The 72,089-nt window shown below is 42.4% G+C and overlaps 1 protein-coding gene and 1 long non-coding RNA gene across 2 annotated transcripts in view; one reads left to right on the forward strand and one right to left on the reverse strand.

The window, feature by feature from the left end:
* Positions 1-1,404: 1,404 nt before the first annotated feature.
* Positions 1,405-17,845, forward strand: atp5fa1 (ATP synthase F1 subunit alpha). The gene is made up of 12 exons (XM_072256581.1): positions 1,405-1,583; positions 2,740-2,818; positions 3,514-3,683; positions 4,433-4,606; positions 5,150-5,316; positions 6,137-6,285; positions 11,880-12,031; positions 14,661-14,885; positions 15,306-15,413; positions 16,201-16,345; positions 17,199-17,349; positions 17,628-17,845. The coding sequence occupies exons 1-12, from the start codon at positions 1,524-1,526 to the stop codon at positions 17,707-17,709; spliced, it is 1,662 nt and encodes a 553-aa protein (XP_072112682.1). The 5' UTR covers positions 1,405-1,523; the 3' UTR covers positions 17,710-17,845.
* A 47,045-nt stretch (positions 17,846-64,890) lies between these two features.
* Positions 64,891-72,089, reverse strand: part of LOC140196794 (uncharacterized) — a 27,652-nt gene continuing 20,453 nt past the window's right edge. Inside the window, exon 4 of the long non-coding RNA XR_011885812.1 lies at positions 64,891-66,636. This is a non-coding gene — a long non-coding RNA (uncharacterized lncRNA). The remainder of the gene's footprint in view (positions 66,637-72,089) is intronic.

Below are 72,089 nucleotides of genomic sequence, written 5' to 3' on the forward strand. Positions count from 1 at the left end.
CCTCTTCCCCCTTCCTTCTCAGTCCTATAGAAGTGTCTCAGCCCAAAACGTTGACTCTTTATTCATTTGCATCAATTGCTCTAGCATTTTGTGTGTAATTAAGTTGCCGGAAGATTTCAAAAGTTCAAAATATATCAAAGAACACGTATGTCACCATATACTACCTTGAGATTCATTTTCTCACAGGCTTTTGTGGATGCAGTAGATTTTACGAAAGGCTGACAACCAACCAATGTGCAAGACAAACTGCAAATAAATACTGAGATCATGAGTTGTAGAGTCTTTGAAAGTGAATCTGTAGGTTGTAGAATTGGCTCAGCGTGATGGTGAGTGAAGTTATCCACACAGGTTTAGGAGTCTGGTGGTTGTCAGGTAATTACTATTCCTGAATCTGGTGAATCCTGTGAGTGTGGCGAAAGGGTGCAGAACATTGAACACGTTCTGCGCAACTGCCCACTCTCACATGATTTAGCTGACACTGACCTGCTCAACGTCAACCAAACAACACTAGAGTGGCTGGCTGTCTGGTGTGACAAGCTGTGATGATGATCAGGTGGTTGTTAGGTAATTACTGTTCTACTGTTCCTGAATCTGGTGGTTGTTAGGTAATTACTGTTCTTGAGTCTGGTGCTTGTTAGGTAATTACTGTTCCTGAATTTGGTGCTTGTTAGGTAATTACTGTTCCTGAATCTGGTGGTTGTTAGGTAATTACTGTTCTTGAGTCTGGTGGTTGTTAGGTAATTACTGTTCCTGAGTCTGGTGGTTGTTAGGTAATTACTGTTCCACTGCTCCTGAATCTGGTGGTGTGGGTCTTTCTGAATCTCCTGCCCGATTATACTAACCAGTTGAGAACCTGCGTGTTGGAGGTGTTTGGTGATGAACGTTGCTTTCTTGAGTCAGTGGGTCGAACAACATCTGTGGGAGGAAAGGAATGTCGACGTTTTAGTTCGTGGCCATGCATCACTCCCAAACATCGACAACTCTTCCACCGCAGCCCCCAGATTCTGCTCAACCCAGTGAGTTGCTCCACCGCGTTGTTCGTTATTTGGATGGACACTGAATGTAATGGCAGAGATAACAGAAATCCTTGCGGGGACCTATTATCTACCTCTGGAGAGTCACGAATGGAAACAGCTACGTCTTTAATAGACCCAGTAAGACACGCTGCAGCCCGGCGGGGTGAGCTCTCACAGTCACATGGGATGTCATAAGGAACGGAAACAACGGAACTGGAGCAAGAACATTGTGCTTTCATATCATTTTTCCCGTCACTTGCAGCATCTGCAATCTTCGCCGGGATGGCCGTTGATTCTCGGGTCCAAAGTTCATTGATCCCTCTCCACCGGAAGTCCGCAGCGAGCGCCTTCTGCTTCCGGGGCGGCAGGCGGGGCCTCGCCCTGCTCCGCTGACCTCCTCCTTCAGCAGCCGGGAGCGGTAGGGCGGCCATTTGCAGAGCCACTCGGCGGAGGAGGCACGTCCCGAGTAGTACACTGTGGCACCGCTCCGACACCCGAACCCTGATCATGTTGTCGGCCCGCTTGACAGCCGCACTTGCGCGGTCTCTCGCTAGGCAGCGATCTCAGGTAAGTGTCCCGAGTGCCGAGTCGCGGGTGCGGGGAAGGACGGGTGAAGGGAGCTGTACCGAGGCGGCCATTTTGCACAGGGCCTGTGGTGGCTTCGTGCAGACAGTGGGCTGGCGGTGGCTGTGGAGCCCATCCTCGAGTCCTCCCTTTCACTGGGTTTGCACCACTGTACGAGGATGTGGTCTTTGCAGTTGTGCCAATTAAGCGTGTTTAGATTTCTAATAGTCTGAGGGATGTTCGTAGGTCTCGCCCTGCTGAAGGTCAGGTCCTCCTTTTCTCCTTCTCGGTCAAACCTTCATTGCTTTGCAATATGAATGTTCGGTCTACATATCTTTATAGTTTGTAATCTGTTTCTTTAGGGTTCTAAAATTAATATACGCACACACCCATGAATTTTATTGCATTCACTGATTTTGTTGTGAACATTGAATTTGACCTAACTAGATAAAAATATTCCAATGATGAACTGATTTAGCAAAATGCTGTACTTCCTGCTAGTTAATATCTAACTGTACAAAACTACACTGGTTAGTCAGCTATTGTTTGCACATTCAATTGAAGAAAATGTTGTAATGGGACAACGATCTGATGTTTCATAGCTATTAACCGTATGGCAATTTCCTACAAACATCTAGTATATATTTTGAATAAAATGTGTAATTTCTCAATGATGGCTGCTTCTAAAGCTCTTGAAGGTCAGAGTAGGTTGTTATTAGCTGTCTGTCCTAATGGATCTGGAATTGGAATAATCCATTAAACTTTTGTATCTCAGTTTATAAAACAAATAACATTACTGTGTTAAGTAATATTTGTCTTGTTATTGGATGTACAAGTTGTATATCACTTCTCTTCTGCTGAAGGGTGGATACTCAACCCAGTGATGTTGTCATGAATTTTAAAATGAGTTGGTTTATTTTAAGAAGTATGGGGTGACCTTGGTGTCTTTGGTACCAACATAATCATGATTGATGCCAAAGTTCAAAGCTTAAATTTACCAACAATTATAAGTGAGGCAATTTACATTTTGAATATAAAAGCAACACATTAGAAATACTGTAGCTAATCCAGTTTGAGATTTGCTTCTGCGCTTTGCAGAATGTATCAGTCTCTAAATATTTGGGCAGAATTGATTTATTTTAAGTCTTGTTCTTTTCAGGTGGCAAGACATGTCTTTCCTGCAGGATTTGTAGCCACTAAAAATCTTCACACTTCAAGGACATGCCTTCAAAAGACTGGTCAGTCTTTGTTAAATATATTTTCAATCACATTCAGGTGTTTAGAGGTGAATATGAAAGAAGCCAGGTAGTGTCAGGAACAAGCATTTTCTTTTTTGATATTTCTAGTTGGCTTTTTGGCTATTGTTCATATATACTGGTTAACGTGATCAAATGTGAAATACATTTTTGGGTTAATGAGAATTGGCTGAGAAATTGCTTTCTGGTTTGGCTAGGCACAAACTGAATTAATTCCAGGTTTGGGCTGCACTGAGCTGTGTCCGTAGTTCATGTAATTTCTTAATGCTGTCTAATTATACTAATGTACTTTCTTAAATTATCCTTGCTTTGGTTAGATTAGAGCTTATGGTGAGGTTTGTTTGTAAATTTTTACTTGCATTGTCTAGTTTGTACACCAGACTTCTGTGTATCATGCACTAGAATGCCTAGATGGATCTGTATTTCAGAGCTCTGAGGTATCTTGCATTTAGTTAATTTGTTGTTTTTGTATGACTGAGTAACCCTGTGCATAAAAGAGCATCACCCAACCTTTCTTAGTCACTGACAATGGCTCTGGCCTGCCTCCATTAAGCAACTGGTTCACTATATCTTTCTTGCCTTAAAACTTTGACATTTTATGCAGTAGGAACTGTTTCATAGTTGCTTATTCCCATTCCTCATAATTTTGATTTTACACCCTTTTTACTTTTCGTTAGGTACCGCAGAGGTTTCTTCCATCTTGGAGGAGCGTATTCTAGGAGCTGATACCTCTGCCGACCTGGAAGAGACTGGTCGTGTGCTCTCAATTGGTGATGGCATCGCTCGTGTGTACGGTCTGCGAAATGTGCAGGCTGAAGAAATGGTGGAATTCTCCTCTGGTCTGAAGGTAACTGAATAATGAGATGGACTGGAAGAAAACCATACTTACTTGCATCCTTGAATTCAGCTTTGCATTTATTTGGGAATTTTAAATTGTTGTGAATTTTATTCCATCACGAAGAAGTGTAAGCAAAATTATCCCTCTAATCTATGAAGAAGTAGATCTCAAAATTAAACAAGTGTTTCATGTTGAATTCCTCTGGTTCACGAAAACATTAGGGGAATGGTCCCTATATTTTGTCTTCATTTAAATGACCTGATATTTTGGACGAAAATATTAATCCTTTTATGTAACTGATGTGGTCCCCTTCCATTTTGTATATCCTTATGCCAAAAGTTCCTGTTTGATTCCCTGAAGATACTGAATTAGCTGATTAAAGTCAGGATTGTGCTAGTAGCACAGTTGCTTCAGCACCTGGCCCATATAATCCAGCCAGGTTTTTGTTGCTATGACAAGCACGTGAATGGGTGTTGAACAGAGGTGAGATTTGGCTTGACTTCCGTAATCTCACTTTTGAACTGGGTTGAGAAATGGTACTTGATCTAGCGGTGCAGAAAGTACATCATCAAAAGAGGCTTTTTTGGGTGGAGAGGATTTGTGCTTATGGTTTGTGGTGTTCCTCATGCATTTTGCCTTAATCAGGTTGAGGAGTGTTTCAAACTACTTCCAGTACATTCTGTAATGGACTCCAAGCCATACAAACGAGTCAAGAGTTTGTACTGTTTTTTTTTCCTGATTTTGTATTTTCATTTTAGGGAATGTCTTTGAATTTGGAACCTGACAATGTTGGTGTTGTAGTGTTTGGCAATGACAAGCTGATTAAGGAAGGTGACATTGTAAAGAGAACTGGTGCCATTGTGGATGTTCCAGTAGGAGAGGAACTACTTGGACGTGTTGTTGATGCCCTGGGAAATGCCATTGATGGAAAGGTAAAGAGCTTTCTAAAAATACCATGATATGATATCTATTAAGCTTACTTCTAATTCCTTGAACTCATCTGTTAATAGTACTGCCTTTATTGTAATTAAAGACTACATGCTTTGTCTTCATTTTTGCTATTTAATTGTTTTTTGCTGATTTATGTTACTTCTATGAGCATAGAAACAGGATATTCAATCGTCTGGTCAGTTCTGGCATTTGTGCTATGAATGAGCTATTTGAGCTCCATTTTTCCAATGGCCTTGGAGCGGTTACTTCAATGTTAGGATACCTTTGTAAGTCTCTGACTTAGAACTTGCGCTTACAATATTTTGATTTGGTACTGTAAGCCCTTCTTGTTTGATGAACAAGCTGCCCTGTAAATGTAGCAGTTTTTTGTGCATTCCGGTATTGAAATCTGTTTACCAAAAGAATAAAAGCATCGGAGTTGGAAAAGCAGAACTTGTTGGAGTGTTCAAAACATACTCTGTTTGATTTGTTTTTGCTGTAGAAGCTTGAATGTTCAAATCTTGCTATTTGTTTTTCTGAAACAGGGTGCACTTGGAGCTAAGCAACGTAGGCGTGTGGGATTGAAAGCTCCTGGTATTATCCCCAGGATCTCTGTGCGTGAGCCCATGCAGACTGGTATTAAGGCTGTCGATAGTCTGGTGCCCATTGGCCGTGGTCAGCGTGAGCTTATCATTGGTGATAGACAGACTGGGTAAGGACCAAATATTGTATTCAAATGCAAAGATCTGCATTGATACTATCCCTATCAGCACTTCACCAAAGTACTCTGTAGTCAAAGATCATCTTGAAGTGTAGTCACTGTTGCAATATAAGAAACATGGCAGCCTGTAGGTTCTCCAAACAATAATATGATAATGACTTATTTACTCCATATTTCTAAATATATTAGTCATGTCACCAAGTTAAAATTAGTGCTATGGGATCTAGGACATCAACTTGAAATGATGGATCTGGCTGAATTGAAGACTTTTGAAAAGACAGTAGCTCCAGCTGTGTAATAGTCTTGTACTTCATTGGATTGTGAATAATCTTTGTGCGCAAGGGTCTGGACTAGGACTTGAGCTGCAGCTTTGTGATCGGTGGCTGACTACTTAATTTTAGATTTATGGTTTTATAGGTTACATCCAAAAACCATGAGAGGTGAGAGCTCTGTAGCTGTCTAGTTGTTGCTCCAGTAGAGAGTGTGCACACTTTTCTGTTTCCTGCTGTTAGTGGTTCTGATGGCACTCTGCCACCATGTGAAAAGCTGTTCTTGTGACCCTGTTTGGGCAACGCTCATTTGAACTTATCACTTGTATCAGACTGGAGAGCAACCAGCTGTTCGTGCATAGTCACCTGTCTTCTGCTTCCTCTTTTTCTTTTGTCTTTCTAGCTTGTAAATATAAAGATGGCGTGATAGTATTTCCTATTTGAGAAAGACTAACAGTGAAATAACTTCAAGTCCTTTTGCATTTTATAGCTCAGATGTTCACAATTTTGTTGTGACTAATGTATTTGATTTGCTTTTTTAGCAAAACTGGTATTGCTATTGACACCATCATCAACCAAAAGAGATTCAATGATGGCACTGATGAGAAGAAGAAACTGTACTGCATTTATGTTGCTATTGGTCAGAAGAGATCCACTGTGGCTCAGCTTGTCAAGAGATTGACTGATGCTGGTAGGTTCTTTTGCCAAAATAACTTAAAGCAATTTAGCTGTGAATTATCTCATCCAATTTCTGTATTAAAGTCTTGGAGATTATGATAATATTTCTCCTTGGAGCTGGAATTGGTGAATTAGCCCTGATATTTACAAAACCAATATTTATCAAATCAATATTTATCTGAAGTCTAAATGAGATATGTGCTCTGATCCCCACAGGTATTTCCCTAAGGTTTACCACTTTTTCTCATTATAGCTGATGCCATACAGATTTTCTTCAGTGTCTAGAGTTACACAGAACAAGCAAATTAACCTCCTGGATAGAGCCTCCACCTGCCAGATTTTTCTGAAAGCTGTAATATCAGCATTGAATTTTTAAGACTTGCAATCAATCTGAATTGTTTCTGTATCTGCTGCTGCCTGTCTAACCAGGATGCATGTTCCTGGCGTGACACGGTGGTTTGGTGGTTAGCACAACAGTGCCAACATCCCGGGTTCAATGCCCGCCGCTGCCTGTAAGGAGCTTGTACACTCTCTCCGTGACTGTGTGGATTTCCTTTGGATGCACCGGTTACCCCCCACAGTCCGAAGACGTATCATTTGGTAGGTTAATTGGTTATAGCAAATCGTTGTGTGATTAGGTTAGGGTTAAATCGGGGGGTTGCTGAGTGGCACGACTTTTAGGGCCAGAAAGGCCTACACTGTGCTGTATCTCAATAAGTAAACAAAATTCCAGCTATTAGGTAAGAAAATTCATTTATTTCTTTGATTCATGCTAAGTTTCCATCTATGCCAGGAATCCAGTGAGGTATTCAGACTAGAAAATCAGCAGTCAATTACTTAAGGGCTGCCCAGCCCAGCTTTGTGGTAGCAGTAATGCATAGTTCCCACCATTAATGAAGGTTACCTGTGGTCCCACCTCTGTCAATTTCCACTTGGCCATGCAGACCCTATGGATAGAGTACTCTGCACCTATTGTAGGTGCTGTAACTCAACAATGCTGCTTTGCCTATATATTAAATCCCTCCTTGGCTTTGCTATTTTAGCCCAAAGAATCTGTGAAAGTTAATAAGTTTGAGCTGTACAAGCTGACAGTACATGAGAGGTTATTTTCCACCTGAAGATTTGAGATTATTGCCTTAAGTCTTTCAGTGGAGTGAACAGTGTATTGTCTATCTTTAATTTTATGGGGTTGGGGACAGGATGTTGTGTAGCTTTTTTTAGCGTGTCGCACCAGACAGTCAGCCATTCTTGCCTGGCGCGTAGTGTCAGAATTGGTCTCCTTTCGGATTAACCGGGTCACGATATGAATGTTCCTGACTCGAACTTTTTTTTTCTACGAGGCTGAGTGGCTAGCTCGATGCTCAACCGGACATGGATGGAAAGCGTACTCAAGGGGTGGCCCGACTTGGATTCAAACTGGGAGTCTGGTGCTGATGCCATTGCACCACCAGCTGGTTGTGTATTGAAAGTCTGCTTCTTCCAGTCACTGGTTTGGTATTGAGCTTCGAGCACTAGAAAGTGTTGTACTTACAAATAGAGAAAGCTTGGAGAGAGTGCGAGGGAGGATAGGCAGGTGATCGAGAAGAGATGCATTTAGACCAATGGTTTGAGATGTGTCTATTTTAAAGCAAGGAGTATTATGAACAAAGTGTAAACACGAGGAATTCTGCAGATGCTGGAAATTCAAGCAACACACATCAAAGTTGCAGGTGAACGCAGCAGATGTTTTGGGCCGAGACCCTTCGTCAGGATGAAGGGTCTCGGCCCGAAACGTCAACTGTACCTCTTCCTAGAGATGCTGCCTGGCCTTAAGAACAAAGTGGATAAGCTTAGAGCGTGGATCAGTACTTGGAGCCATGATGTTGTGGCAATTACAGAGACTTGGATGGCTCAGGGGCAGGAGTGGTTATTTCGAGTGCCAGGGTTTAGATCTTTCAGAAAGGACAGGGAGGGAGGCAAAAGAGGTGGGGGCGTGGCACTGTTGATCAGAGATAGTGTCACAGCTGTAGAAAAGGAGGAAGATATGGAGGGATTGTCAACGGAGTCTCTGGGTGAAAGTTAGGAACAGGAAGGGGTCAATAACTCTACTGGGTGTTTTTTTTATGGACCACCCAATAGTAACAGGGACATCGAGAAGCAGATAAGGAGACAGATTTTGGAAAGGTGTAATAATAACAGGGTTGTCGTGGGAGATTTTAATTTCCCAAATATCGATTGGCGTGTCCCTAGAGCGAGGGGTTTAGATGGGGTAGAGTTTGTTAGGTGTGTTCAGGAATGTTTCTTGACACAATATGTAGAGAAGCCTACAAGAGGAGAGGCTGTACTTGATCTGGTATTGGGAAATGAATCTGGTCAGGTGTCAGGTCTGTCAGTAGGAGAGCATTTTAGAGATAGTGATCACAATTCTATCACCTTTACCATAGCATTGGAGAGGGATAGGACCAGACAAGTTAGGAAAGCATTCAATTGGAGTAAGGGGAAATAGGAGGCTATCAGGCAGCAACTTGGAAGCATAAATTGGAAACGGATGTTCTCAGGGAAATCTACGGAAGAAATGTGGCAAATGTTCAGGGGATATTTGTGTGGAGTTCTGCATAGGTACGTTCCAATGAGTCAGGGAAAGGATGGTAGAGCACAGGAACTGTGGTGTACAAAGGCTGTTGTAAATCTAGTCAAGAAGAAAAGAAGAGCCTACGAAAAGTTCAAAAAGTTAGGTAATGATAGAGAGCTAGAAGATTATAAGGCTGGCAGGAAGGAGCTCGAAAGAAATTAGGAGAGCCAGAAGGGGCCATGAGAAGGCCTTGGTGGGCAGAATTAAGGAAAACCCCAAGGCATTCTACAAGGATGTGAAGAGCAAGAGGATAAGACGTAAGAGAATAGGACTAAGGACTAATCAAGTGTGACAGTGGAAAAGTGTGTATGGAATTGGAGGAGTTAGCAGAGGTACTTAATGAATACTTTACTTCAGTATTCACTACAGAAAATGATATTAGCGATTGTAGGGATGACTTGCAGCGGACTGAAAAGCTTGAGCATGTAGATCTAAAGAAAGGATGTGCAGGAGCTTTTGGAGAGCATCAGGTTGGATAAGTCACCGGAACCGGATGAGATGTACCCCAGGCTACTGTGGGAGGCAGGGGAGGAGATCGCTGAGCTTCTGGAGATTATCCTTGCTTCATCGATGCAAAGAGGTTCCGGAGGATTGGAGGGTTGTGGATGTTGTTCCATTACTCAAGAAAGGGAGTAGAGATAACCCAGGACATTATAGACCAGTGAGTCTTACTTGAGGGGTTGGTAAGTTGGGGAAGATCCTGGGAGGCAGGACTTATGAACATTTGGAGAGGCATAATATAATTAGGAATAGTCAGCATGGCTTTGTAACAGGCAGGTCATGCCTTACGAACCTGATTGAATTTTTTGAGAATGACTAAACACATTGATGGTAGAGCAGTAGATGTATGTGGATTTCAGCAAGGCATTTGACAAGGTACCGCATGCAAGGCTTATTGAGAAAGTAAGGAGGTATGGCATCCAAAGGGAAATTGCTTTGTGGATTCAGAACTGGCTTGCCCACAGAAGGCAAAGAATGGTTGTAGACAGGTCATATTCTGCATGGAGGTTGGTCACCAGTGGTGGGCCTCGGGGATCTGTTCAGGGACCCCTACTGTTCGTGATTTTTATAAATGACCTGGATGAAGAAGTGGAGAGATGGGTTAGTAAATTTGTTGATTTAGATTGGAGGTGTTGTGGATAGTGTGGAGGGCTGTCAGAGGTTACAGCAGGACATCGATAGGATGCAAAACTGGGCTAAGAAGTGGCAGACGGAGTTCAACCCAGATAAGAGTAAGATGGTTCATTTTGGTAGGTTAAATTTGATGACAGAAGATAGCATTAATGGTAATACTCTGGCAGTATGGAGGATCAGAGGGATCTTGGGGCCTGAGTCCATAGGACACTCAAGGCTGCTGCGCAGGTTGACTCTGTGGTTAAGAAAGCATACGGTGCATTGGCTTTCATCAATTGTGGGATTGAGTTTAGGAGCCAAGAGGTGATGTTGCAGCTATATAGGACCCTGGTCAGACCCTACTTGGAGTACTGTGCTCAGTTCTGCTCAATTCACTTCAGGAAAGATGTGGAAACCATAGAAAGGGTGCAGAGGAGATTTATAAGGATGTTGCCTGGATTGGGAAGCATGCCTTATGAGAATAGGTTGAGTGAACTTGGCCTTTTCTCCTTGGAGCGACAGAGGATGAGACATGACCCGATAGAGGTGTGTAAGATGATGAGAGGCATTGATCGTATGGATAACCAGAGGCTTTTTCCCAGGGCTGAAATGTCTAGCATGAGGGCACAGTTTTAAGGTGCTTGGAAGTAGGTACAGAGGAGATATCAGGGGTGAGTTTTTTTTAATGCAGAGAGTGGTGAGTGTGTGGAATGGGCTGCCAGTGACGATGGTGGAGGCATATATGATAGGGTCTTTTAAGAGACTCCTGGACAGGTATATGGAGCTCAGAAAAATAGAGGGCTGTGGGTAACCTGAGGTAATTTCTCAGGTAAGGACATGTTCGGCACAGTTTTGTGTGCCAAAAGGCCTGTATTGTGCTGTAGGTTTTCTATGTTTCTTCTACTTTTCCAGCATAGTTAGTTGACCTTAATTGCAGGGTAAGTAGGGATGTTCTACTTTTCAGGGTGCTGACAAGACCATACTTTAAATAACCTTTAAGGGGGAGGGGATGCTATAGTGACTTTAGAAGCAATTCAGTTTTGCAAGCATAAATCCTACAATGAAAAGTGTTTTTTAACAAGGAAAGATTAAAAAGGTCAGGCATGTGCCCTTTGACATTCAAGAGAATGAAGGGTGATCTTAATCAAATGTATAAGACTCCAAGGGAATGTGATGTGGTGAGCATAAAATGAGGGTGCCATGGTAGCATAGTGGTTAGTACAATGCTATTACAGCTCAGTGCGTTGGAGTTCAGTTCTGACGCCATCTGTAAGGAGTTTGTACGTTCTCTCTGTGATTCCTTAGATATTCTCCAGATGTTTTGATTTCCTCCCACAGTTCAAAGACTCGCTGACTGCTAGGTTAAGGTGGTCATTGGAAATTGTCCTGTGATTAGGCTGGTGTTAAATGAGTGGAAGACTGGATGGCATGCCTCATTAGCAGGAAGGGCCTGTTCTGCTCTGTATCTCCAAATAAATAAATAAATATAATGTTTTTCCTCATGGGGAAATTTAGAGCTAAGTGTAAAGTTCAAAATACGGGTGACTGGTTTGGATGGAATATGAAGGAATATCTTCTGGGAGAGTTCTGTACCCCATAGAGCCGCTGGGGCTAAGTTATTGATGTGTTGGAAGATGGCAGGTGGGTAATGGTGAACCTGACAGTAAAGCGAAGTTGAGGCCAAGCTTAAATAGGGCATGAATATGAGTGGCAGAGCATTCTCAAAAGTGGTTTGACTCAATTTTAATTGGATAGTTGTCACTAGGTATTCTCAAAATCCAGTGGAAAGTGGTAGTAAGTGATCAAGCAGGGAAACAACATAACATCTTTTATCACTGTAGTTGAAGTTGCTGTGTATTCTACTTGTTTGACTTGTTTTCCAGATGCAATGAAGTATACGATCGTGGTGTCTGCCACAGCCTCTGATGCTGCTCCACTTCAGTATCTGGCTCCATATTCTGGCTGCTCAATGGGAGAGTACTTCAGAGACAACGGCAAGCATGCCCTGATCATTTATGATGACTTGTCTAAACAGGTCAGTTTTTTTTCTAGCAGATGTGCTCCAGCCATTAGTTTAGATTCCTGGTCTTAGGCCAACAGCTGTTAGTTTCTATGGGTGTTACCATTTGTAACTATTGTAGTACCCTGGGAGAGGATGAAGTAACTTGGGCAGAATTTTTCCTAAGACTCCTCACTCCCAAGGTTGAGAGAACAGGCTGAGGTATTTTATTGCTACACCAGCTGGATGTACCTTTTGCTTTGCTTGGCTTCTAAATATTGATACCTGGAACCATTTTCTTGGGAGTTCTAATTTCAAAGTACATTTTATTATCAAAGCGTGTATACGGTATACAACCTTAAGATTCGTCTTCTTGAAGGCAACAACAAAAGAAAGAAACAACCCACACAACAAAACCATCAAATGCCCAGTGTGTAAAAGGGAAGTAAACAAATAACGTTCGCCACAGAAAGTGAGTCCGCAGCCACTGAGCTGTTAAGGCGAGTAAAGCTGGTCCAGGAGCCTGAGGGTCGCAGGCCACAGCTGCAGAGTCAGTTCACTGCTGAAGCACCCTGATCAAATTGTGCAGAAGTGTAAACAAAAACACAAGGCAAATGAACTGCAGTCACCAAAAGTGAATCCACAGCTGTGGAGCACATTCAGTGCTGAGACAAGTGAAGCCTGTCCAGTAATCTAATGGCTGCAGGGCAGCAGCTGCTTCTGGACCTGGCTGCATGGGACCCAGGACTGCTGGATTGTCCACATTCCAGCAGCAGCACGAAGGGACTGGCTAAACATAGGCAAACAACACATCTAGTATCGGTCGACAGTTTAATCCAAGCAAAGTCATGGAGCTGATGACAGGTGCTTGTTCCGCCATTAAGAATTGATGCAGCTATGCCGTAGCTCAGGGGTCCCCAACCTTTTTTGAACCGCGGACCGGTTTAATATTGACAATATTCTTGCGGACTGGCCGACCGGCTGGTGGTGGGTTGTTCAAGTAAGGTTAAACTCACCTCAACATGTCTTTACAGTTAGGGTTGCCAACTTTCTCACACCCAAATAAGGGACAAAAGTAGCAGTCAAATCCCGGGACACTTTACCCCAGGAAAGACTACCGTGACCATGAAGCCTTGCACGGGCACCTGTGTGCGCATGCACGTACTTGCTGATTTCCCCCCTACATACATATAGGCTGTGTATTTATTATATCATTCCTGCTTTTACTATATGTTAGTGTTATTTATTTTCAGTTTTATGTGTTATTTGGTGTGATTTGTTAGGTTATTTTTTGGGTCTGGGAACGCTCAAAAATTTTTCCCATATAAATTAACGGTAATTGCTTCTTCGCTTCATGCCATTTCGGCACGAAAGGTTTCATAGGAACGCTCTACCTTAGCGGGGGAAATGCGGGACAAACCAATTTAGCCCAGTATACGGGATGTCCTGGCAAATACGGGACATTTGGCAACCCTGTGTTAAAGTTCAACAGTGCGTGACGACAGGGAATGAGGAAAGGTGCAGCTGACTCGTATCGTTTCCTTGCGGCCCGGTAGTTCATGCTTTGCGGCCCAGTGGTTGGGGACTGCTGCCATAGCTGCACTCCACTCTCATCCACACCAAGTTCCCCAGGAGATTGCAGAAATGCCAGGTCATTTAGTTGGCTCATAAGAGGAATTTACAGGCTGCAACTAATGGTAGATCAGAAGAAGTGTTTTTAGAAGAAGCAGCGTATCAAGTATAGTAGTTTTATGAGCCGTCTGCAGGATGTCGCCATTGGTCCGTGCTGCCATCTTGCCAATTGGAGTTTTATAGGCTGAAGTGCTCTGATTTTCAAGATTTTTGTTGGATCTTCAAACCAGAGAAAATATAGTTTGCCCAAAGTCACTGAAGCAATGTGCAGTATTCTTTTAGCACTGAACAGGAGAAAACTTGATTACATACCTATTTCTTGAGATTTGGTTTTTATGATCTTTTTGAAATGGAATGTCTTGAAAGTGAAGACAGAATAGCTATTTTGTTGTGGAATGTATACTAAAAATGAGCAAATTCAGTTTTGTTTATATCATATGTATGTTGAAACATATAGTGAAATGAGTCATTTGTGTTAACTGAGCATGTACTGTGGGCAAGCTGCATGCCTACAATCCAGCATTAATATAGCATGCCCATGATGATTAGCAGTAACTTGGTTCTAAGCACGATAGTCTATGCGTAAGGGTAGTTCATATGTTCAATAGGTACATTTAATGTCAGAGAAATGTATACAATATACATCCTGAAAATCTTTTTCTTCACAAACATTCACGAAAACAGAGGAGTGCCCCAAAGAATGAATAACAATTAGATGTTAGAACCTCTGAAGCCCCCCCAACTTCCCTCTCTCATGCATAAGCAGCAGCAAAGCAACATTCCCCCCCCCCCCCCGCCATCAGCAAAAAAGCATCGGCCTTGGATCTACCCGCCTCCAGAGCCATGCCTTCAGAGGAAGTTACTAAAGTTGATTGTAACTTGACTCCTTTCCTCCTGCAATAGTCGGTGCTATTTGTGAATAATATTTAATTAAGTATTTAAAATGAAAGGATCCATGGAATTTATTGCACACCATAAACAACTGAAACTTGTAACAACCATTGTCAGTATCTCACTTTCAACCTTTTTGCAGGCTGTTGCCTACCGCCAGATGTCCTTGCTTCTGCGTCGTCCCCCAGGGCGGGAGGCCTATCCTGGTGATGTATTCTATCTGCACTCCCGTCTGCTGGAGAGAGCAGCCAAGATGAACGATAACTTTGGTGGTGGCTCCCTTACAGCTCTTCCAGTAATTGAGACTCAGGCTGGTGATGTGTCTGCTTACATTCCAACCAATGTCATCTCCATTACGGATGGTCAGGTGGGTTGTAGAAGTGAAAATTGTCCTGTATTTGTTTTGAAAATCAAATTGAAAAGTGAATTTTTGAAGTACTAATGTTTGCAGGGAAGGGAAATGAATGGTAAATGTATTTATGGCAATACCTGATTTTAACCACCCCCCCCCCCACCATTTCAGGAATGAGGGCTCTCATGGAGATAATCATTTATGGTCAATTGGTTATAAGATAAGCCCTCTGAATACACTTTCTTAAAGACTAATGACTAGTATTGATCGATGGTCATTTTCATTGAATAATTAAGTGATGTATTCAATGGTTTTGCATTGGATTTGTAAACAATATCATTGCAACACTAGATTTCATGTACAGCCTTATTTCTATGACTGGAATCACGCTCATGTAGTATTAGATCTTGATCTATGTACTTGCATACTTTGTAGATCTTCTTGGAAACTGAACTGTTCTACAAGGGCATCCGCCCAGCCATTAATGTGGGTCTGTCTGTATCCCGTGTAGGATCTGCTGCCCAGACCAAAGCCATGAAACAGGTATTCATTGGGTTGTTCTTATCTGCATCCTTTTGATTACTGCTTGGTAATTAACTAAAAGAATTGACATTGCTGCTGGGAATTTGATCTTTTATCACTTCAATTCAATACATTTTATTTTAATAGATATTTAGACTGAATTTATTGGACACTTTTGCTATATGGGAGGATTGGGTCTTTTAAACTTTGAAACTAAATAAGAACATCAAAGTAATGAGGCAGAACATTAATTCCAACAGAAAGTTTTTATATTTTCATCTTATGGGTCTAAGCAGTCCCTATCAAAAGCGTTCAGGTCAGACATTTGACAGACTTTATAAGTGGGCTACTAGATTTGGCAGGGCAACTCATCTACTTTGATAGGGGAAGAAGGACAATTAAATCTCACCGTCCGGTCCCTACCAGGAGTTTACATATCATTCAGTATGATTTAGATCCATCTGGGTGAACTTTTTTTTCCCCAGTAGGCCAATCTGATGCCTAAAACACATTTTTAGAGGAACTCGGTTAGGCAGCAATGCCTTGCTTATTCCTCTTGCAGTTTGTGTTTTGCTTCAGATTTGAGCATCTGTAGTCTCGCATCTCCACCCTGCTGTTGTGATGGGTAGTGTTCCAAACAGAGCAGGATGTTGTGGAGCCACTGTCAACATTAATCATTGTGACGCCTAGTCAGAGTTACCTCTTGTTCCAGCTGCTGCTTAGCTCCTGATCTACCTTCACTTTCAAATATCCCGAATATTGAGGGAGTGTGCATTACCTTCTAACTCTTGATCTTCACTGATTACAGGTGGCTGGTACCATGAAGCTGGAGTTGGCCCAATTCCGTGAAGTGGCAGCTTTTGCCCAGTTTGGTTCTGATTTAGACGCTGCTACTCAACAGCTGCTGAACCGCGGTGTTCGTTTGACAGAGCTGCTCAAACAAGGGCAGTACGGTGAGTGAGTCTTATCCCTGGGTTGTGATTCAGAGAAGCCTGAAATTGCCTTCTGGTCACTTTTTTTTCCACCATACTGCTGAGTCGTTTTGCCATTTATATTGATACAAGGTGCACTGACACAAGGTATACCTTGCCCCTCTCCAACTTCTGCCAACTCTGCACTTAGATGTAAAGCAGGGTCTCGACCTGAAAAATCAACCATTAGTTTCCCTCTACAGATACTGCCATCAATGAAAACTCAAGGACCAATACTGTTTGTAATAACAATGATTGTAATGATTCCAGGAGTGAAAGGGTTACTGTATGAGGGACGTCTGTCAGCTCTTGGGCTGTATTCCCTGGAGTTCTGGAGAATGAGGGGGGATCTTATAGAAACATTCTGAATGTTAAAAGGCCTGAGCAGATTAGATATGGCAAAGTTATTTCCCATGGTAGGAGATCCTAGGACAAGAGGGCACAACTTCAGGATCGAAGGATGTCCATTTAGAACTAAGATGCGGAGAAATTACTTTAGTCAAAGGGTGAAAATCTGTGGAATTTGTTGCCACGAGTGGCTGTGGAGACCAAGTTGTCGGGTGTATTTAAGGCAGAAATAGAGAAATTCTTGATTAGCCTGGGCATCAAAGGGTATCGGGAGAAGGCAGGGGAGTGGGGATGACTGGAAGAATTGGATCAGCCCATGATTGAATGGCGGAGCAGACTCAATGGGCTGAATGGCCTACTTCTGTCCTATATCTTGTGGTCTTAACAGTGCAGTCCTACTGCAGTTCATAAATGTTATGGAGATGTTGGGGGTTCAATTGGAGCATGTGTGCCAGATTATGCAGTAATTTTTGTGTTTTCCATCCAGTTCCCATGGCTATCGAGGAACAGGTTGCAGTTATTTATGCTGGAGTCAGGGGTCACCTGGATAAAGTGGAACCCAGCAAGATCACAAAGTTTGAACCAGCTTTCTTAGCCCATGTGAGAAGTCAGCACCAAGATGTCTTGGCAACAATCAGGTGAGTGTATCACTGCAACAGATTTCTCAACAACCCTCTCCCCTTACAGAAAAAACTTAATCTTTTTTCATGTACTGGACTTAAATTTACAAATCTGTACTGCTTTTTATGTATGAAATTTGCCTATTAGGACAGTGTTTTATGAGTTGACTTTTAACACACTCCTTGATTACAAATGGTGCTGATTTTTAATTGTGCTTTGTTGGTTCAATTATTTTTGGACTACTTTGCAGTTCTTTGAGAATAGTTTCTGAAGTACTTTTTTTTTATTATTAAAGGGCTGAAGGGCACATCAGTAACGAAATAGAAGGCAAGCTGAAGAAAATAGTAGTAGATTTCTTGTCCACCTTTGAGGTATAAACGTTGTCTCCATCTGCTGACTTGTTCATGTTTTGCTGACTGCTCTGATGACTCCACGAACTAAAGGAAAGCGGTTCATGCTCTTGTGTAATATGTACAGGTGGTTTTCTGTTCAGAGAATAAAATATTCCATTAACATCTTTGTTTAATCTTTTTATTTGCACATGCATACAAGTTGAAGAAAGTTGATGTGCATAAGAACAATTTGGTCATGAATAATAGCTCTTAACAGTAAATTTTAAATGGGGAAATATTGATTCTGACTGGTTGGATCTATTGCATTTCACAGTTTGCAGAGTTCATTTGTGAATATAAAATAAAATTCTGAGACAGCTACAGTTTTCAGTGCATAATTTATTATCTTGTTTCTTTAAAAGCAGTATTTAATCCCACAAAATAAAGGGCCCAAAGAAACCACTAAAGTATTATCTCAACAATGAATATTGTGGATGATTTGTAATTCACCAGACAATAACATTGGCTGTAGGTTGGGGATTGTGATGAACAAAGAGACCTGAGTATCCTGAAAGCAAATAGTTAAAGGTTCAAGAATGAAACGATTGTTACTGTAGATCCATGCAACATTAAAAATAGGCAACAAGCATAAAAAAAATCTAAAAAGCATAATAAATATAAAAGTAATCCTATAAAATATACAAGCAATTGAATGTGATTGTTATATGCATAAGGTTACCTTGTAAAGATAGAATGATTGTACAGTACTAAAGTGATGCTCGGTGCAGGAGTATCTACATAAGGTGACTGATAGGCAATGATGACAAAATGACTTGTCAAGAAAAACTCAGTGGCAGCAGAGTATATGAAAGCACTGTAGGAGAGTGACTGTCAGTGTAGATGTGAAGTGTGGCATGTAAGTATGAAGTTGCAGTGCACAGAAAGATGAAGGATGCTGTGCAGAGGTGTGGTGTGCTGACAACACGGGGAAGTAACTAGATTTGAGTCTAGTGGTCCTGGTGTAGATGCTGCCTAGCTTTTTCCCTGATGGAAGTGGGAAAAACAAGGACTTCTGGGTCACCAAGAGAATGGCAGCATAGGAAAAGGTCTCTCGACAAAAAAGAACGTAAACTGCCCTAAAGTGGAAATTAGACAAATATTTAGTATTGTGTAACTATATCAATAAAAGGGGCAAGGATGGATCCTAAGTACAAGAATAAAAAGTCTGCTCAGAAGGCTGATAAATATAAAAAGACACAGAAAGACGAGGGGCCTAGCTCCCCCACGGCCAGCCAGGACGGAGATAATGTGGAAGGATGGGTGAACCTGACTTTGAATCTTAGAGAGATACGTGATTTCCGACAAGATAACAACAAACAGCTGGAAGATATTAAAGGAGAAACAGGAAAAACTAATCTGAGGTTAGATGAAGCCGAAGCGAGGATTGTAGGGACTGAGGGGAGGCTGCAAAATGCAGAGGAAGTGATGGGAGAAATGCTGAAGCTACAAGAGCAGCTCCAGTGGAAGCGAATAGACCAAGAAGGGAAAAAGTGAGGATTCATGGAGTTCCCGAAGGAGCTTATGGTAAACTTGGATTGGTGATTCCCTTCGTGGAGAAGCTGCTTAGAGAGAACCTTAAAAGACCAGATGCAAAAGACCTACTGATAGAAAGGGCCTACCACGCGTTGGCACCACAATCCCTGGCAGATGCCCAGCTCAGATCAATTCTAGTCAGATTTCTCAGTTACAGAATGAAGGAAGAAGTGCTTAAACTGGCATAGCAAAAGAAAGGCTTTATGTGGAACAACTGTAAAATCAGTTTAGACCACGATTACACACCAGGGATCCTTGCCAGACGGAAGGAATACGCGGAAACATGGAAGGTCCTGAAGGAAAACAACATCAGATTTCAGACCCTGTATCCAGCTCGGCTAAGAGTCTTTTACGATGAAGGGACAAAAACCTACGCTACAGTGGAAGAGGCAACGTTGGATCTGGTGGTTCGGGGATTACCCAGAAAGGATATCACCCAACCGGAGTCGCTACTGGAGAAGATTCGGCGGTGGACGTGGCAGCCAGTGCGGCGAGGACACTCCACTCGAACCAGAGTGTCAAGCTACAAGGAAAAGCTGCAAGTACTCAGACACGAATGTACAGAGAGTGTAGAATAATTGAGAAGTGTCTGAAAAGAGTGAATGGTACTTAAAGGTAAAATGAAAGCTGATAATTGAAAATAATCTAGACGGAATAACTTGAGTGATAGCAATACGGTGGAGACATAAAAAGGAGAGAGTTCTCTATGGCTGTTCACACTGTGGAGGGCCCTCAAACACAGACTGGAGATGGGGGTTATCCCTCTGAACTGAAGCTCAGGCCTCACTGTTGGAAGTTGGGAAAAATTTTCAAATGTCCAACATTCAGAAATGCCTAGGGTTTGGTTTTATGTTCTGGTTTACTGTTGAGAAGGGATTGCTTACTGTTGGTTTAGAAAAGGACAGTGTTTTTTTCTCTATGAGAGAAAAATGCAAATTGAACTGGTAAAAATAATTTCCTATAATGTAAATGGGGTTTTGAATCCAATTAAGGGAAATAAGATTGTCTAAATTGAAAAAAGAGAGGGCATAAATAGCTTTCCTTCAGGAAATGCACATGAGCCAATCCAAACATGCAAAATTAAAAAGAATGAGCTTTAAGCATGAATTTTATTTATCATATAAATTGGGCCATAAAAGAGTAGCTACTTTAATATCCATAAGACCAGAAGACAAAGGAGCAGAGGTCGGCCATTCGGCCCATTGAGTCTGCTCGGCCATTTTAACATGAGCTGATCCATTCTCCCATTTAGTCCCACTCCCCTACCTTCTCACGATAAACTTTGATACTCTGGCTACTCAGATACCTATCAATCTCTGCCTTAAATACACCCAATGACTTGGCCTCCACTGCTGCCCGTGGCAACAAATTCCATAGATTCACTGCCCTCTGACTAAAAAAGTTGCTTCGCATTTCTGTTCTGAATGGGCGCCCTTCAATCCTTAAGTCATGCCCTCTTGTACTAGACTCCCCCATCATGGGAAACAACTTTGCCACATCCACTCTGTCCATGCCTTTCAACATTCGAAATATTTCTATGAGGTCTCCCCTCATTCTTCTAAACTCCAAGGAATACAGTCCAAGAGCGGACAAACGTTCCTCGTGTTAACCCTCTCATTCCCAGAATCATTCTAATGAATCTCTGTACCCTCTCCAACATCAGCACATCCTTTCGTAAATAAGGAGACCAAAACTGCCCACAGTACTCCAAGTGGGGTCACACCAGCGCCTTATAGAGCCTCAACATCACATCCCTGCTCCTATACTCTATTCCTCTAGAAATGAATACCAACATTGCATTCACCTTCTTCACCACCGACTCAAACTGGAGGTTAACCTTAAGGGTATCCTGTACAAGGACACCCAAGTCCCGTTGCATCTCAGAACTTTGAATTCTTTCCCCATTTAAATAATAGTCTGCCCGTTTATTTCTTCTGCCAAAGTGCATAACCATACACTTTCCAACATTGTATTTCATTTGCCACTTCTTTGCCCATTCTTCCAATCTATCCAAGTCTCTCCGCAGACGCTCTGTTTCCTCAGCACTACCGGCCCCTCCACCTATCTTCGTATCGCCAGCAAACTTAGCCACAAAGCCATCTATTCCATAATCCAAATCGTTGATATACAATGTAAAAAGAAGCGGCCCCAACACTGATCCCTGTGGAACACCACTGGTAACCGGCAGCCGACCAGAATAGGATCCCTTTATTCCCACTCTCTGTTTCCTGCCAATCAGCCAATGCTCTATCCACGTATGTAACTTTCCCGTAATTCCATGGACTCTTATCTTGTTAAGTAGCCTCATGTGTGGCACCTTGTCAAAGGACTTCTGAAAATCCAAATATACAACATCCACTGCATCTCCCTTGTCTAGCCTACTTGTAATTTCCTCAAAAAATTGTAATAGGTTTGTCAGGCAGGATTTTCCTTTAAGGAATCCATGCTGAGTTCTGCCTATCTTGTCATATGCCTCCAGGTACTCTGTAACCTCATCCCTGACAATCGACTCCAACTTCCCAACCACCGATGTCAAGCTAACAGGTCTATAATTTCCTTTTTGCTTCCTTGCCCCCTTCTTAAATAGCAGAATGACATTTGCAATCTTCCAGTCCTCCGGAACCATGCCAGAATCTATCGACTTTTGAAAGATCATCGCTAATGCCTCCGCAATCTCCACAGCTACTTCCTTCAGAACACGAGGGTGCATTCCATCTGGTCCGGGAGATTTATCTACCTTTAGCCTATTCAGCTTCCGGAGTATTTTCTCTGTCATAATTGTGACTGCACACACTTCTCTTCCCTGCCACCCTTGAGTGTCCGGTATACTGCTGATGTCTTCCTCAGTGAAGACTGATGCAAAATACTCATGCAGTTCCTCCGCCATCTCCTTATCTCCCATTACAATTTCTCCAGCATCATTTTCTATCGGTCCTATATCTACTCTCACCTGTCTTTTACTCTTTATATACTTGAAAAAGCTTTTAGTATCCTCTTTGATATTATTTGCTAGCTTCCTTTCATAGGCAATCTTTTCCCTCTTAATGACCTGCTTAATTTCCTTTTGTAAGGTTTTAAAAACTTCCCAATCCTCTGTCTTCCCACTAATTTTTGCTTCCTTGTATGCCCTCTCCTTCGCTTTAACTTTGGCTTTGACTTGTCAACCTCGGTTGCATCCTTTTTCCATTTGAAAATTTCTTCTTTTTTGGAATATACCTGTCTTGCACCTTCCTCACTTCTCGCATAAACTCCAGCCACTGCTGCTCTGCCGTCTTTCCCGCCAGTGTCCCTTTCCAGTCAACTTTGGCCAGTTCCTCTCTCATGTCACTGTAATTTCCTTTACTCCACTGAAATACCGACACATCAGATTTCGGCTTCTCTTTTTCAAATTTCACAGTGAACTCAATCACGTTATGATCACTGCTTCCTAAGGGTTCCTTCACCTCAATCTCTCTAATCACCTCTGGTTCATTACACAATACCCAAGTATTGTGTAATCAAGTGCTCTTAATCATGAACGTATTTCAGAGTCTAAAGACAAGGATGGACCATTTGTAAAAATTACAGGAAGAACAGAAGGTACTGAAATAACATTGTTGAATGTTTATGCTCCACCAGGCTGTGAATGGTCATTCTTTAGACACATTTTTGACCAAATGGTCAGCTCTCAAGGGGTAGTATTCTGCAGAGGGGATTTTAATATTAGGTTAAACTCTGCATTAGATTCTTTAAGAACAGTTACTCAGAATAAACCTCTGACTAGGAAAGTGAATTCATTGATGGAAGAGCTGGGAATTCTAGATGTGTAGAGGGAATTACACCCCAGCACCAAAGACTATACACATTATTCTTTCCCTCATTCAGCTTATTCAACGACAGACTTTTTTTTTATATTTAACATAGATAGATTCAGGATAAAAGAGTGAAATATTGCAACAATTGATCTGTTGGACCATAGCCCAGTCTCTATGTCTCTAATTCTGGAAAGGAAAATGAGGAAAACACTATGGAGGTTAAATTCACATATACTCAATAACCCGAAAGTAATGGAGAAATTAAGGGGAGAAATCAAAGAATACTTAGACCATAATGACATGGGAGAAACATCACCAGTGATCTTATGGGATACATTGAAAGCTGTACTGAGAGGGAAAATTATTTCCATTACTACTCACATGAAAAAATTCAATGCACAAAAATTAGCAGACTGTCAAGGAAAATTAAAACAACTTCAAGTTGTCGATAGCAACAAAATTAGTTCTAATTTAGAACAGGAAATTAAGAAAGTGCAAAGTGAAATTGATGATATGTACACACTGGAAACTCAAAAGAAATTTTCTTTACCGAGACAAAAGGATTATAGTTATAAAATTAATGTAAAGAAAATGCAGGTTTTGTCCTTCAATTATACAGCATCCAAAAAACTGCAGGATACATATGATCTTAAGTGGGAAGCTGAATCATTAAAATATTTAGGAATAACCCTGCCAAAAGATCTTTCAACATTCTCGCAGGTAAATTATGGGCCATTAATTTCAGAGATAAAAGTGGATATACATAGGTGGAATCTTATCCCCTTTTTATTCAAGGAAAAATACCATAAAAATGAATATTCTCCCTCGGTTCCTTTACCTTTTCCGGACTTTACCTCTGGAGGTAGAAGATAATCAATTCAGGGAATGGGACACATGGATTTCCCGTTTTATCTGGCAAGGAAAGAAACCTAGAATCTGATTTAACACCTTACAGTTAGGAAAGGAAGGAGAAGGTATGGCACTTCCTTGCTTGAGAAACTATTTTTATGCTTCACAGATAACCCCTCTGTTATATTGGTGCAATAGGAAATCTAAGGCTAGATGGAAGGAAATAGAATTTGGATTGATTGACAGTTTTCTTCTACAGGCCTCAATTGTGGACAAAGGATTGATGGCCCAATAGGAAAAGATTAAAAACAGCTGGATAAATCTCACATTAAAAGTATGGCAGAAAGTGGCTAATTCATGTGGGATCAATAACATGTTAAAACTTTTCAGGTGGTTTGCTTATGATACCGAATTTCTTCCCAGCAGAGGAGATAAAAGATTTGAACTGTGGATAAAGAAAAGTCTTACAACCTACCTCTCATTCACACACACATAAAAGTGTAATACAAAGTTTTCAATCCCTGCGGGACAAACATGGCCTAGAACACAATGACTTTTTAAAGTACGACATCATGTAGATATACAAACTAATTAACAGAATTAGAATTTTTCAAGATTCTGAATTCGGCTTACAGTTCAATACCACGTAAATCAATTTCTCGATTATATAATGCCCTCCCTCATGCTAAAAATGTAAACATATTGTATATTAAAGAGAAGTGGGAGAAAGAAGCGGGGTTGGTACTTTCAGAGGAGGCTTGGGGGAAAATATGCAGCTTCCAGTGGTCTTCGACTAACTCTTTGATTTGGAGAGAACATTGTTGGAAAAATATTATAAGATACTTCAAGATCCCATACCAGGAAAAATATAAAGACACAAACGCGGCGTGTTGGAGAAGGCAAATCATTTCCATATTTTTTGGGATTGCCCTAAGTTAAGTTTATATTGGGAAGGTATTCACAGAACATTAGTTAAGGTATTTAAGACTCAGATACCTCTGAACTTTGAGACTCTCTACTTGGGGCATGTATTGTTTTTGGAACAGAAGAAAGATATAAAGCTGCTGCAGGCCCTTTAGCGGCAAGTAAGAAATCAATCTCCAGAAAGTGGTTAAATCCAACATCACCTACATTAGAGGATTGGCATGAAATCAGTTTGGAAATATTTAAAATGGAAAAGATGACTTATTCTCTGAGAATTCAAAAATAAAAATTTTATCAAATTTAGAATAAATGGATGGAATTTATAAACCCAGTGTGAGCAGGCTTTACATGACTCTCCTAAAGGTTCATACTGCTTGTCTCACCAACATAGTAATATTGTTAACGTAAGCACCCTTGGCTTGGATATTTACTGCTCTTTTTTTGGAAAATGTGGAATTAACACAAGTAAAGAAATGATCTGGGGAAATTTTGGACCGGAAGAGATACATGGAAATTAGTATTCAACCAACCATTATTATTAATACTTTTAATAACAACTATTATCATTATTTAGTTTAATAGAATGGAATTACAATTGCATATTAACATCTATTTGAGTACCTAATTATTTTCTAAATTATCTCAATATGCACTTGTGAATGTACAAATTAATATAGATTTACTCACATTAAAAAAATGGAAAAGGTTATACATGTTAAAAAAAAGTTTGTGTATTACTTGTGAATACCTTATCCAAATAAAAATAAAATTTAAAAAAAAGGAAGTGGGAAAAACAGTCCATGAGCAAGGTGGGTGGGATCCTTCACAATACTGCTGGTCTTTTTGTATATTTGTCCTTGATGGTGAGTAGGGTGATGACTGATGTTTGTCAGTTGTAACTACCACAAATGGTCTGTCTGTGTCTTGTTTTACGGCGGTTGGCACCTAGCTTAATGGTGCATTACCGCCACCTTCTGCTCCGGAGCGTGCCATAGACGTACAGTCTAAATCCCTTCACCCAATCACACACACACCCACCACACACACACCCTAACCTATACTTTATCCTCCCATCTTTGGCCATCCTAGTACCCTACTTCTGTTTATCCGTCACATCCTATAAAAAACCCCTGTACCCCTTAAGAAAGCTAAAAATACCCTAACCTACGCTCTCTCACCCATGCCCAGCAACCCTTTTAATGTGAATTCCTGCACCCCCAATTCCCTTAGTTTAATTCTCATCATTTCTCTCTGTATTCCAGACTTCCTACAACTCAGAACTACATGTTCTACTGACTCCTCTTCCTGACATTCCTCACACAATCCTGTCTGGTGTTTCCCTATCATTTTCAATGTTTTGTTTAATGCACAATGCCCCAGCCTTAATCTAGTCCACACAGTTTCCTCTCTTCTGTTTCTACCACAAATGGTCCTTGTGGCAAGATGTTTTGAGTACAAGAGGAATTATTTCTCGTTACAATTATACAGGATCTTGATGAGGCCACTGGTGCAGTGTTGTTATCTTAACCTAAAAAGCAACCTACATGAGTGCAGCAAAAGCTTCATCAATCTGATTTCAGTGATGGCAACACTCATGAGGATAAATTGGGTTGACTGGAGTCTATTAACTCAAGTCCAGAAAAATCAGTGGAAGATTTTATTAAAGTGTCCCAAGAACAAAATGTAAAGCCTAGCTGGATGCACGGAATTATTTTCTGCATCAGGGATGCCTTGAACAAAAGTCATGATCTGGGGACACGGTAAGACTGAGCACTGACATGACACCTTCCTTCGCTCTAAAGACGGTGAACCTCTGAAATTACCTCCCTCCTAAAAGTGCTGAATCAGGTTTATTATTAACAAATGGAGTGAAACTTGTTCTTTAGCAGTGGTACTGTGTAAAAGCATAAATCTGTAGTACACGTCGACCTTCACTAATCCGGCACCATCGGGACCTGAGGAGTGCCGGATTAGTAAAAATGCCGAATTACAGAAGGATCACATTAAGCATAATCAGTGCTGGATTATTGAAGGAACCGGATTACAGGTAGTCAGATTAGTGAAGGGCGACCTGTATTACGAAAATAGTGCAAAATAAAAGGAATAATGAGGAAGTGTTAGTGGACTGTTTGTAAATTTGATGGTGAAATGGAAGAAACTGTTCCTATATAATTGTGTGGGTCTCCAGGCTCCTGTACTCCCTAATGGTAATAAATAAGGGTATGTCCCGGATGGTGAGGGTCCTTAATGATGGATGCCACCCTGAGGCATCATCTCTTGAAGCTGCCCTCTGGTAGGAAGGATCGTGTCTGTGTTCAACTGGCTGACCATAACCTAGAGCTTTGTGTGATTGTGTGTATGGAGGCTTCATATCAGGCTGTGACGGAAGCAGTCAGAATGCTCTCCACAGTACGTCTATGGAAACTGGTGATTTTACAAAATCTGCTCCAACTCCTAATGAAGTAGAGCTGCTGGTGTGTCTTCTTTGTGACTACATCAATATGTTGGGCCCAGAATATATCCTCTTAGATATTGATGCTCAGGAACGTTCTTTCCATTGCTGAGGACTGGTGTGTATTCTCCCAACTCCCCCTTCCTGAAGTCCGCAGTAACTTCCTTGATCTTGCTGATGCCAAGAGCGAAGTTGTTGTTATGACACCACTCAACGAGCCAATCTGCTGCACTGCTATTAGCCTCCACACTTCCATCTGAGCTATCAACAATAGTGGTGTCATTGGCAAACTTATAGCTGGTGTCTGAGTTATACTTAGCCACGTAGTCGTGAATGTTGAGGGAATAGAGCACTGAGCCGAGGGCTATCCTTGAGGTCCACTGTGCTGGAGGCAAAGATTAGATGTTATTACTGATCTGCGCTGACTATATAGCCTTCCAATAAGGAAGTAGAGGATTCATTTGCAGCGGAGGTACAAAGGAGTCCTGGGGATTGAAGCTTCGTCAAAAATACTGAGGAACTGATAAAACAACATCTTGCAATAGGTGGTGGAAACCAGTCAGACTGCATTGCAATAGACCTGTTGTAGCTGAAGGACACATTGTTGAATATATTTAAGGAAGTGGTAGACTTCTTGACATAGATACCACCAAAATACATACATAGGGAGAGAGCATTTACACGGTACTGAAGTACAGATCGGCTACAATGGTGTTGAATGATGGCACTAGTGCAAAAGGCTGAATGACCTACTGTTTGTTTCATAGAATAACGGCTGCTCTAGCTATGGTAAGAAGCATTGCGGATTACAATATCAACTTCATGACAAAAGATGATTAACTTAGGTCTTGAGGAAAGGCAGGTGTTTTACAGTAGTTTGCTAAGCAGGGCATGTTTACAGCACCAGCGATCACTGATTGAGGTTTGATCTCCGCTGCTGTTTGTAAGGAGTTTGTACACTCTCCCTGTGACTGTGTGGGTTTTTTTCTGGGTGTTCCAGTTTCCTCCCATATTCCAAAGATGCACGGAGAGGGTTAAAGAGTTGTGGGAACGCTACGTTGGCACTGGAAGCGTGATGGCACTTGCGGGCTGCCCCTGCACAATCCTCAGACTGCATTGGTCATTCACACAAACAATGCATTTCACTGTGTGCTTCGATGTTGACGTGACATCTCTCCTGGATGGGTGGTGTGGAAGATCTGGCTGCTGGAAATTCCTATGGATGAGGCACGTACTGATTCTAGTTGGATGAAGGCTGATAAGTCCCCGGGACCTGATGGTCTGCATCCCAGGGTACTTAAGGAAGTGGCTTTAGAAATCGTGGACACATTGGTAATCATTTTCCAATGTTCTATAGATTCAGGATCAGTTCCTGTGGATTGGAGGGTGGCTAATGTTGTCCCTCTCTTCAAGAAGGGAGGAAGAGAGAAAACGGAATTATAGACCGGTTAGCCTGACGTCGGGAAAGATGCTGGAGTCAATTATAAAAGATGAAATTACGACACATCTGAATAGCAGTAACAGGATCGGTCCAAGTCAGCATGGATTTACGAAGGGGAAATCGTGCTTGACTAATCTTCTGGAATTTTTTGAGGATGTAACTATGAGAATGGACAAGGGAGAGCCAGTGGATGTAGTGTACCTGGACTTTCAGAAAGCCTTTGATAAAGTCCCACATAAGAGATTAGTGGGCAAAATTAGGGCACATGGTATTGGGGGCAGAGTACTGACATGGACTGAAAATTGCCTGGCTGACAGAAAACAAAGAGTAGCGACTAATGGGTCCCTTTCGGAATGGCAGGCAGTGACCAATGGGGTACCACAGGGTTCAGTGCTGGGACCGTAGCTGTTTACAATATATATTAATGATTTAGATGAGGGAATTAAAAGTAACATTAGCAAATTTGCCGATGACACAAAGCTGGGTGGCAGTGTGAAATGTGAGGAGGATGTTATGAGAATGCAGGGTAACTTGGACAGGCTGGGTGAGTGGGCAGATGCATGGCAGATGCAGTTTAATGTGGATAAATGTGAGGTTATCCACTTTAGTGGTAAGAACAGGAAGGCAGATTATTATCTAAATGGAGTCAAGTTAGGAAAAGGGGAAACACAACGTGATCTAGGTGTTCTTGTACATCAGTCACTGAAAGCAAGCATGCAAGTACAGCAGGCAGTGAAGAAAGCTAATGTCATGCTGGCCTTCATAACAAGGGAAATTGAATATAAGAGCAAAGAGGTCCTTCTGCAGTTGTACAGGGCCCTGGTGAGACCACACCTGGAGTACTGTGTGCAGTTTTGGTCTCCAAATTTGAGGAAGGACTTTCTTGCTATTGAGGGAATACAGCGTAGGTTCACAAGGTTAATTCCCGGGATGGCGGGACTGTCATATGTCGAAAGATTGGAGCGACTGGGCTTGTATACTCTGGAATTTAGAAAGCTGAGAGGGGATCTTATTGAAACATATAAGATTATTAAGGGATTGGACACGCTGGAGGCAGGAAGCATGTTCCCGCTGATGGGTGAGTCCAGAATCAGAGGCCACAGTTTAAGAATAAGGGGTAGGCCATTTAAAACAGAGTTGAGGAAAAACTTTTTCACCCAGAGAGTGGTGGATATATGGAATGCTCTGCCCCAGAAGGCTGTGGAGGCCAAGTCTCTGGATGCTTTCAAGAAAGAGATGGATAGAGCTCTTAAAGATAGCGGAATCAAAGGTTATGGGGATAAGGCAGGAACTGGATACTGATTGTGGATGATCTGCCATGATCACAGTGAATGGTGGTGCTGGCTCAAAGGGCCAAATGGCCTACTCCTGCACCTATTGTTTATTGTCTATTGTCTATTGAAAATATTAAAACAACATTTTAAAGTAGAGCTTGTTAAATAGGGACTCTAGCAGAAATTAGGTTTCAGAATCGGGGCACTGAGTATACCAAACCAAGGGTTGGTCTTCCAGTTTGATGCTGCATGGTTAAAATGGTATTGGATGGAGCGTTACAGTGACAGAAGTAGCTTGCTTTATTTGAACATCCTTTAGTTATGTATTTATACAGCAAAAGTTTTACTTATTTGGGGAAGTTAACTCAAGAAACATTTCCCTGTCATGTGAAAGCATACTTGGCTCTATAGTACTGTGGACTTGATGCATAAAATTCCTCTTTGCTCTACAATCAGATAGTGCAATGTTCTGTATATTTGAAACAATCGACCCCATGCTCACAAACAAAGTGACAAGATGAAATATCTTGCTGAATATTTTTTTTTCAGCTGAATGTCAGTTACTGATTTCTTTATTTTTTTTCTTACCTCAAACAATATAAAATAGTGCCTTTATTTAGGAGCATGGGCACCCTCTGCTTTCACCTGCAATATCAGGTATGAAGTCAGAAGAAGTGGTGTTGCTTATTGGAGTATTTATCCTTCCTATAACCCTTCCATGAACGAGTGAATTTGTAGCAGTGAGGAAAAGTAAGGCGAGGCTTGAGCTGTTTGCTCATTCACTGTACTGAGTGTTGATAATTGTCTATTGAGCAAGATTTGAGGGTAAAGTAGCTGAAAATAATATCATTGTATTCTACTGTAGGCAAATGACTACCTTCTATGTATGCTGGGCATATCAAGATAGGATTTCCTATACTGTAATAAAAGCAAAATGCTGGAACTACTTAGCATGCTGGGAAAGAGATAATTAAAATTTCAGCTCAGTATCCTCGGAAGAGAGGAAGAGTGGTACAGCAGGTGCAGCCCCCCTGGCCACCCTCAGGGTCGCTCGGCTCGCTGTCGTCTAGGGAAACAGCCTCGGCCCCGCCAAACTGGGTAATAGTTTGTTTGGATGCTGTGTGAGGTACCCCACCCCGCCCAAATAACAGACAATACACCAGATATGATTAAATGATTTACAGTTTATAGATATTACTGGAACTATATAATTAAAAGAGAATAAAATATAAAAGGAAAATAAAAGGCGCCACACTTATCAAAGTTCAATCTCTTCGTGCACAAAACCATTGGAGCTCAAGGACCTTCTTCTTCACCCTGTGACCCCTCGGACCACCTCGACCGGCCGCCTGGGACCAACAACGGTGGTCGACCAGACGCCCCACACGAGTCCGTCTCCGTCTCCGTCTCCTCGCCGAACGTCCCGCTCGGGGTCCGACCCCGTTAGCGGACTCACAGCACCTGGTCCATCCTCTGTCTCGCTCTCCCACCTTCTGCCCCAAAACCCCGCGCATACAGTATCTTCAAATACACCAAAACCATAACAACTATCCCAATTGGTTAATAGCACCCTCTTATCACCCTCTAAACCACAATAAGCGGCTAGTGCAAACTTTCTCAGCGTTAAAGCACAACAAAGCCGCATTCCACAGATTAACATAACAAAAACACCATTTTAAATGTAACAAAAGAAAGACCCCGTACACAGGTATTACTGTTGTGGGAATCTACATAGATGCAAGATTCATGAAAGAGGCACAAAATGGAGCACCTTAAGAGGCAAACAAAGACTTCCAACTGAATTTGTTGCCTCCTGTAAAATACCAAAGAGAATAATTAATTAGAACAATGAGCAGTATGGTGCAGGAGCAGAACCTTCAGCCCATGGTAGGTTGCGGAACAGACTCGATGGGCCGAATGGCCTACTTCTGCTCCTATATCTTATGGTATCTCTGACTCCGATACTAATCTGAATTAATTGTAGTTACTATAGTAGCTGATAAGAAGCCTGCTGTTTGCAAACTGCTCCTGTTCACAGATTTTATTAATTATTTTATTTAAAGATATAGCATGGAACAGGCCCCTCCAGCCCAATGAGCCACAATGCCCAGCTACCCACTCATTTAAACTTAACCCAATCACAGAACAATTTACGATGACTAATTATCCCAGTAAGCAGTGCATCCTTGGAATGTGGGAGGAAACCATAGCACCCGGAGGAAATCCACGTATTCACAGGGAGGATGCAAACTCCTTACAGCTTCTCTGACAAACCAATTGCTGCCTCTGGCAATTCCCTTGGATTTGTTATACTCGTACAGCAACACCCCCCCCATCACTCCAATAATGTTCAAAAAGTCAAAGAACTGTATTCAATCCTTTAATATCAACTTGCAAACATACAGCCTTGAAGCTATGAAACTTAAAGCGTAAATTAACCTGTAACGAAGCAGTCAACAAAAGGTATGATATGTCCCCAGCCCCAAACTGTCCAGAACAAAGCACGAATACAAGACTTATTCCCTTTGCTTTTACCATGACCCTGCTCATGGGACTAAACGTAATGAACGCGCAACCCGTGGAGTACAGTGCAGATAGAGAGCAGATGCATGGCTCCTGCTGACGGAGTTGGAACTGAACTCCAAACTGCGCCCTCTCGAGCTGTAATAACATCATGCTGACTGCTGTATTGTCACGGCACCTCTCAGATTTGACATCAGGAAAACGCTGAAGAATACTTAACAACTTTTCCACAGTTCCAAAGGAAATTATGTTCCAACGACAATTGCAGACCAAATGAGAGACCAGATCCGTATTAAGCCTTTATGAGAAAGTGATTCACTGATTTTGCCATTGTCTTAAGTGGATACTTCAGAGGTATCATATACAGTTTATAAAGAATTTAATAGACAAGAGGTGTGAGTGAATCTGTAATGTATTAAATGTAAAAACGTCTATGAACTGAGTGTATCATATGGCATGTTTTGATACTTTTTTTAATATCAGATGCTACAGTCAGTTGAGGGTTCTTTGCCTTCAATAAAAGATCCATTGATAACTCCGTCTCTGATAATTTGCCTAGATAAGCAGTAGCAATATAGATGGTGTGAAATACTGTACAGGTCAGAGGCATTACTACAATACTATTGACTCTGGTACGTTGCCTTGAAAAAGTGGCAATCGTTTGGATTATTGATTTCATGTAACAATAATTTGCAGGGTCATTTCAGAAGCAAAGAAGATAGAGCCGGCAGATAAGGAAGCATTTGTGTTTTAATGACAATCTGACAAGTTCCTTTCACTGGTGATTGGATTATCAGTTCAGCAGTATAACTAAGACAAGTACAAACACATGCATGCCCTAACACTTATTCCATAACAGAGCAGTGAGTTATTGTCAGAATTTAACTTGTTGACCAGCAGAGGGAGATGTTGTATTAACTTTCATTTTCCCAACGCCCCACTCTATCAACCTGACATGAATTCAAAATATTTAGGGCAGAGGGGAAGGGGAACAATATATTCAGTTTAATAGGGAGTGAAGCACAAATTATTTATTTACCTGTAGTTATCAGCGATTATTGAGAAGGTTAAGATTAGATGAAATTTATAGCTCCTCTTTCCCTGATTCCCAGAGCTACATTGGAAATTAATCTATATATTATCAGAGTTAAAGGAAGTTGAATGGAAAATATTATTGATGGTGTGCAAGAGGGTTATAATTAGCCTGGACTGCTTTGTTCCAATTACCTTTAAAACACAGATTAGTTTTGTCTCACAATTGAAATCAATACAAAATGTTCCCATGTTTACTCAAATCTTGACGATTGCTAAAATCCTGAAGTATACACTCAGTGGCTACTTTATTAGGTAGGCCCTGTACCTTAATAAAGTGGCCGGTGAGTGTAGGCTCATGCTCGTCCATTGCTGTAGCCCAACCACTTCAAGATTTGACATGTTGTACGTTCAGAGGTGCTCTTCTGCACCCCATGGTTATTGGGGTTAGTGTCACCTTCCTGTAGGCTTGAACCAGTCTGACCATTCTCTTCTGAGCTCTGTCATTAAAAAGGTATATTCACCTACAGAACAGTCACTCAGTGGATGTTTCATTGTTGTGCGTGAAATCTCAGAAGATCAGGAGTACGGTTCCAGTCACCTCACTACAGGAGGGATGTGGAAACTATGGAAAGGGTGCAGAGGAGATTTACAAGGATGTTGCCTGGATTGGGGAGCATGCCTTATGAGAATAGGTTGAGTGAACTTGGCCTTTTCTGCTTCGAGCGACGGAGGATGAGAGGTGACCTGATAGAAGTGTATAAGATGATGAGAGGCATTGATCACGTGGATGGTCAGAGGCTTTTTCCCAGGGCTGAAATGGCTAACATGAGAAGGCATAGTTTTAAAGTGCTTGGAAATTGGTACAGAGGAGATGCCAGGATACTCAAACCACTCCACCTGGCGCAAAACAATCATTCCACAGTCAAAATCAATTAGATCACATTTATTCTCCATTCTGATGTTTAGTCTGAACAACAACTGAACCTTTTGACCATGTCTGTATGTTTTTATGCATTGAGTTGCTGCAACATGATTGGCCGATTATATATTTGCACTAACAAGTAGGTGTACAGGTGTACCTAATAAAATGGCCATGAGTGTAATTTCTGAACCCTCTACTATTTTCTGTCAAATTCAGGATGCTAGCATTTCTCTCATCAAAGTTTTAAGCATATTCTTCGCGGGGATCAGAGAGATCTTGGGGTCCAAGTCCACAGGACACTCAAAGCTGTTACACAGGTTGACTCTGTGGTTAAGAAGGCATACGGTGCATTGGCCTTCATCAATCGTGGGATTGAGTTTAGGAGCTGAGAGGTAATGTTGCAGCTGTATAGGACCCTGGTCAGACCCTACTTGGAGTACTGTGCTCAGTTCTGGTTGCCTCACTGCAGGAAGGATGTGGAAACCATAGAAAGGGTGCAGAGAAGATTTACAAGCATGTTGCCTGGATTGGGGAGCATGCCTCATGAGAATAGGTTGAGTGAACTTTATCTTTTGCTCTAATTGTGTTCTTTCTCATTTGGTTTTGCATAATTTATGTTTAATTTATGATTTTCTTGTGAATGTTGTGTGTCTGACACTATGTACTTGTGACACTGCTGTAAGTTTTCCATTGCACTCTGCACACGTACTTGTACATAGGGCAGTAAACTTGACTTTGACATCAACACTTCCTTCTCAGGTTCTGACAGTATTAGATGGCCCAAAATGAGAATACTTCATGCCTGTTTGGATTGAATTCCACCTACCGCTGTTCCACCAACTTTTCAACTGATATCAGAATCAGATTCAGGTTTATTATCATCGGTATGTGACATGAAATCTGTTAACTTAGCAGCAGCAGTTCAATGCAATACATAACCTAGAAGAAGAAGAAAAAAATAATAAAATAAGTAAATCAATTACAGTATACTTATATTGAATAGATTAAAAATAGTGCAAAAAAACAGAAATAATATAGATTAAAAAAGTGAGGTAGTGTTCACAGGTTCAATGTCCATTTAGGAATCGGATGGCAGAGGGGAAGAAGCTGTTCCTGAATCGCTGAGTGTGTACCTTCGGGTCTCTGTACCTCCTACCTGATGGTAACAGTGAGAAAAGGCATGCCCTGGGTGCTGGAGGTCCTTAATAATGGACACCACCCCTTGAAGTTGTCCTGGAGACTTTGTAGGCTATTACCCACAATGGAGCCAACTAAATTCACAACCCTCTGCAGCTTCTTTTGGTCCTGTGCAGTAGCCCCTCCATACCAGACAGTGATGCAGCCTGTCAGAATGCTCTCCATGGTACATCTATAGAAGATTTTGAGTGTATTGATTGACATGCCAAATCTCCTCAAACTCCTAATGAAGTATAGCCACTGTCTTGTCTTTTTTATAACTACGTCGACATGTTGGGACCAGGTTAGATGCTCAGAGATCTTGACACCCAGGAACTTGAAGCTGCTCACTCTCTCCATTTCTGATCCCTCTATGAGGATTGGAATGTGTTCCTTCATCTTACCCTTCCTGAAGTCCACAATCAGCTCTTTCGTCTTACTGACGTTGAGTGCCAGGTTGTTGCTGCAACACCACTCCACTAGTTGGCATATCTCACTCCTGTATGCCCTCTCGTCACCACCTGAGATTCTACTAACGATGGTTTTATCATCAGCAAATTTATAGACGGTATTTCAGCTATGCCTAGCCACTTTATATTTTCAGGTAATTATCTTTGCTATCTATAACTCAACTAATCTTCCTGTCATCAGTAAATTTATCAGACCACAGATGTTCTCATCCAAGTCACAGCAAAAGTCCCAACACCAGCCCGCGCAGTACACCACACGTTATGGATTCCAGTCAGAAAGATAACTCCCCACCTCTACTCTCTGCCTCTTATCACCATGCTTATTATTGAATAAGGTGCTTGATGCCCTAACATTCTGTCCTGGCTTACCATGTTAAAAAAAACAGCTAAATTCCACGGGACTACATTTTCTGCCTTTTCCTCGTCAGTTTCCTCCTCAAAAAACTCAATCAGAATTGTGTGACAAGATTCCCCATCCACAAAACTATGCTGACTCCCATAAATTAGTTCTTGCCTTTCCAGGTGACCATAAATCCAATCCCTAACGATTTTTCCCAAGAGTTTCCATAGACCTAAGACTCATTGCCCTTCCTGAATATGGGAAGAACATTAGTGGACTTCCAGTCTTCTTTAACTCATGTGTAGCTAAAAGTTATGCAAATGCCTGTTTCAAAGTCTCAGCAATCTCCTCCCTTGTTATCCATAACACCCTTCAATTTACTATTACAGCTCAGGATGTCAGAGTTCAGAGTTCAATTCTAGCGACATCTGTAAGGAGTCCTTCCTGCTGTGGGAAGTGTGAGTTTTCCCCAGGTGCAACAGTTTCCTCCCACATACTGGTTAGTAGGTTAATTGGTCATGGTCAGTTGTTCTGTGATTAGGCTGCGGTTAAATCGGGGATTACTAGGCACTGTGGTTCAAAGGCCAGAAGGGCCTCTTCCCTGCTGTCTGTAAATAAATAAATCACTTTCATCAGACTCTGGGGATTTGTCCTCCTTAAGGTTCGTCAACATCTTTAACACTTCTTTCCTGATATACACATGTCCCAAACAATGTGAGTGTCACCTCTCCTAATCCTCTACCCTCACCATCTTCTCCCTAGTGAATACGACCTGATGTTTTCATTCGGGACGCCATACATGTGGGCTGGATCCCCACAGGTGGCCCTTTTGGTCCCAGGAGGCACCTATTCCTTCCTCTCACATCCAATGTATCTGAAAAAAGCTTTGGAATCTGCTTTACTTGCGTAGGTCAGGGCCATTTCTAGTTCTCTCTTTGCCCTCCTGACTGCTTTCCATTATACACCTTAAAGGGCTCAACTGACAGCAATTTCCCGTAACTAAATTACACTTCCTTCTTTTTCCTTATCAGGCTCTCAATTTCTTTTATTAACCAAGGTTCCCTAATTTTGCCGTCTTTGCCTCTTACCCTTACAGGAACATGATCACTCTGAATTCTTACTGTTCTGTTTTTTTAAAGGTTCTCATGATCAAATGTTGTTTTTCCCTGAAGTAGCATCTCCACATTACATTTGGCCAGGTCCATACTATTGAAGACCATAATTCTAGGTCCATCTTTATCTTTGTCCGTGACTACCTTTGAGAATGCAAATCTCTGTTTGCAAAGGGTTCCTTCACAAACACCTCCACCATTTGCTTAAGTTCATTTCCTTAAAAAGAGGTCAATACATCTCCCTCCCTAATAGGACTCTCTATGTCAGGGGTTTCCAACCTGGGGTTTACGGACCTCTTGCTTAATGGTATTGGTCCAAGGCATAAAAAAGGTTGAGAACTCCTGCTCGACATTCCACATTAAAATCCCTCCTGAATGCATTCAGAGTAAAAACAACAAAATACAGACCTTTCAGCCCAATGAGTCCTTGCCAGCCACAGTGACCACCAAGCGAGTTCCAATTTCCTGCATTCGGACTACATCACTTGAAGCTCCACAGGTCCACGTGACTCTACTATATCTGCCTCAACCACTTCCAGATGGAGCTCATTCCAGTTTCTCACATACTTCTAGGTGGAAAAAGTTTCCCCACAGGTCCCTTTGAGATCGTTCCCATCTCACCTTAAATCTATGCTCCCTAGTTTTGATCTCCCCTACCCTGGGGAAAAGACTGTTTTGGCCCTCCTTACCTATGCCTCTCATAATTTCAAACATTTCTATAAGTAGTAGACAGCCGTCAATTCCAGGGGATCATGGGTTTGTGCCTCTGGTGGACTGTGTCCTCTCCAGGGCACAAGCCTGGGCAGGAAGATTTGAAGAACCGGCTGCTGTCCATGCAATGGGTTCCCCCTCTCCACGTCACTGATGCAGTCCAAGGAAAGGGCAAGCGCCAATACAGCTTGGCACCAGTGTTGTCGCAGAGGTTACCAGAGTGAAGTTGTAAGCAACATCAAACTGCCTTAGGGACCCCGGCTCCAGACTTCTTCCTCGGGGTTTACTCCTGAAGCCTTTCCCATGGGTGGGTATGGCCACAAGGCAGCGGAGGTTTAAGATCAGAGTTTTCCTTCTCCTGGGCGGGCTGCCGTCCAAGGCTGACGAGCCCAACCTGCCCGAAGCAACTGGTTTTGAAGCACCAATGGTCCACCTTTGCCCCTTCTCTCGTCAGTAGAAACAGTTCCGCTGGGCCTAGCGGCTAAGTCACACATGTGAAGGCCAAGAGTTGGACTTGGTTGTCAGAGGCTATTAGAGACGCACGCCATTTGGAGAACTTTATAGGTTGTGGGAGCTTATCCCCACTACCACCCCCAGCTATGACAACCTTAGGAACTATTTCTATAAGGATGAGCCTCATTTTCCCACATTCCAAAGGATAAAAACCTAAACTGGCCAACCTCTCCCCATAACTCAGGCCCTCTAGTACTAACAACATCCTCATCAATCTTTTCTGCACACTTTCCAGTTTAAGTATACGTTTCCTATGACAGGCTGAACAAAATTGTACACAGTGCTCCAAGCGATGCCTCACTGATGACATGCAACTGCCACAGAATGTCCCAACTCCTGTGCTCAGTGCTCTAAATGAAGGCCAGTGTGCTGATTGTCTTTATCACCACCCTTTCTACCTGTCACAATGCTTTAAAGGAACTATGCACTTGTATTTCTAAGTCCTTCTGTTCCATGAGACTCCCCAGTGCTCTGCTGATCATTGTATAATCGGCTTGATATTCCAAAATGCATCATTTCCTACTTAACCATCAGCCCACTTCCCTCACTGTAATTTACAACCTGCTTCACAATCAACAACGCCTCCTAGTTACTGATGAGAGCCCTAATAGTGATGTATCTGTTGCAAGGTTATAGACCACAGATAATGAAATACAAATGCAAACTGCTGGAAATATTCAGCAGGACAGGTAGTATCACTGAAGAGAGAAACAGAATTAATAGAACTTCACAGGAACTGCTCCTTGAGCATTTTCCATTTTTAAATACTGCGTCTGCAGTATTATGACATTGCATAAGTTTCAACTTAAGTTCGAAGTTCGTAATTTAAACCTATTTTGAAGACCACAAGATTGCTTGACTCTGCAATGTCACTTCTTTGGAGAATAATATCAAAGAAGTTACCTAAAGTTTTTTCAGATTTATAAAGAAAGGCGAGAGTGGATATTCGCTGGAAAATGACACTGGAGAGGTAGTAATGGGGGATAAAGAAATGGCAGAGGAGCTTAACAAGTATTTTGCATCAGCCTTCACTGTGGGAGGCGCCAGCAGTATGCCAGAAATTAGAGTGTCAGGGGGCACAAGTGAATGTAGTTGTTATTACTAAGGAAAAGGTGCTTGGGAAGCTTAAAGATCTGAAGGTAGGTAAGTCAGCTGGACCAGATGGAAATCACACCAGGGTTCTGAAAGAGGTGTCTGAAGAAATTGTGCAGGCATTAGTGACGATCTTTCAAGAAGCACTAGGTTCTAGAATGGTTCTGGAGGACTGGAAAATTGCAAATGTTACTCCACTGTTTAAGAAGGGAGGGAGGCAAAAGAGTTATAGGTCAGTTAGCCTGACTTCAGAGATTGGGAAGATGTTGGAATCCATTATTAAGGATGGGATTTCAAGGTACTTGAAGGCATATGATAAAATAGACCAAAGTCCTCAAGGTTTCCTTAAAGAGCGATCTTGCCTGACAAACCTGTGGAATTCCTTGAGGAAATATCAGGCAGGATAGACAAAGGAGAGTCAGTGGATTTTAAAAAAACATTTGACAAGGTGCTGCACATGAGGCTGCTAAACAAGATAAGACCCCATGGTATTCCAGGAAAGACACCTGTATGGATAGAACATTATCTGACTAGCAGGAGGCAAAGAATGGGAATAAAGTGGGATTTCTCTGGTTGGCTGCCAATGACTAGTGGCATTCTGCAGGGTTCGGTGTTAGGATCACTTCTTTCCATGTTGTATTTCAATGATTTGGATGTTGGAATTGATGGCTTTATGGCCAAGTTTGTGGACAATACAAAGATAGGTGGACAGGTAGGTAGTTTTGAGTTTTTTAGGTGAATGGGCAAAGATTTGGCAGGTGGAATATAGTTGGGAAGTGAATGATCATGCACTTTCGTAGAAGGAATAAAGGCATGGACTATTTTCTAAATGGGGAGAAAATTCAGACATCAGAGGTGCAAAGGGACTTGGAAGTCTTTATGTAGGATTCCCTAAAGGTTGATTTGCAGGTTGAGTCAGTGAAAGGAAAACAAATGCAATGTTTGCGTACATTTCAGAAGAGCTGGAATATACAAGCGAGGATGTAATGCTGAGGCTTTATAAGGCATTGGTCAGACCACACAAAGTATTGTGAGCAATTTTGGATCCTTTATCAAAGAAAAGTTGTGCTGGCATTGGAGAGGTTCCAGAGGAGATTCATAAGAATGATTCTAGGAATGAAAGTGTTAATGTATGAAGAATGTTTGATGGCTCTGGGCCTGTACTCACTGAAGTTTTGAAGAATGAGCAGGAGACCTTATTGAAGCTTATCAAATATTGAAAGACTTAGGTAGAATGGATGTGGAGAGGATGTTTCCTATAGCAGGGGAGTCCAGGACCAGAGGACACAAACTCAGAATAGACAGACGTCCCTGCAGAACAGAGATGAGGAAGAATTTCTTCAGCCAGAGAGTGGTGTATCAGTAGAATTCATTGCCACAGATTGCTGTGGAGATCAAGTCATTGGGTATGTTTCAGAATCAGGTTTAATATCACTGGCATATGTTATGAAATTTGTTAACTTAGTGGCAATAGTACAATGCAGTACATGAAAATATAGAAAAATATCAATTACATAAGTATATATGTGTATATTAAATAGTTAAATTAAAAATAGTGCAAAAACAGAAATAAAAAAGGTGAGGTAGTGTTCATAGGTTCAACGTCCACTTAGGTATCAGATGGCAGAGGGGAAGAAGCTGAATCACTGAGTGTATGCCTTCAGGCTTCTGTACCTCCTTCCTGATGGTAACAGTGTGAAGAAGACATGTCCTGGGTGATGGTGGCTCTTAATGATTGACAACGTCTTTCTGAGGTACCGCTCCTTGAAGATGTCTTGGATACTACGGAGTACCCAAAATTTTACAACTTTCTGCAGCTTCTTTTGATCCTGTGCAGTAACTACCCCCCACCATACCAGTCAGTGATGCAAACTGTCAGAAAGCTGTGCATGCTACATCTGCGGAAGTTTTCGAGTGTTTTAGTTGACAAACCAAATCTCCTCAAGCTCCTAATGAAATATAGTCGCTGTCTTGCTTTCTTTATAGCTACATCGAAATGTTGGGATCAGGTTAGATCTTCAAAGATCTTGACACCCAGGAAATTGAAACTGCTCACTCTCTCCACTTCTGATTCCTCTATGAGGATTGGTATGTGTTCCCTCATCTTGCCCTTCCTGAAGTCCACAATCAGCTCTTTGGTCTTACTGACATTGAGTGCCAGGTTGTCACAGCCACACCACTCTACTAGTTGGTATATCTCGCTCCTGTACGCCCTCTCATTTCCATCTGAAATTGTATCAATAATGGTTGTATCATCAGCAAATTTATGAGGAGATATTATCACTAATCCATGCAGATAGTGGTCTTCCGGTTAGGAAGCAGAGGATCCAATTGCAGAATGAGGAACAGAGGCCCAGGTTCCTTTGCTTATTGATCAGGATTGTGGGAATGATAGTGTAAAACACTGAGCTATAGTCAACAAACAGCATACTGATGTAGGTGTTAATATTGTCCCGTTAATCTGAGGACTTGTGAAAAGCCGTTGAGTTTGCGTCTGCTGTAGACCTATTGCGGCGATAGGCAAATTGGGTCCAGATCTTTGCTGAGGCAGGAGTTGATTCTAGCCATGACCAACTTCTCAAAGCTTAAAGTGGAGGCTGATATGTTCTTGATTAGTTAGGGCATCAAAGTTTATGGGGTGAAAATAAAGCCCGATTGGCTTTCTAAAGTTGCTTGCTGGATCTGCACATTTGTGTTCCGTGTTTCACTAAATCACACACCAAGATCACCTGTACACAATATTTAACCGTTTTTAGCGTGCTGCTTCACAAGCGAGAGAACACCTCGTGCTCCACTTAACTGCCACTTTGCCACCGTTCATGGGCCACTGCACTGCATGTCTTGGAACTGCCAGAAACTTTCAGAATGTGACAAGTTGATGTTTTAGGAAATAAATCTCAATATTTACTAAAAAAAAGGTTATGGGGTGAAGGCAGGAGAATGGGGTTGATAGGGATAATAAATAAGCCATGATGGAATAGTGGAGCAGACTTGATGGACCAAAAGGCCTGATACTGTCCTATATCTGATGGTCTTATAAGAGATGTAGGAGTACACTTAAGGGGGAAATTTGGAAGGCATAAAAGGGACATGAGGTATCTTTGTCAAATACCCGATGACCCTTTTAGGGACTCCGATTCAGAATCAGGATTATTATCAGCAAGAGAAAATCTGCAAATGCTGGAAATCCAGTCAACACACACAAAACCCAAGAGTTCCTCCAGTATTTTGTGTGTGTTGCCAGGATTATTATGATGAGAAATTTGTTGCTTTGCAGCAGCAGTACAGTGAAAAGGCATAAAATAACTAAAAATTGCAAAAATAAGTAATTAGTGCAAAGAGAGGGAATAACAAGGTAGTGAACATAGGTTAATTGTCCGTTCAGAAATCTGATAGTGGAGGAGAAGAAGCTGTTTCTAAATTACTGAGTGTGGGTCTTTGTGTTTCTGTACCTCCTCCCTGATGGCAAAACTGAGATGAGGGCAGGCCCCAGACAGCAAGGGCCCTTCGTGAGGGATGCCACCTTTCTGAGGCACTGCCTCTTGAATATGTCCCTGATGATGGGGAGGGTTGTGCTAGTGTCGGAGCTGGTTGAGTCTACAACCCACTGCACCTTATCACGATCCTGTGCATTGGTATCCCAATAGGGAGTATTGATGCAACGAGTCAGAATACTCTCCAGGGTACATCTATAGAAATTTATAAGAATCTTTGATGACATACTGAATCTCCTCAACATCTTAATGAAATAATTTACACAAAATATAAGAGCAAAAGGGTAACCCAGGAGAGGAAAGGCCTTCTTAAGAATTAGTGTCGTTGCAGATGTGTGGAACAGAGGGAGATATAGAAACATAGAAAGATAGAAAACCTACAGCACAATACAGGCTCTTCGGCCCACAGAGTTGTGCCGAACATGTCCCTACTTTAGAAATTACTAGGCTTACCTATAGACCTCTAATCACTAAGCTCCATGTACCTATCTAAAAGTCTCCTAAAAGACCCTATCGTATCTGCCTCCACCACCGTTCAAATAGCAGAGTGAAATCAGCCGTTCACTTGCAGCCTTCTTGCTCCAAATCAAGGTTTTAATTATTTGTCAGTTATACTTAGTGTGGAGAAGGCCATGAAAGCTGGAGAATACAGGGAAAAGAACAGTGTTTGAAACCAATCAATATTTTGAATGAGAAGGTATTGGTGGTCTTGAAGCACAAAAAAGTTGATAAATCCTTGGGGTCTGACCAAGTGTATCCAAGGGTATTGTGGAAAACAATAAATTATAATGCTGTAGCCCTGGCAGAAATTTTGTGTTTTTCTTACTGAAAAGCATTGAATCAAGTCACAGAGTCAAGAGCAATACTGCATGGTCGTAGCATAGAGTTCATGGTGATGACGATGGCCAGTCAGCTAGTCAGAATTTCCTGATATTGGTCCGTATCCCTCCGTTCTGCTCCTCTATATACCTATCCAAGTTCTTCTTAAATGACCTGCCTCAAACTCTTCCTCTGGCAGCTCATTCCATATTGTCATTGCCCCTGCATGAAAAATTTGCCCCTCAGGTCACTTCTAGGTCTTTCCCCTCTTGTTCTAAATCTATCCCCCCTAATCCATCTTATCTATGCCCTTCATGATTTTAAACATTTCTGTAAGGTGGACCTTCATTCTCCTACATTCCCCAAACAGTCCTTCCAGGTGAGGCCACACTTCACCTGTGAGTCTGTTGGGGTCAGATACTGTGTCCGGTGCTCCCAGTGTGACCTCCTGTATATCGCTGAGACCTGATGTAGATTGGGAGACCGCTTTGCCGAGCACCTATGCTCCATCCGCCAGAAGAAGCGGGATTAAACAGTAGCCACTTATTTTTATCCTATTTCCCAATCCCATATGTCAATTCATGGCCTCTTCTACTGTCGCAATGAGGCCACACTCAGGTTGGAGGAACAGACCCTTATATTGCGTCTGGGTAGCCTCCAACCTGAAGGCATGAACATCGTTTTCTCAAGCTTCCAGTAATGCCCCTGCTTCACCATTCCCCATCCCCTTTTCTCTCTCTCACCTTACCTCCTTGCCTGCTTAGCACCTCCTTCTGGTGCTCCTCCCCTCTTTTCCTTCTTCCATGGCCTTTTGTCCTCTCCTATTAGATTTCCCCTTCTCCAGCCCTGTATCTCATTCACCAATCAACTTCCCAGCTCTTTACTTCACCACTCCTCCCCATTTCACCTATCACCTTGTGTTCCTCCCTCCCCTCCCACCACCTTTTAAATCTATTCCTCATCTTTTTTGTCCAGTCCTGCTGAAGGGTTTTGGCCCAAAACATCAGCTGTACTCTTTTCCATCATTACTGCCTGGCTTGGATTTTGTGTGGGTTGCTTGGATTTCCAGCATCTGCAGATTTTCTGTTGTTTGTCCAAGGAATAGAGACCCAGTGTGGCCAAACCCTGCCTATAACTCAGGCCCTCTAGTGGGGGCAACATTCTCGTGGATCTTTTCTGCACTCTTTCCAGCTTAACCATGTGTTTGCTATAACAGGGTGACCAAATCTGAACTCAGTAGTCCAGTTGCAGCCTCATCAAATGACTTAGACAAATGCAACATAACGTCCCAACTATAAGACTCAAAGTCCTGACTGAGGAAGGGCAGTATGCTAAATGCCTTTCTCACCACCACCCTGTCAATCTCTGATGTCACTTCCAACAATCCATGCTTTTGTATTTCTACGTCCCTTTGTTCTATTACACTTTCCATTGCCCCACCATCCATAGTACAATCCTTGTTTGACTTTCCAAAGTGCATTGCCTCACATTTAGCTGTATTGAAATCCATCTGCCACTTCCCTAAATCAGTAACGTTTCACCAGGACCTCCTTCACTATCAACAGCACCTCCTAACTTTATGTTATCCACAAACTCACTGATGAGAGATTGTAGACCTAGAGGTTTAGGATATTTCCACCACTGAGGAAATGAAAACACAAAATGCTGGAAATATTCAACAGGTCAGGAAGTAGCAGTGAACAGAGAAACAGAATTAATATTTGAGTTTGATAACCTCCATCATAAATTCACAGAATCTGCCTAGCCTGTTGAACTTTCATCTTTGGATTCAAATACTGCAAATGCTGAAAAATGGTTTTACGTCAATTATTTTAGTTGCTAATGTTCAATGTTCATAATATAAACCTTGTTGTTTGAAGACAGCATTATTGCTTTCACTACTCACTCTACAATGTCATTCTTCAGGACAATTTTTTCTAGCAAATTATCTTGGGGTTATGATAACTTTTGCGCTCAACATATCCAAGCACCACAGAGTTGCAATTAAAACCAAAGAAACACGGGAGAAAATAGATGAAACAGTTGAACAGATCTAAAGAAGCTGTGTCCAAACTATGGTCTTCAAGGAAGTATCTAAAAGTGTTAATCTGACACATTATAGGTCACACTTTATCCAGGTGCCAAAAACAAGTGACTGTGTAGAACAAGTTTACAATCATTCTGCCATCTAACAGACTACAGGAAGTAAAAGAAGCCCCAGGGAAGGCTGCCACACTTTATTGCGCAACGCAATATAAAACAATGAGCTTCTGAATTACAGAAACTGTCTTTAGTTCCTTTACTCTACATAGTTCCATTTGTTTTACTTCCAACTGCATGTTTCTCTGCTTTGTAATTATAATTTGCAATTTCAGATTCCAACAGTTAACATTCCTATTAAGTGTTTACAACAGCTCAGATGGTTACAGATTTCAGATCAGAAAAGAAGTGTTTATACCGTGAACATTTCTTGCTTCTGTTACTTCTTTCTCATTGTTCAAGTAAAGTAAGTTCTCTACAACATTTGCAAGCAAAAGAAAATCTGCAGATGCTGAAAATCTGAGCCACGCACACAAACTGCTGGACGAACTCAGCAGGCCAGGCAGCATCTATTGAAGACAGTACAGTCGATTTATCCTGTTGGTGGGTTGTTCTCTTTTCCATTGATGCTGCCTGAACTGCTGAGTCTCCCCAGCACTTTGTGTGTCTCCACAGCATTCGCTGGTGACACTTTATAAAATACAACTAGGACAAATTCTCGTCATATTTCACAAAGAAAACCTCACATACCATCACAATTAAGCAGTATGAGAGATCAGTTGATCCATCAAACAAAACAAAAAAGTAATGAAAGGTAATGAAAAAAATTGCCAAGTTGTAGAGTTTACAGAACGCCAACAGGCTCTTTGGGCTGCTGGCCCATACCAACCACAGCATTCTTCCTCTTCATCTCAGTTACTCATCTTTGGCTCGTAACCTTCTAACCCTCTCCAGCTGTCAGTAACAAATTGTGAAATACAAAGAGAAACAAGGAATGCTCAATATTGTCAAAAGCCTATGACACCATGCAAGGATGGGCAGCTCAGGTGAATCCCGTGTTTCCAGAGTTCTCAGTGAGATGTGACCAACTGTCTGTATGTCAAAAAACCCTGATGTGTGGATCTCGTGTTGTGGTTCCCTCCAAACTGCAACCAGAGTTTTACAGAATCTGCATGAAGGAGACCTGGGTACAGGCAAGATGAAGAGTCTCACCTGGAGTTATGTGTGGTGGCCGGGCCAGGAATAGATATACAGATTGAAGACTTGACCAAAAGCTGTTTGGGGTACCGCAAAGTTCAAAGTGCACCACCACAGGTGCTTAACACCTGTGGGTGTGGCCGTCTTCACCATGGCAAAGGGTGCATATTGACTTTGCTGGGCCATTCATGGACTCTATATCTCTGATTATTGTGGATGCTCATTTGAAGTGGCCAGAGGTCATACCAATGAAGTTAGCCACCTCAGAAAAGACTCTGAGGAATATCTTCTCCAGAAACAGCTTACCTGAACAAATTGTGAGTGACGATGGACCACAGCACATGTCAGAAGAGTTCATCTATTCATGAAGAAAAATGATAACTTACCCATGTGCATTGATTTGTTGCTCTCTCTGCAAAGTGAACATACGTTAACTTCCCCTCCGAGAGTGTGCCTTGATTTATTTGATATGTAGTTGTACAGACACAACCATCATTGAGAGATTCATTCATTCCTGACCCCCTAAACCCAAAGTAAGCTTCTGTCTTTTTCATTAATAGAACATCAATATCTCTCATCAGCCAAGGTTCCATAAACTTGCCAGTCTTTCCCCTAATAAAAACATACTGCTCCTGGACACCTGCTATCACACTCTTAAAAGCCTCCCACTCATTTCTTTCATTGCCTTCCTTTCCCTTCAAGCCATTCATTGCTTTCCCTTTAACCAGACTCACCCAATCAACCTCTCTTAGATCCTGTCTGGTTAGAACTTAGAACATAGAAATCTACAACACATTACAGGCCCTTCAGCCCACAATGTTGTGCTGACCATGTAACCTATTCTAGAAACTGCCTAGAATTTGCCTAGCACATAAAGCTCAATTTTTCTAAGCCCCATGTACCCATCTAAGGGTTCTTAAAAGACCCTATTGTATCCACTTCCACCACCGCTGCCGGCAGTGCATTCCACACACCCACCACCCCCTGTGTGGAAAACTTACCCCTGACATCCCTTCGGTAAAGTATCTATTTCCAAGCACCTCGAAACTACGTCCCCTTGCGTTAGCCATTTCAGGCCTGGGAAAAACCCTCCGGCTATCCACACAATTAATGCCCCTCAGCATCTTATACACCTCTATCAGGTCACCTCTCATCTTCCGTTGCTCCAAGGAGAAAAGGCCAAATACACTCAACCTAGTCTCATAAGGTACGCCCTCCAATCCAGGCAACATCCTTGTAAATCTGCTCTGCACTCTCTCTATAGTATCCACATCCTTCCTGTAGTGAGGTGACCAGAACTGAGCACAGTACTCCATGTGGGGTCTGACCAAGGTTTTATATACTTGTTGGCTCTTGAACTGAATCCCACGGTTGATGAATGTCAACACATCAAACGCCTTCTTAACAACACTGTCAACCTACGCAGCAGCTTTGAGTGTCCAATGGACATGGACCCCAAGATCTCTCAGATCCTCCACACTGCCAAGAGTCTTACCATTAATACCTCTGACAACCCTCCAGACTATCCACAACACCCCAACCTTTGTGTCATCAGCAAACTTACTAACCCAACCTTCTACTTCTTCATCCAGGTCACTTATAAAAATCACAAAGAGGAGGGGTCCCAGAACTGATCCCTGCGGAACACCACTGGTCACCGACCTCCATGCAGAATGCGAAACATCTGATGTTTTACTATGATTTCTATCAGCTGAATCTGAAATAAAAATGCCTTAAAATATCGAGAGAGGGAGGAACCTGCCTCGGCACAAATCACAGCAGAGACAAAGGAGTTACTGAGGTTCAAAGGAACTGTGGTCATCGAAAAAGGGGAGGTTAGAAATCATCTGGTGGATTAAGTAACCAGAACAAGGGGTGGGAAGGCCAGGCTGTCATTTGTGGGGACCAGGCTGATTTCATGGGGGGAGCAGTAAGTGAAGGAATATTAATCTCACAATCCATGTGCTCACCTCATTATGGCCTGCACCTCATTGTCTGTAACTGTAACACTTTATTCTGAATTCCATTATTATTTCCCTTTACACTGTTGTAATGAATTGATCTGTTTGCAAAACAAGCTTTTCACCGTATCTCAGCACACACGACAATAATAATGAACCAACTTATCACCGTATCTCAGCACACATGACAATAACAATGAACCAACCCATCTACAGCGACTCTCGCAACACTGAGATTGGTGAGTTTGTGGAACAAGGCAGGTACAATTGCAATATTTAATGGACATTTAGACAGTTATGCGGATAGGAAAGATTTTGAAGGATTTGATCAGGTCGGCGACTTGGTCGGCATTAATTGGGCTGAAGGGCTTGTTTCTGTACTGTATACCTCTGTCATTCTGTAACTCCCTCTCTTACCCCACAAGTCATATCAACCTCTTAAAATACTGAGACACAATATTTCAATGGTTCAATTTAAAATCAGAGAATGTATACAGCCTCGAGCCTGATTTCAACTTATAGTTGGTGCTCATGTTCCAGACACTTTTACAATCGAGTAACCCATCTGAACACCCATCAGTGTGATCCTCACTCTCGTTCCACTCTGATCTCTCTGCCTTTCATCCCCCACACTGTCCCAACAAAGTACAAATTCCAAAGTAAATTTATTATCAAAGTATAGCTATGTCACCATACACAGCCCTGAGATTCATTTTCTTGCAGGCATTCACTGCAAGTACAGAGGATCACAACAGCATCAATGAAAGATCGCACCCAACAAGACGGACAAACGCTGATGTGCAAAAAGACAACAAGACGTGCAAATACAAAAAGAAAATAATAATAATAATTAAAAAGCAATAAATTTTGAGAACATGAGATGGAGAGTCCTTGAAAGTGAGTCTACGGTTGCAGAAGCAGTTTAGTGATTGGTTGAGTGAGGTTTGTTTGCTTGCTTGTTTATTTATTGAGATACAGTCTGAAATACACCCTTCTGGCTCTTCGAGCCACGCCAGCTAGCAATCCCCCTATTTAATTCTAGTCTAATCACAGGATAATTTACAATGACAAATTAACCTACCAACCGGTACGCCTTTGGACTGTGGGAGGAAACCGGAGCACCCGGAGGAAACCCACGCACTCACAGAGAGAATGTACAAACTCCAGACAAGCAGCAGCAAGTGATTCCCTCTGGTTCAAGAGTCTGATGGTTGAGGGTTCCTGGACCTGGCAGTGTGGGTGTTAAGGCTCCTGTGCCTCATTCCTGATGGCAGTAGCAAGAATGATGGCCTGCAAAATGGATCTTATAGCCATTAGAGTAAGAAACGCAATCATCCGACAAGCTGAAGAGGTTAAGTGATTTGATTCTATCATTGGTAACCCAAAAATATCAGTAATGGGGTGAGGTTGTAAGTCTATATTCAAAACCGTTGAAATAATATCAAAAATATCTTTCCAATTTTTTTTCAACAAAGGACATGACCAAAACATGTGAGTTAAAGAAGCTATCTCGGAGTGACACCTATCACATATAGGATTTATATAAGAGTAATAATGAGATAATTTATCTTTGGACATATGAGCCCTGTGCACTACTTTAAACTGTATCAACGCATGTTTAGCACATATAGACCATAAGACCATAAGACAAAGGAGCAGAAGTCGGTCATTCGGCCCATCGAGTCTGCTCCACCATGTTATCATGAACTGATCCATTCTCCCATTTAGTCCCACTCCCCCGTCTTCTCACCATAACCTTTGATGCCCTGGCTACTCAGATACCTATCAATCTCTGCCTTAAATACACCCAATGACTTGGCCTCCACTGCTGCCCGTGGCAACAAATTCCATAGATTCACCACCCTCTGACTAAAAAAATTGCTTCGCATTTCTGTTCTGAATGGACGCCCTTCAATCCTTAAGTCATGCCCTCTCGTACTAGACTCCCCCATCATGGGAAACAACTTTGCCACATCCACTCTGTTCATGCCTTTCAACATTCGAAATGATTCTATGAGGTCTCCCCTCATTCTTCTAAACTCCAAGGAATACAGTCCAAGAGCGGACAAACGTTCCTCATATGTTAATCCTCTCATTCCCGGAATCATTCTAGTGAATCTTCTCTGTACCCTCTCCAACATCAGCACATCCTTTCTTAAATAAGGAGACCAAAACTGCCCACAGTACTCCAAGTGAGGTTTCACCAGTGCCTTATAGAGCTTCAACATCACATCCCTGCTCCTATACTCTATTCCTCTAGAAATGAATGCCAACATTGCATTCACCTTCTTCACCACCGACTCAACCTGGAGGTTAACCTTAAGGGTATCCTGTTCGAGGACTCCCAAGTCCCGTTGCATCTCAGAACTTTGAATTCTTTTATTATTTAAATAATAGTCTCCCCGTTTATTTTTTCTGCCAGAGTGCATAACCATACACAACCATATAGAGGATGAGTTAATTAATAGAAGAATTTTTTCCCATTTTTCAATCAGCACAGTAATCTTAAGTTCTCTTTCCCGATCAGTTTTAATTTTATTAGATACATCAGGACATAAATTCATAATTATATTATAAATAATTGCTACAACACCTTTCTGAAAAAGATTTAAATCTAAAATTTTTCCAAAATATCCATTGGATATAAATGTGGAAAATTAGGAGAAACAGTAATTAAAAAGTTTCTAACCTGTAGATATCTAAAAAAGTGAGATCTAGGTAAATTATATTATTCAGATAGTTGTTCAAAGGACGTAAAACAATTATCCAAAAATAAATCACGAAATCGTACTATACCTTTGATTTTCCAATATAAATAAGCTTGATCCATAGTGGAAGGTTGAAAAAAGAAATTAGATATAATAGGACTTGCTAAAATAAATTGGTTCAACCCAAAACATTTTCAAAATTGAAACCATATACGTAAAGTATGCTTAACTATTGGATTATTCATTTGTTTATACAATTTAGAAAGAAAGAAAGGAAGCAAAGTCCCTAAAACAGAACCCAGTGAAAACCCTTGTAATGAATTACATCCAAGTCCCATAACCAAAATTTTCAGTATCGAATATTAATTGCCCAATAGTAAAATCTAAGATTCGGGAGCGCTAACCCCCTGCCCCCACCCCGCTCTTTTTCAGATTTCTGTAAATGCCTTTTACCTAGCCTAGGGTTTTTGTTCTGCCATATATATGAAGAAATTTTTGTATCAACATTATCAAAAATAGACTGGAATAAAAATTGGTACCGATTGAAATACATATAAAAATTTAGGTAAAGTAATCATCTTGATAGCATTGATCCGACCGATCAGAGATCCATTTTGCTGGATTGGAAAGAGCTTAATCCTCCTACCACACTTCATTGGTTTTCTCAAACTATGTTGTGTTTAAATTTGGAAAAAAATTAGAAGTGTTGTTTATGACCCCTCTATTAAATTCGAAAAGACTTAGAGGCCACTTATTCAGCATTTTCATATGATGTAACTTGACCATTTCCAAACCTATTTTACCTCTCTGTAATGTTGGTTGAGAGGAACAGAGTCATCGACACTACGGTTTTCTTTTCTCCCATTTTTTTACGATGTTAAAACAGCCCAGGTCTCTTTTTTTTCTAGTTTAGTTGATTAATTCTATTTAGATTAGTTTTTTTTTGGGGGGAGGTTATTTTTTTTTCCTTTTCATGATTTTTTTTAGATATTTTTCTTTGTTTTATATTATTCATTTGCATCCTATATGATTGGGAGTTTTATCATTTAAGTGTTATCTGGCTTTATAATCACTCATGTTAATTATAACAATGTATTCCCAATAACTTTGTACTACTACCATGTTATGTTTATTTTTATGAAACTAACAAAAAGATTGAAAAAGAGTGGTGGCCTGCATGGTGGGACGTCCCTGATGATGGATGCTGCTTTCCTGCAACAGGTCCCCGTGCAGATGTGTGCAGTGGTGGGAAGTGCTTTTCCCTTCATGGACTGGGTTGTGCCTACAACTTTTGCAGACTTTTCTATTCAAGGGCAGTGTTTCCATACCGGGCCATGGAGCAACCGGTCAGTACACTCTCCGTGGTGCATTTGTAGAAGTTCATCAAAGTTTTAGACAGTATGCTGAATCTTTGCAAACTTCTGAGAAAGTAGAGATGCTGCTTTGGTTTTTTTGTAATGATGGTTACGTGTGGGACCCAGGACAGATCCGCTGAAACAATAACAATGAAGAATTTCAAGTTTCAGATCCTCTTTGCCTCCGATTCAGTGATGAGAACTGGCTCTTGGACCTCCAGTTTCCTCCTCCTGTAGTCAATAATCAGCTCCTTGGTCTTGCTGACATTGGGTGAGCGGGTGTTGCTGTGGGACCACTCAGTCAGGTTTTCAATCTCCCTCTTGTATGCTGAATTGTCACCACCCTTGATTTGGCCAACAACAGTGCTGCCACCAGCAAACTTAAGTATGGCGTTGGAGCAGTGCTTAGCCTCACAGTCATAAATATAAAGCGGGTAGAGCAGGGGGCTAAGCACACAGCCTTGTGGTGCACCTGTGCTGATGGAGATTGTGGAGGAGGTGTTGTTGCCAATCTGAACTGACTGGGTCTGCAAGTGAGGAAATCAAGAATCCAATTACACTGGGAGGTATTGAGGACAAGGTCTTGAAGCTTTTTATTTAGTTTTGAGGGGCTGATAGTGTTGAATGCTGAGCTGTAGTCAATGAAGAGCATCCAGATGTGTGCATCTTCACTGTCCAGATGTTCCAGGGTTGAGTGAGGAACCAATGAAATGGCATCTGCTGTGGACCTGCTGTGACGGTAGGCAAATTGGAGCAGATCTAAGTTGTTTCTTATTGTTGATATGTTTCATTGCCAACCTCTCAAAACACTTCATCACAATGGATGCAAGTGCTACTGAATGACAGCCATTAAGGTAAGTCACCAACTTCTTCAAAGGCACCTGTGTAATTGAAGCCTGTTTGCAGCAGGTGCCCATGCAAGAGGTCACAGATCTGAGTGAACACTCCAGACCGTTCACCCGCACGGGTCTTCAGTGCTCAGGCAGATACCCCATCTGGGCCGGATGCTTTCCATGGGTTCACTCTTCTAAAGGGTGCTCTCACTTCAGGCTCAGAGACTGAAATCACAAGGTTATTGGGAGCTGTGTGACTTTGTGAAGGTGCCTCCATGTTTTGATGGTCAAAGTGAGTATAGAAGGCATTGAGCTCATCTGGGAGCGAAGCCTTATAGTCACCTGTGTCACTTGGTTTCACTTTGCAGGAGGTGATAGCATTCAAGCCCTGACCCAGCTGTTCAGCATGCTTCAATGATTCAATTTTGGTCCAGAATTGTCACTTTGCGCGTGAGATGATTTTATGGAGATTGTATCAGCACCTTTTGCAGATCTCATGGTTCATCCAGGGCTTCTGGTTGGAGAAGACTCCGAATTATTTTGTGGGTGCACACTCATCTACGACTGTTTTAATAAAGTCAGGGACAACCGTGACCTAGTCGGTGTCAGCCCAACTTAAACTCAAAGAACAAACATCTTCTGTTTCAACTTGACAGGATGCATCCTTAGAGACAAAACACTTCATTTCACCATTCCAGATAACCAGCCTTTCCAGTTCGTATCAAATCTGATGAAAACCTTCAAACTCAAACATTAACTATGTTTTTCTCACCACAGGTGCTGAGTATTTCTGGTATTCTTGGAATTTATTTCAGATTTCTCACACCCATAGCATTTTACTTACCCAGTGTGTAATAGACATATAATGTAGGAACGCCGAGCACAATATGGGGCCATTTGGCCACAGTGTCATGCTAACCTATATAAATCTACTCCATGATCAATCCTATTACACAGTCCATAATTCTTCAATTTTCATACATCTATGTGCCGCCCTGGGAAAGAGTTTCTGACTGTCCACTCTATCTATGCCTCCCACGCCTCTGTCAAGTCACCTCTCATCCTCTATCGCTCCAAAGAGAAAAGTCTTAGCTCGCTCAGTCTTTCCTCATAAGTCACATTCTCTGCTCCAGACAGCATCCTTTTAAGGTAATTGGAAAGTGTAGGGGGGATGTCAGAGGAAGTTTTTTTTCACTGAGAGGAGTCAAGTGCAGGGAATGAACTGCCAGGGGTGATGGTAGAGTGATAGTAGAGGCGGATACGATAGGGACATTTAAGTGACCCCTCTCTATATCCCAGTGTAACCTACAGCAATGTTCTACAGTGACCACAACACCACTAATCTTCATGCCCTCTGCAAACTTACTAATACATGCTTCCACTTTCTTATCAAAATATTGATAAAAATATAGGGGTGCCAGAGCAGATCCTTGTGAAACACCAGTCGTTACCATCTACTAGCACCCTCTGCCTCCCGTGGGCAAGCCAATTCTGAATCCCCCCAGCCAGGTTTTCCTGGATCCCATCCCTCGTGCAGTCAGCATTGTTCTTTACTTCTCGTTTTCCTTTATTCCTCTTTTTTTTGTTTCATCTTGTACAAGCCTTCCGCACTCTCTCTCAGCCAGCACAACCACCCCATGTCCCCATGTCATTTAACCGTCCCTGTCCTATCACAGACATTCCCTTAGTTCTGTCCACCCACCTCTTCCTCATTTCTAAATTTTGTTGATTTTGATTTAAGGTTATCAGTCATTTGAATATAGAACTAAGAGAGAAGAGAAAGTGCAGCAGAGGATATTCCTGGGGGAATGGCCTGTGAGGATATAGAGACAGGAATACTGAATAACATGAAGGGGCAGATCATTTTGACAAGATTGAACTACCTCCAATAATCAGTGGGAAGAGCAATTACTGTATATAGGGAGATCACAGATAGCCGAAGGATTAAGAGCATTGCAGTAGTAGATGATTTTAAATTCCTTAATATTGACTGAGGCTGCCACTTCTAAGGTATCAAATCTGCAGATATGCAGGGGCATATGGGGTCTCTGAAAGTGGTTGCATAAGTCAATAGGGTGGTATAGAATTTATATGGTATGCTAACCTTTATCAGTCAAGTTGTTGAGTTCAAAAGTCAGGGTTTAGTTGTAGCTTTACAAAATTCTGGTTAGGCCCATCTATAGTATTGTATTCAGTTCTGGTCACCCCATTACAGGAAGTTATGCAGAACGTATGGAGGCTATGCAGAAGGTGTGAAAGAGGTTTACCAGGAACCTGACTGGATTAGGATGTATGTGCAATAATAGCAGATGAGACAAACTAAGGTTGTTTTTTTTCGGAGTGGGTGGGGCTGAGGGGAGACCGGATAGAAACTTATAAATTTATGAGAGGCATTAGAGAGTCAGTCTTCTTCCCAGGGTCGAAATGGCTACTACTAGAAGGCATTCATTTAAGGTAAGGGGGTTGGAGAATGTTAAGAGGAGAAGGGTGGGGCAGTTCTTTTTTCAGAGAACGTGGTGGGTGCCAATTTATAGATTTAATTGGATTTACTCATTTGAGTTGTGATTACTTGAACAGTCCAGCAAAGTTATATGAGGTAAGGTAACTTCTGATAAGATGCTTATGGATGTGCAGAGTTGTGGAGCCATCAAAGTCCAGGCTAGAAACTTCAGGTGGCCAACTGCAGCCAGAACACACGGTGAAGAGCAGAGCAACACGAATAAACAGCAGGTACTGTAAAAGTCACAGGCAGCAAGCTGATCAGCTGGGAAAGGAAACGATCCATGTGTGGACAAAAGTTTCTGTGAAGTGAGTTGAAATATCATTTCTACAGAGCAGGGTGAAGATGACATTAGAAGGTCAAGGTGTGAATGAACTAGGCTGTATAGTGACAGAGATGGAGTCCATCGACTTGTTAGCCCATAACTCCAATTTCAATTACTTATTTCATACTTCTGGACTCCTCCAAGAGTCTCCTCTTAACTTTCTCTGATTCAATCTGAATCACCCGCTTTCCCCAGTCTCCCCAAGATAGGTTCTATCTGCTCTGTGTCCTCCAGTAGGATTTAGTGCCCTTCCTAAAAACACGGTGGCCTGAACTGGATCCAGCTAGCCTTTTCTAGGTGTAGAGCATAACTTGCTTGTTCTTATAAAACAAAGCAATTAAGTTATGCACTACATATGGAAAAGATTGACTAGGTCCATTTCTACCTCTTCTTATAAAGAAATGATCCCATATCCCATGGAGTCACAGAAACAGGCCCATTCACCCATCTAGAAAATATTGTTTACATAGACTGAGTTTTCTACATTTGCACCCTTTAAACATTATACACTTTAAATGCTCCTGGTTAACAGGGCTTGACTTCTGGACTTTCAAATCGATCCTCAGGCCTCAGTCCCTGGCTTTGACCACAAGACCCTCCAATCACTGAACATCAGGTCTCAAACTCCATTCTGACCGATTTGTGAACCCTGGGGCTTTTGGACTTTGTTCCGATTGCCTGCACAGAATTCTGACTCTGGAACCTGCTCCAGCTCGCTGACCCTGGGGAAGCCATTAGCCTTCAACCACACTGCTCTGCCAGACTGGCATCTGGCCAGCCCGGCCCACAGATGTCCCAGGTTTGCGTCGTTGTCCTTCGAATGTGGAGCAGAGACTTAAAGGCTCTGGCCTGTACCCCAACTCCATTAATTCCACCACATCCCTAACCCCCCTCCTGCCCCAAAACCCACCCTACAAACCCAGAAAACAACTAAAACTGAGCCACAACCTCAACAGAGGTTATGGCTTGGCACCATCTTGAAAGCCAAGATTCATAAACCTGGTGGCAGAGGAGAGGGAATGACCTGGATGGTGATGGTCCTTAATGATGGATGTTTCCATCTACAGGCACCACCTCTTGAAGATCACTTCAATGATGTGAAGAGACGTGCCTGTGATGCAGCTGGCTCTGAAGGCCTCTGCAGCCTCTTTCAATCCCCCGCATCAGAATCTCCATGCCAGGTGGAGATGCAACCCGTCAGAATGCTCTCCACCGTACATCTTTGGAAATTTGCTCGAATCGCTAGTGACGTACCAAATCTTCTCAAACTCCGAATGAAGTATAACCACTGGAGAGCCTTCTCTGTGACTGCATTGGATCGCTGCTCTGAGACGTTGATGCCCAGGATCTTGAAGCTGCTCACCCTTTCCACCACTGACACCTCGATGAGGACGGATGTGTGTTCTCTCGATTTCCTCTTCCACATCAATTCCTTGGACTTCCTGACAATGAGTGCAAGGTTGATGTTGTGATACCACTCAACCAGCTGATTTACCTCTGTAAAGATGAAGCCACACTCAGGTTGGAGGAACAACACCTTATATTCCGTCTGGGTAGCCTCCAACCTGATGGCATGAACATCGACTTCTCTAACTTCCACTAGGCCCCACCTCCCCCTCGTACCCCATCCGTTACTTATTTTTATGCACACATTCTTTCTCTCACTCTCCTTTTTCTCCCTCTGTCCCTCTGAATATACCTCTTGCCCATCCTCTGGGTCCCCCCCCCCGTCTTTCTTCCCGGACCTCCTGTCCCATGATCCTCTCGTATCCCCTTTTGCCAATCACCTGTCCAGCTCTTGGCTCTATCCCTCCCCCTCCTGTCTTCTCCTATCATTTTGGATCTCCCCCTCCCCGTCCAACTTTCAAATCCCTTACTCACTCTTCCTTCAGTTAGTCCTGACGAAGGGTCTCGGCCTGAAACGTCGACTGCACCTCTTCCTAGAGATGCTGCCTGGCCTGCTGTGTTCACCAGCAACTTTGATGTGTGTTGCTCGAATTTCCAGCATCTACAGAATTCCTGTTGATTTACCTGTCTCCTGTTTTCCCCCTTTGCCGTCATCTGAGATTCTGCCAACAACAGTGGTGTCACTGGCAAATTTGAACTGTGCCCAGCTACACAGTCATGAGTGTAGCCAGTAGAGCAGTGGGCTAAGCATGCATCCTGGAGGTTCTCCTCTGCTGGTACTGCGCAAGGAAGAATCACAATTACTGATCTGCACTGACTATGGTCTCCCGATGAGGACGTCAAAGGTCCATTTGTAGAGGGTGTAAAGAGGCTTAGGTTTTGAAGCTTTTTGATTAGTAGTGAGGGGATGATAGAGTCGAACATCAAGTTGTAACTGATAAACAGCAGCCTGTTACCCAGCTGGCCCAAGGCCAAGCGGAGAGACAACGAGATTGCATCTGTCGCTGAAGGAGCAGAATCTCCTTAAAAAGGGAGTCTCTTTATTAAAATCCAGAAGAGAATAAATCTTTTTGTGTTTGCTTGCACAGGCCTTGTCAGTAGGGTCCAAGCCTGGCAAACTACCTGTAAGCAAGCCCGCAGGACCTGAGGTCGAGGAAAGCAGCGTCACGTGATAAGACAGCTCCGTGATCTGCGGATGATAAACACAAACGGTTCTGCAGATGCTGGAAATCCAGAGCAACACACACAAAACCTGAAGGGGAATAATGGTCTCGCCCTGAATGTCGACTGTTTATTCCCCTCCATAGATGCTGGTGGCCTGTTGAACTCCTGCTGCATTTCGCGTGCGCTGCTCGATAATGAGGACCCATCTGAATCATATAGAAACTGGCAACGTGAGAGGAACAGTGAACTGCAAGAATGAGAGAATAAGCATCCTTTCACTGTCACACTCAACACCCAGTGAAGTTTTTCACGGTTACTGTAAGGTGGAAACTTGCTGATGTGTTTTCTGCAAGCTGCTATAGACATAAACATGAAAACAGTGAGACAGAATGTAGTTTAGATGTCGGGAGGAGCACTAACTGCCTGGAACACAAGGGTAACTTATTTAAAATATCATCGGACGGAAACTCAGTTTGAAAGCACCTGCATCAGAGCCGTGGGTCCGACACTCCCATGCATGGTCAAGTTGTACGAAAATCGTATAAAGCTGGAAATCTGAATTAAGAATTGTTCTGATGATGGGCTTTTGTGCTGACACTGCCACAGTACAAAGGGATTACATTGGGAAGAATATTTTAAGTGTATCCCAAAAGGGTTTTCATGAGGAAAATGGAGATAACACAACTAGAGAGGGGTAATACTTTGCATCCTGTTGGAAAACGAGTATGTGATTGCAGTGACACTTTGAGCCCGGAGATCATAACTCTATTGGTTTTAAAATAGTCACACAAACAGTTTAAGACTGGTCCACAAATAAAGTCCTAAATTGGGGCAAGCTAATTTTGATGGCATCAGACATAAACTTATAAAGGTTGATTTGCATGCCTGTTAGCAGGGAAAGGAACACTTGGCCAATGAGAGGTTTTAAAAATTGAGATGGAGAGCACACAAGGCCAGAAGATTCCCTAGTAGAGTGAGGGGCAAGGCTCACAGGATCCAGGAACACTGATGGATGAACTATAACTGAGGCTATGGTCAGGATAATATAGGAGGCAAATGTTAGGTGTAGGCTGGTGGGAACAAGCAAATCTTTTGAGAAGTACAGTATACATGGTGTAACAGGGAAGATTCTAGCACGGATAAAGCAGTAGCTGATTGACTGGACGCAAAGTGGGAATAAAGGGATCCTTTTCTGGTTGGCTGCCAGTGACCAGTGGTGTTCCACAGGGATCTGTGTTGGGACTATTTCTTTTACGTTATATGTCAATGATTTGGATGATGGAATTGATGGTTCTGTTGCAAAGTTTGCAGATGATATGAAGTTAGGTGGAGGTAGAGAGGCTAGAGAAGGATGTAGACAGATTAGGAGAATGAGCACAGAAGTGGCAGATGGAATACAGTGTCAGGAGTGAATGGTCATGTAGAAGAAATGAAAGGATTGCTATTTCCTAACTAGCGAGAAAATACGAAAGAACTGAAGTGCACAGAACTTTGGAATCTTCATGCAGGATTTTCTAAAGGTTCATTGCAGGTTGAATCAGTGGTGAGGAAGGCAAATGCAATGTTAGCATTCATTTCAAGAGGACTAGAATATAAGAGCAGGGATGTAATGCTGAGGCTTTATAAGACACTGGTGAGGCCTCACCTTGAGTATTGTGAACAGTTTTGAGTTCCTCATCTTAAGAAAAGATGTGCTGAAACTGGAGAGAGTTAAATGGATTCCAGGATTGAATGGCTTGTCATATGAAGAACGTTTGATGGCTCTGGGCCTGTATTCACTAGCATTCAGAAGAATGAGGGGTGACCTCATTGAAACCTATCGAACGGTGAATGTCCTTGATAGAGTGGATGTGGAAAGGATGTTTCCTGTGGTGGGAGTGTCTACTTCCGGACGACACAGCCTCAGAATAGAGAGACATCCTTTTAGAACAGAGATGAGGAGGAATTTCTTTAGCCAGAAAATGGTGAATTGAGTGGAATTCTTTGCCAGAGGCAGCTGTGGAGGCCAAATCTTTATGTATATTTCAGGCAGAGATTGATAGATTCTTGACTGGTCAGGGCATGAAGGGATATGAGGAGACAGCAGGAGTTTGGGGCTGAGAGGAAAATTGGATAGGCCATGATGAAATGGTGGAACAGACTGAATGGCTTAATTCTGCTCCTATATCTGATGGCCTTATAAGATACCTGATGACCCTTTTAGGGACTCCGATTCAGGATCAGGATTAGAACCATAGAAAAACCTACAGCACAATACAGACCCTTCAGCCCACAAAGCTGTGCCAAACATGTCCTTACCTGAGAAATTACCTAGGGTTATCCATAGCCCTCTATTTTTCTGAGCTCCATATACCTGTCCAGGAGTCTCTTAAAAGACCCATTTTATGCACCTCCATTATTATCAGCAAGTGAAAATCTGCAGATACTGGAAATCCAGACAACACACACAAAACCTGAGAGTTCCTCCAGCATTTTGTGTGTGTTGCCAGGATTATTATGGTGAGAAATTTGTTGCTTTGCAGCAGCAGTACAGTGGAAAGACTTAAAATTACCAAAAATTGCAAAAATAAATAGTTAGTGCAAAGAGAGGGAATAACAAGGTAGTGAACATAGGTTAATGGACCATTCAGAAATCTGATAGTGGAGGAGAAGAAGCTGTTTCTAAATTGTCGAGTGTGAGTCTTTGCGTTTCTGTACCTCCTCCCTGATGGCAAAACTGAGATGAGGGCAGGCCCCAGACAGCAAGGGCCCTTCGTGAGGGATGCCACCTTTCTGAGGCACTGCCTCTTGAATATGTCCCTGATGATGGGGAGGGTTGTGCTAGTGTCGGAGCTGGTTGAGTCTACAACCCACTGCACCTTGTCGCGATCCTGTGCATTGGTATCCCAATAGGGGGTATTGATGCAACGAGTCAGAATACTCTCCAGGGTACATCTATAGAAATTTATAAGAGTCTTTGATGACATATTGAATCTCCTCAATCTCTTAATGAAATAATTTACACAAAGTATAAGAGCAAAAGGGTAACCCAGAGGAGGAAAGGCCTTCTTAAGAATTAGTGTAGTTGCAGATGTGCGGAACGGAGGGAGATGTGCAAGGTTTTAATTATTTGTCAGTTATATTTAGTGTGGAGAAGGCCATGAAAGCTGAAGAATACAGGGAAAAGAACAGTGGTTGAAACCAAACAATATTTTGAAAGAGAAAGTATTTGTGGTCTTGAAGTACAAAATAATTGATAAATCCTTGGGGTCTGACCAAGTTTATCCAAGGGTATTGTGGAAAGCAATAACGTTTTTTGCTGTAACCCTGGCAGAAATTTTGTATCTTTCTTACAGGTGAAGGACCTGAAGACTGGAAGGTGGTAAGCATTGGGTCTTTATTTCAGAAGGGTGATGCCGACGAGCCTGACATCAGGGCTGGGAAAATTACTGGAGATGATTCTGAAAGAGAGGGCGTATCTACATTCATAAATGCAAGGACTGGTTAGGGATAGCCGGCAAGGCTCTGTGCATTGGAAATCATGTCTCATGAATTTGAAGAGGTGGCCAATAGGATAGTTGAGGGTAGGCGGGTGGATGTTGTCTTTGTGGATTTTATTAAGGCTTTTGGCAAGCTCCTGGTCTGGAAGGTAATCACATGGGCTCTAGCGTGAGCTAACTAACTGGGTACAAAATTGTTTTGGCGAGAGGAGTCAGAGGATGGTAGTGGAGGTGCTCTGTTGTTTGTCCTGTAAATTAACAACTGGATTGCCAAATCAGGAGGCATGTTCAGAAACTTTAAGGACGGTCATTGGTATCCAGCGAGGAAAGTTATACAAGGTTACTAAAGGATCGAGATCTATTGGGAAAGCAGACAAAGCAATGGTGGATTGAATTTAACTTACATAAATACGAAGTGATGAATTTTGTGAAGTTAACCAGGGCAAGGACATGCACAGTAAATGGCAGGATGCTGGAAATTGTTATAGAACAAAGAGATCTAGGGGTGTAAGTACATATGTATATATTTTTTAGAGATACAGCATGGCAATAGTACCTATCGGCCCAACAAACCAGCACCACACAATTACACCCATGTGACCAATTAATCTACTAACCCACACACCTTTGGAATGTGGGAAGAAACTGGATCACCCAGAGGAAATCCACACAGTCACAAGTAGAACCTACAAACTCCTCACTGCGGTTGTACAAGATGTTGACGAGATCACAGCTGGGAAATTGTCTGCGGTTCTGGTCACTATCCGATAGTAAGGATGTGAATAAGATATAAACAGTGGAGAACACATTCACAATGATGTTTTTTGGACTGGATGGCTTAAGTTATAAGGAGAGGCAGGGTAGGCTGAGGCTGATTTCCCTGGAGGGGTGACCTTATAGAAGTTTATAAAATCATGAGGGGTAAACGGAAGGTGGATGTTGAACTTCCTCGTAGGGGACTCTTAAAACTGAACGACATAGACTTAAGAGAGAATGAAAAGATTTAAAATGGACGTGAAGGGTAAGAGAAGTGGGTACATGGAATTTGATGTCAGAGTAAGTGATCAAGGCAGGTGCAATTGCAACATATTGATTTTGTTAAGTATATGGATAGGAAAAGTTCAGAGGGCTATGGGCCAGACATGCGCATATGGGTCTAGTTCAGTGAGGCACCTAGTCCAGAATGGATGAGTTGAGATGGGGATGAAGGGCCTGTTTTCATAGTATATAAATCTATGAGATGAAATACAACTGTTTTTCTTTCCACACAGATGCAGCCTGATTTATTGAATGTTTCCGAGATTTCCTGCTTGTATTTTGAACTGTATGCACACCTCTGGGGTGGGAATCAGCAGAGCTCGGAAGCTGCTTGGGCAGAGGCAGAATGCTGTATCACACTGTGGCCTGAGGGTACAGTGTCGAGCAGAGAAGTGGTTGTAGTTTGGGGGGGCTATGGTATGTCACTAAAGTGAATGTGAAATATTGTTTTAATCCCTTCTGTTTCATAGCAATTTTTAAGACAGCCTTCCACAAAGTAACTTGTTCAAAGTTTATAGGTCATGGAACCTGTTTAGTGTTGAGGTCAGTGAAGTCATCCACACTGGTTCGGCAGCCTGCTCTTACCATTCTCGTAAGAGTCCCCTACGAGAATATATCAAGAGGAGTGTCCTCTTTTGTAATTAAACAAATTCAAAGGGGACAAGAGAGTCAGCAGTTAAGTCATGTACTTTGTTTTTACTTTAAGCGAGATGACACACACCACGTGGTGGTGTCATAACATATGCAACTCATGTATTTTACATATAAACATAATGGATTGTACGAACAGCCAAGAATGTTTAATCATATTTACAAGATTACTCAAATATTACTGAAGTTTCTCCTCCCTGCTTAGCTATAAACTCCAACTCAGTTGAGAATGCATACGCTGTATCCTACATAATACAACTACTATACACAGTATTGTAAATTTTTAAATTGCCACATTCAGGCCAAAAGATTTAATAACTGTGGAAGCTTTCTTACTCTTGTGGGATAATGTCTTTCCTGACAAGGGGGTCCCTCAGTATGGCCAGCGAGACTTGCGAAACAAACTCATGCCCTGGGCCTCCTCTGAGGTGGTTGTAGCCGTTGACTCTGGGACTGCAGGAAGTGGTTCTGACAGCTCTGGACAGATGTCATCTCTAACAATTGACTCTGCTCTCCTTGGCTGATCAATGTGTCACTTCCAGACGATATCAGGCACAACCTCCACTCTGCAGGAGAGTGGTCCAGTTCTGTCATGAATCTTTCCAAGTATCTACTTTTGATCCCCAGCAGAACTGCTTGTCCAGGAGTGAAACATCAAAACGCCTTTTGTCTCAGCTGTTTGTCTTCCATACTTCTTCTGAGATTGGAATTGAGGATATTCAAGCGTGAACACAAGGGATAACCCAGGAACAGCAAAGCTAATGGGTTGATGGTTGTGGAGTGTGCTGCATTACGATATACAAGGAGGAATTTGGCGAGCTTCTGGTTCAGTGTCAGTGTGGTGTGTACTGCTGACATTGCTCACAGTGCTTCCTTTAGACTCTGGAGAAACATTTCACCAGACCATTCATTGCTGGATGGTAGGGTGCAGATGTAATATGTCTTATTCCATTCATTTTCAGCAATAACTGAAATTGTTCTGCAACAAACTGTGGTCCATTGTCACTAAGTGTTCTGGACCACCGGTTCATGAGAAGAAATGTCAATGGTGTGCCAGTCTGTAGTGGAAGCTATTGGGAACACTTCTGGCCACTTTGTAGCTGCATCTCTACTGGCAAGAAATTTGTGCCCATGAATGGTCTGGCAAAATCCACAGGAATCCTTTGCCAGGACCATGCAAGCCATTCCCATGGATGGGGATGCACAGCTCTTGGCATCTTCTGGATGCGTTGGCATCCCACACAGTGCATGGCAAGCTGCTTGAGCATTGATCTAAACCAGGCCACCAGACAAAGCTTTGAGCCAATACCTTCATCTTGACCATGCCTGGTCAATCTTGACTAGTGTGTACTGGTGCTCCTCCAGCACTTTAGCTCTCTGCTTGGATGGTACAACAACTCTCAATCCCTGCACAGGGCAATCTCCATCAAGGGCAAGTTCATCTCAACATGGGTAAAAATGGGGGAACTGGAATTTCTGCTGCACGTTCTAGCCATATTGGGGTGCTGTGTAGACCTGAGACAGAGTGGGGTCTTCTCTGGTTTCCCTGTGATGATCTCTGCTGTAACGGGGAGACTTTTGATTTGCATTAGGGAGAATATATCAAGAGGAGTGTCCTCTTTTGTAAATGTTCCATGTATTTCCTTTTCCAATGGTAAACTGAACAATCCATCAGCATTTCCATGATTAGTTGTCCTCTCGAATTCGACCTTGCAATTGTGTCCTCTAAGAAACAGAGCCCATCTCCGCATTCGCACTGTTGCAGTCAGTGGAACGACTTCTGTAGATTGAAAATGACACTGGTGACTGATGATCAGTAATGAGGGTAAACCCTCTACCACGAAAGTACTAGTTAAAATGCTTTACATCCCAAACCAGACTCAATGCCTCTCTGTCAATCTATGTGTAATTTTTGTCTGCAGTGGTAATGACACACGATGCAAAGGTTGTGGGGCATTCACTTCCATCACTCACAACATGTGACATGACTGCACCTGTACCATAAGGCAAAGTGTCACTGAATCTGAATCAGAATCAGGCTTAGTAACACCAGCACATGTCATGAAATTTATAACATTAGTGGCAGCAGTACAATGCAATACATAATAATATAGAATAAATCAACCAATCAATTACATTGGTGGGTGGGTGGGTGGGTGTGTGTGTGTGTGTGTGTGTGTGTAATAGCTAAATTTTTTAAAAAGTGCAGAAACAGAAATAATGTGAAAAAGTGAGGCTGTGTTCATGGGTTCAATGTCCATTTAGGAATCAGATGGCAGAGGGGAAGAAGCTGTTCCTGAATCGCTGAGTGTGTGTCTTCAGGCTTCTGTATCTCCTACCTGATGGTAACAGTGAGAAGAGGGCATGACCTGGGTGATGAGGATCCCTAATAATGGGCGCTGCCTTTCTGAGACACCGCTCTTTGAAGATGTCTAAGATACTATGAGGCTAGTACCCAAGATGGAGCTGACTAATTTTACGACTTTCTGTAATTTCTTTTGATCCTGTGTGGTAACCACCACCCACCACCCCCCCCATACCAGTCACTGATGCAACCAGTCAGAATGCTCTCCACGGTACATCTGTAGAAGTTTTTGAGTGTTTTAGGTGACAAACCAAACCTCCTCATACTCCTAATGAAATATAGCTGCTGTCTTATTGTCTATATAACTGTATCAATATGTTGGGACCAGGTTAGATCCTCAGAGATCTTGACACCTAGGAACCTAAAGCTGCTCACTCTCTCTACGTCTGATCCCTCTATGAGGATTGGTATGTGTTCCTTCATCTTACCCTTCCTGAAGTCCACAATCAGCTCTTTGGTCTTACTAATGCTGAGTGCCAGGTTGTCACTGTGACACCACTCCACTAGCTGGTATATCTTGCTTCTGTACATCCTCTCATCTTCATCTGAGATTATACCAATAATGGTTGTATCATCAGCAAATTTATAGATGGTATTTGAGCTATACCTAGCCACACAGTTGTGGATATAGAGAGAGTAAAGCAGCGGGCTAAGCACGCACTCCTGAGGTGCACCAGTGTTGATCATCAGCGAGGTCGCCAATCACCGTTATCACCAATCCACACAGATTGTGGCCTTCTTGTTAGGAAGCAGAGGATCCAATTTCAGAGGGAGGTACAGAGGCTCAGGTTCTGTAGCTTATCGATCAGGACTATGGTATTAAATGCTGAGCAATAGTCAACGAACATCATGCTTACATAGGTGTTTGTCTTGTCCGAGTGACCTAAGGCCATGTGAGGAGCCATTGAGATTGCACCTGCCATAGAACTATTGTGGTGATAGGCAAATTGCAATGGGTCCAGGTCCTTGCTGAGGTAGGAATTGATTCTAGTCGTGACCAACCTCTCAAAGCACAAGCAAACTTTACTGGATGAGGTGGATCATAATGTGTGAGTACAGTGTCTGATGTCACCATTTCCTTTAACTTTTTGAAAGATACCTCACACTGCTTCGTCCATTGCCATTTCTTCCTCAGCTGCAGTAATGAGTTCAAAGGGTGGAGCATAGTAGCCAAGTTTGGCAGGAAACCGTTACTGTAATTGACAAATCCTAAAAAACGTCCACAGCTGTGACGTGTCCTTTGGCCTTGGGGCATCCAATATTGCTTGAGTTTTCTCAGCACACTTGTGTAATCCTTGTGCATCAATAATGTGACCGCAGTAAGTGATACTCAGTTTAAGAATTCATAGTTGCCACATTGTGCTCTGAGCCCATAATCTTGTAACCTTTTTAATACTCTCTTAAGGTTTTGGAGATGTTCCTTGTCATCCTTGCTGGCAACAATGAGGTCATCCATACTGTGTTTGTTATTGAGGGAGAGTGCAGGGCACACCTGGCTGCCAGCATGCAGGGTACTCAACGGAACTTTATTGATAATCCTCCTTGTGAACTTCTCCCATGTGGGAGTGCTAACTGAGTGGCACAGGAATAACACTATTAACTAGCACCACATCTCCCCTCCTTGAAAAAAATATAAATACTAGGTATGTACCTCTTGTCTATAGAACTGCATTGAAATTCTAGTTACTGAAATTGAGTGATTCAGTTCATTTTACCCATTGAATCGTAACTTATGTTCCTTACATAAATAGTAAAAAAGAATGCTAACATTGTAACTGTCTTTCTCTTTGTTTTTAACAGTCTCTCTCTCTCTGTTTTCCTCCTTTTTTCACCAATAACTTTTTTTAAGAACAGTCTCATTTCGTGAAATGCTTTCAACAGTAGAATTCTTTTTAAAAATACTAAATCTAAAGGAGGTCAAGGTAGACTACCTGAACTCTCCAGCAAAGTGAAAGGATAATTCTGCCTCTTTAGTCATTTGTCTTAAGCTATTATGCTATGGAGTATATCTCTGTGGTGGGACAGATGAACAACCATATCTGGTTTAGGTTCCTGGAAATGTTGGAGTGGTTGGAGGTTCTTGAACAGGTGCGTCCACCTCAGGTAGGTGGTCCTCGTCGTAAGGATTAGGCCATTCTATTGCTTTCTTCACCTTTCATGGACTTTGAAGGTGCATGTGCACACATCCATTCCGCCTGATTTCGTCTTGTGATGTTCTGAACAGAAACGATTGTGGTGCATGCTGCCAGGTTATTGTTCCTTTGGTGGTTTGGTCTAAAACGCAGACGGCATCCCCACTCCTGAGCAGCAACAACAATTTTGCGCCGTGTCTGAGATCATGCACGCTCTTCGTTTCCCCATGAAGTGTTGTCTCAAAGCTTCTCAGAGAACAAGCCTGCCCATTCTTCCTTCCCTTTTCGAATCTCACTTCCTGGACTTAGACAAAGTGTTTCTGGCCCATTGACAGCTCTGATGGACTGTAGCCATTCACAAGAGGTGTGGAGCAATAAGTTAACAGTGTTTTGTAGGGGGCTTTTGCCATCAGTAGGAGACTCTAAATAGTTTGCACTGCCCGTTCCACTTCTCCATTTGCCTCTGGGTACTGTGGTTGCTTGTCTGGTGTTTGAACTCATAGTCCCTAGCAAAGGCTTTGAATTCTGAGCAGCTAAATTGTGCACATTTGTCTGACACAAGTGTCTCTGGTATTCCATGACAAGCGAACACAGCTCTCAGATGCTGTATAACTGCTGCTAAGGATGTAGAGGACAGCTTGAACACCTCAGGATTCGATAACACAAAATAATCTGCAGATGCTGGGGTCAAAGCAACACTCACAACACGCTGGAGGAACTCAGCAGGTCGGGCAGCATCCATGGAAAAGATCGGTCGACGTTTCGGGCCGGAACCCTTCATAAGGACTGAAGAGGGAAGGGGCAGAGGCCCTATAAAGAAGGTGGGGGGAGGGTGGAAAGGAGAAGGCTGGTAGGTTCCAGGTGAAAAACCAGTAAGGGGAAAGATAAAGTGGTGGGGGAGGGGAGGCAGGGAGGTGATAGGCAGGAAAGATGAAGAAGGAATACGGGAAAACACAATGGGTAGTAGAAGGAGGCGGAACCAAGAGGGAGATGGTAGGCAGCTGGGGGAGGAGGCAGAGTGAAATAGGGATAGGGGAAGGGAGGGGAAGGGAATTACCGGAAGTTGGAGAATTCTATGTTCGTACCAAGGGGCTGGAGACTACCTAGACGGTATATGAGGTGTTGCTCCTCCAACCTGAGTTTAGCCTCATCATGGCAGTAGAGGAGGCCATGTATGGACATATCTGAATGGGAGTGGGAAGCAGAGTTGAAGTGGGTGGCAACCGGGAGATCCTGTCTGTTTTGGCGGACGGAGCGGAGGTGCTCGACGAAGCGGTCCCCCAATCTGTGTCAGGTTTCACCAATGTAGAGGAGGCCGCACCGGGAGCACCGGATGCAATAGATGACCCCAACAGACTCACAAGTGAAGTGTTGCCTCACTTGGAAGTACTGTTTGGGGCCCTGAATGGTGGCAAGAGAGGAGGTGTAGGGACAGGTGTAGCACTTGCGCTTACAGGGATAAGTGACAGCATTCGATGAGTAGTAATCCACAGTGAGAAGATATTTGCCTCTTTTCAGCTCAGAAATGTCTATGCCTGCAACCTGCCATGGAAAGTCCAGGAATTCTGTGGGACAGAGAGGTTCAGCATGATTTTTGTACAGTTTTCTGCATGCTTCGCATTGCTTTACATAACCTCTAGCTGTGTGCTCAGACCAGGCTAACACACAGATTGCCTGGCTCTTAGGTGACATTTTTCAAAGCTTTGATGTCCTTGGTGGATTTGACTGATGATTTTGGCATGCATAGAAGCAGGAGTGATGAGTCTGAAAGCCTTTAGCAGCAAACCATCGAGAATGGTGAGTGTGTCTCTTTGAAGCCAGTAAGATCTGAGTTCATGAACTCCTTTTGGAACAGCTGGCCATCTCTGCTCACAGTGTTGTATGACCTGGTCCTTTTTTCAACTCAGTGTCAACTTCATCCAGTTTACTCTGGGATGCAGGAAAGCTTTCACGTACCTGAGCTAAGTCGATGTTGGTACCTTCCAGGAGGGTGGAGTCAGCTTCTGTCCACTTACTTTTGCATGGCATCATTGGCAGAGTGTTTGATGTTGTGAAAGATGCGCCAGGGACATGTTCAATGTCATAACAGTCCTCATTCAGAATGAGGCTTATTGCATAAACCTCATTCTGAATCTTAGCAGATGTGGAGGTAAGTCATCCAAGTGTTTGGAGCTGAGGAGTCTGACAAGTGGCTTGTGGTCTGTTTCATGTATAAATTTAGTGTTTATCAAGAGCAGCTGAAGCATTGAAAGGCCAAATGTGAGCGAGCAAATCCTTTTCCATCTGGGCATAATGCTGTTCTTGATGCCACTGGCTTCCACACCCCACTGCAGCATTGCATGAGCACTCCCTCTAGGCCAAAGAAGAGGTGTCTGCTGAGACCTTAGAACATAGAAAACCTAGAGCACAATACAGGCCCTTTGGCCCACAATGTTGTGCCGAACATTTCCTTACTTTAGAAATTACCTCGGGTTACCTATAGCCCTCTGTATTTCTAAGCTCCATGTATCCATCCAGGAGTCTCTTAAAAGACCCTATTGTATCCACCTCCACCACTGCTGCCGGCAGCCCATTCCACGCATTCACCACTCTCTGCATAAAAAATTTACCCCTAACATCTCCTCTGTACCTACTTCCAAGCACCTTAAAACTGTGCCCTCTCGTGCTAGCCATTTCAGCCCTGGGAAAAAACCTCTGACTATCCACAAGATCAATGCCTCTTGTCATCTTATACAC

This window comes from Mobula birostris, chromosome 4 (assembly GCF_030028105.1).
Source record: "Mobula birostris isolate sMobBir1 chromosome 4, sMobBir1.hap1, whole genome shotgun sequence".
NCBI classification, from domain to species: domain Eukaryota; kingdom Metazoa; phylum Chordata; class Chondrichthyes; order Myliobatiformes; family Myliobatidae; genus Mobula; species Mobula birostris.

Excerpts from the sequence above, each read along its gene's own strand:
- atp5fa1 (XM_072256581.1), top strand. The coding sequence starts at position 1,524 with ATGTTGTCGGCCCGCTTGACAGCCGCACTTGCGCGGTCTCTCGCTAGG. Across the intron at positions 5,317-6,136 it reads ATTGGTGATAGACAGACTGG|CAAAACTGGTATTGCTATTG; the intron begins GTAAGGACCAAA and ends TTGCTTTTTTAG. Across the intron at positions 14,886-15,305 it reads TCTCCATTACGGATGGTCAG|ATCTTCTTGGAAACTGAACT; the intron begins GTGGGTTGTAGA and ends CATACTTTGTAG.